The sequence below is a fragment of the Diceros bicornis genome, chromosome 8 (assembly GCF_020826845.1).
Source record: "Diceros bicornis minor isolate mBicDic1 chromosome 8, mDicBic1.mat.cur, whole genome shotgun sequence".
Classification (NCBI taxonomy): domain Eukaryota; kingdom Metazoa; phylum Chordata; class Mammalia; order Perissodactyla; family Rhinocerotidae; genus Diceros; species Diceros bicornis.
In genome coordinates this window covers 85,406,765-85,461,208 of record NC_080747.1, presented here as the reverse complement: position 1 = coordinate 85,461,208, position 54,444 = coordinate 85,406,765, and the positions used below count along the sequence as shown (strand labels likewise).

Genomic DNA, 54,444 nt, shown 5'->3' with positions numbered 1-54,444 from the left:
TATCTGCTTTATATGATCAGTTTTCATATACTGAACTTTAAAAATTTCTGTACTTCTATTATGTCTTTCCTTCCTGCCTCTTCCATTGTCTCGGGCGTTAGATGAATTTAAAACTAAGAACACAAATTTGAGTCTTTATTATCCATGTTTAAGTTAAAAGATTGTTGAACCTCTATCACAAGGATCACTTCAGCTTTAATTCTTTGGAAAATGAAAAGTTCTGTGGCAAAAAACACTAATGTTTTTTAACTCCTTTAGTTTTATACAGATTTAGATGTCTAAAAATAGTATAGAACATTTTTCATAGTTTAATAGATAATTATTATTCACATAAACTTAAAAAACACATTTAGCATGCTTCAGCTCCTGGAATTACCTGTGTATATTGATCAACTAAATATACACTATCTTTTTAAAAAGTTTTGTTTGTTAATTGACATCACCACTTTATGACTGACACACTCCTGTTTATTAATGGCATAAAACTCAGCTAGTTTAGAATAGTTATGAGTTTCAAAATGAAAATGTGCTGTTTTAGCCTACACTTTATCCTAATTTGGAGAATGGCTATGTATCACCAAACTGCTTAATTTTCTGAATCTGAGACCAAACACGTAACAGCCCCTGCTTAGAATGTGATGTGTGCTCAAACACCAGCTAGAGGCCAGTTAGCTCCAGGTCACAAGAACACTCAGCAGTTTCAAATCACCCAAAACTTAATTCCAGTTTTCCTAAATTCTATTTGTTAAATGAAGTTTTCTGTAACCACGAGAGTAAATTGTTATCTCAGTCGTAGAAAAGTTGAAGAAGCACAACCTCTGTAAAATCTGGCTAAGCATTCTGTCTCCTTGTGTCTGTCCCTGCAGTCTGCCTACGTGACAGGGACTCCTGTCGTCATCGATGGAGGCTGGAGCCTGTGAGGCAGGGTCTCCTCGAGGGCAAGGCAGGCCCTTCCTGTCCACAGGGTATGAAGAAAACTCACTCAGCATCTCTTTCCTATTAATGGTATATTAATGAAAACAAGCCCTTTTTAATGATGTCATTGTTCACTAGGGTTTGATTCTTTAAATATATTAATCTTCTACTCTCTTGTGAAATCATTGTAGGTTAATAACACCACTGCAAAAGAATAGCTTTTAATCCTCAATTTGTAAGCATATAAAATTAAAATATGAATATGAAGAAAAGGAGGTTTTTAAAAAGAAAAATGTATTAATTTCTATTTTATTTCTATTGCCCAATATTAAAATATTTTCAGTTCTGCATTGGTCTGTGGATACTAATGGATACTAATTTAAAGTGGATACTAATTTAAAATTTTTACACTATTATAAATGAACACCAAAGGTAGGAAGGAGTTTGGCTTCAATAACTTACATTAAACTACATTAAAAGGACTATAAAGGACTATTCAGAACTATATGTTGGTCTGTTATATAAAAGAAAAATAATCATCAGGTGTTTATACTTAATGGCTGTCATCACTTGTAATTACGTACTGTTTTCTTAGTCTAATTTAAAAAATCTTCATTAAAATAAACAATGATATTTGATGTGAGCCTAAAAAACATATAGTTTTTTATATATACATATATATATATATGTATATATAAAATTTGCCAGTTACATATAACTGGCAGTATTGTCAGTTTGAGCGATATTTTTTAGCTTAAGTATAGATTTCTTCAGCAAATTCCAGGATAACAGACAAGAGGACATAAAATTTAGAAATAGCCTCTAGATAATTAAATATAAATGAATCATATAAAAGGAAACAAAACTAAAGAAAATAAAATTTTCAAGAAAAAGTTTAAGTAAATTCATGGATGACAGTTCTATGACAGAGTACTAGGGAGAAGTTTTTTCCAGTTCTTTTAGTTTTAGGATTTTATCTTTGTTTTTTATTTGTTGTTACCTCAAAAGACCAAATGGTATGATGCACATATAGATACTCAGTAAATGAGCAGTTATTCTTAGTCTTTTCTCTTAGAACCTTAATTAATATTAACAAGGAAATTTTTTAAATGGACAATGAAAGGATAACATTTTATGTATGAGGCGGAATATTATGCAGTTGATGAAGATGAATTAAAATTGACAGCAAAAGATATTTTGACTATCATTCCTGATAAGTCATTGATTGTAAGATTTGCCTTAGGCTTCTGGACCAGGTGCTCCTCTACTGGATCACAGACAGCTTGGTTTGTGACGTAGACCAGTCACCTAATTTATCTTGGATGTTAGTTTCCCAGTTTGTGAAATTAGGGAGTTAGGCCAAATGACTTGCATTTCTTTTGGTGTATCATAGTCAAATTCTGTAACTTCTTATCAAGGGAAGTAACAGAACACTGAAGCTTATGTTATGGAGTACTTTATGCTGTGAGCAGATGGGCCTGTATATGTACAGCTTAGAACAAAGGAATTCTAAATAAACTCAATGGATTTCAACATTAACAAATGCCCCCTCCGAGTTAGTTCTCTCAGAGCTAACTATAAAACGTTATCAACAATAAAAGCAAAGTAAAATCAAGCCAGAAAGTTCAGTGTTCTTTAAAGTCATGTTAATTAAATCAGGTTGATGGATCAATGAAGAGCATATGACTGAAAGGAAAAATATATATTTCATTCCTGTGATAAGAGGCAGCTGGATGTCATTAAAAACTTCCAAGCTTTAGGAGAGGAAGAGTTCCGTTTAGGAAAAGAACCATCGTAGATGCACTGAAGAAGTTTATTGGACGGAACTTGGGTTCACCCATTCTTTCCACAAAGGAGGACCTGAGAGACGAGAATGAGTGGTTTCTTTCTGGGGAGACATTTACTTGACATTGTCTCTCTTGCCTGAAAAGCGGTGGTTAAAACTGGCACTTACTTAAAGGAGTGAAAAACAGGCAAGAAAATTTTTATTTCTGAAGGAAATGAAAATTACTCCGAAAGGGGCGCGCGCGCCTAGACACACTTAGTTGAGGGCGGGGGGGAATCTAGGGAAAAGAAAACACAGACATGGGTGGAGGTTTAAAGGAAAGAGGGTCAGCCTGCTGATGGGAAGGCTAAAATCTAAAACACAGCGAGAAGGCTCCTGGTAAAGAAGCGACAAGAGGGGGACCCGCCTACGCTGGTCACCTGAAGAGAGAGCCCTGTCTTCCCAGCGCATCAGAGAAGACACCTCGAACAAGCACCACTAAAAGGTGCAGTTAAGCTCCAGACTGTGGAAGCCGGTCTGGGGAACGACACCCGAGCACTGGGCTGCCGGCCTGCACTGCCCGCCCAGCAGAGCCGCCCGCGCGCCCTCGCCCGGGTCTCGGCTCCGCCGCCCCAGCCCCGGCGCCGGGGCCGTGCTCGCGGGCGCCCTTCCCGGGCAGCTCCCGGGGGACGCGCTCGTCCCGCACCCGGGCCGGCGACGCCGCCCGCCGAGAACCCGGCGCTGAGGCCGGGGACGCGGGCCCGTGGTCCGCCGCGCCCCCGGAACCGCGCAGCCCCGAGCCCAGCGGAGGGCGCGCGGGCCTCCCCCGCCGGCCGCCGCGCGCGGAGAGGGCGGGGCGCCGGGTGTGTGCGCGCCGCCGCCGCCCCGCAGGCCTGTTCCCCGACCCGCCGGCAGAGCCGGGTGCCTGCGCCGCGGCCGCGAGTGAGCCCCCGGGGAGCACAAGGGGAACCAGACCCGGCGGGGGCCCTGTAGGCCTAGCCGGCCAGAGACCCGGAGGAGGGCGCAGCGCTCGGGTTGTGTCTGTGTTTACTGTTGCTGGTTGTTGCTGGCGTGGGTTTTTCTTGTTTTAGTTCTTAAAGCAACCCGAGGGTGTTGCTACTGTGGGCCGAGGTGCTGGACCCATCCGGCCCTGCTGACTGGAGAATGTGACCCCTGCTCAAGGCCAGGCTGAGTCGGGCTTTTTTTTCAGTCAGGCGCTGCACGGTGACGTTTAGGTCAAGCCAGACCGCATATAGGAGGTGGGCCTATAAGGTTAGTATGGTGTAGCCTAGGTGTGTAGTAGGCTAGACCATCTAGGTTTGTGTAAGTACTGTAGGGGAGGAAGAAATTGTCCTCTACCCTTCTGGGTTCTTCCAGCTGGTCTAAAATTTAATTGACATGAGACAGATTAAGAGGAGAAAACGAAAGTTTAATAACATGTATACATGGCAGAAGCCCAGGAAAACAAGTAACTTGCCAAAATGGCCACGCAGCTCGCCTTAAATACCTTCCTCAGCTGAAGACAAAAGAAGAGGTTGGGAGTGGGGAGGGTCAGGGACTTAAAAGGGAAGGAAGGCAATTCACAGGTAGGTGGAAAGGAGCAAATGTTTGGAAAACAAGTGTTTGGCCACACAGAAACAGAAGACACAGAGAGGAGCCCAACAAACAGGCTTTTCTAGGTTCCTCCCAGTCTGCCACCTAATGCATATTACGCTTAGGTGATAGCTTGCTTCCTGAGACAGGTGTTTTTAATCTGAATTCTTTTAGGCACTTAAGGCGTAGAAACAAGAAAAACCTCTGTCTTTTTTTTTCTTAAAAATAATCATAAAATAATCCTCATGTTAAAAAAACACATTTTGGGGTCAGAAATCTTGTTCCCCTTCATACACTCATGTTTGCACAACAACGAAATTGAGGACGCGTTTCTCGGACCTATCCCTATTGTCAAGCGACGCATGACTGTGCTTACCAGGCATCAGCTTGTTATCTCACCCTAGACTCTGGTGTGATTTGTTGCCCTAAGTGATTAATAGCAGGAAGCCACATTTCCTTTAGCCTCCCATCAAGAAATCAATAACACCAGGGGATAGCGACAGAGCAGGTACCTTACTTAGGCAAGTCAACCTGTTTTCACGGAAAGACTAAAACCCGCTTTCCTGACTCCATCTCTTAGTGCTGCCACAGAGTTCTCTCTTAAAGTTCTGATTTACTGTTTCTCTGTAAGTCAAGAATGAAACATTTCAATTCAGCAAATGCCTGTGTATCCTCTCTGGGCCACGCAGGCATGGGGGCAGGAGATACAAATAGGAATGAAGTACAGTTTCTGCCATTCAGTAACTCAAACTCCAATGGGTCAGAATGTGCCTGACAAGAAATTAGGTAGTGTGATTCATGATATGCTAATGATGTGAGCAAAGTGACTGAATCGCATAGTATATTTTTCAGTGTATTAAGGTCTTTAGAATTATAACCCTATTGACTAGATTTTGCCTTTATTGTTATTTTTTTTCAGGATTTCCATAGAAGGCATTGTAGAATAAGTGGGAAAAAGTTGGTGATGTAGGTCTGAGTCCTGGGGCCTACACCAAAAGTTGCTGTGCTGGATATGGAAGTTTGGCCCTCCCATCCATTCCTACTTGCTTCTCCTATGCCTTCTTGTACAGGAGAAACTGGAAAGCTAAAATATTTCCTAGACTCCCTTCCAGCTAGAGTTCTGGATGTAAAATTAGGGTCTGGCAAGTAGATGACTTGCCTGAGATTTCGAAGGCAGGGATGAGGCAGAGGCCATCTCCCTGCTATTTTTGGCAAATTTCTGTTGACAAGGAAGGTCCAGGAGACGCCAGTGTCCAGTCTCCAGAACTGTGGGTGTTGGGAGGGCCTTACAGCAGCAGGGACAGCCTGACTCAGCATTGTCGTGTTGAATCACCAGCTCTGTGGCTGTCCAGAGGCAGTTGAGGGAGGTGGGGAACATCTGTGTTGTCTGTCCAGGCAGCTTCCAGATCCCAGCTTCTCGGGGTCACAGCTTCAGGGTTGTTCTTGAACTCTGTAGTCCCTGTGGGGTCTCCTGATTGAGGCAAAAATAGTACATTCCCCAGTGGTTCAGTTCCTAGTGTTCTAGAAGTCAGTCCTGGAGGCCCAGCCTAGACCCTGCACTTCCAGCCCTTTCAACAATTCATTCCATTCTCTTTCTGCTTTAAATGCCTGGAGTGGTTTCTGTTTTCTGCACTGACTCTGATTAATATGTTTGCTCTGTAGCCTCTGAGTCACCTAAACCTAATCTCTTCAGTGTCTTTCGATGGGAATGAAGACATGAGGTGAGACGCAGGGGCCTGCAGTGATCTGATGCCCTCAGCTGGGCTTGCCCTCGCCAGGTGCCGCAGACCCCACATTGAGTTTGGCCCTGAAGGTATCTGGGTTTGTTACCCATAGACTAGATTATCTCTGACATCCCTTGCTCTACAAGTATAATGTAAACCATTTCTTCATTTAAAACATTTACAGAATATGTTCTGTAATGAGAGATTGTTGAATATCTGGTTCATGCCCAACTCTTTACTAATCCTACTGATAATTGTAGGCTGCTGACAAACCCCAATGATAGAACAGATTTTTCCTCTGGGGGAAAAGGATTTACATCTTGTTCACACAAAGCCTAGGAACACTGTCTGTGGGGAAAGGGAGCTGCCTGTATATGCACTTGTGTGATGAAGTGGTGTTCTCAGTATCTTAGAGCTGTGTGTTATATGTGTTAAAGAAAGCACAATTATGATAAGTTCTAAAGAGTTTTTAGCAGCCTTATAAAGTTGTTAAGTATATCTTGTCAATATAATAAAAGCGCTTTGCCTTTTTAGAAATCCATTCTTTTGTTTTTCTGTGGTTTGTATGAAGGACTAAAAGGTTTGAATTTACCAGTGTCCCCTCAGCACATGTATGCTTCCTTCTCAAGGAAAATCTTATACAAGGAAGAGAAAGCATTGAGGGGACTATATTGGGACTCCATGATGTACTTGGTACTGTTTTAAGATTTTCCGTGACATAGGCATTTTCACCATTTTCCAGATGAGGAAGCTTATCCAGGCTGGTTAAGTAACTCGCCCCCAGTGGCCCACCTAGGAGGCAGCCACACAAGGAGTTACAATGAGGACTGCTCTCCACTGTCCTCTAGCCCTCCACGTCTTGCCCTTTATGCTCTAGTTAATGCATATGTGCATGGAATCCCCTACACACACGCTCCTTTTTATCTCTCGCCCTTTAATCGTGTGGTTTCTCTGCCTGTAACGGTCTTTATTTTCTTTACAAGACTAGGTCTCTTTCAAGACTTGAATCAAGTATCACTTGACCCCAGCCAAGCAGGCAGTACCTCGTCTCTCTGTTTAACTCTGTGGCCGCACTTCTCATGTCACAATTAAATTACCTTAAGGTAGCGCTAGCTGCTATAACGGATAAACTCCAAAATCTCAGTGAAGACACAGAAGAAGCTTATTTCTCACTCATGTAAGGTTCAATCAGGTGTTCAGCTGGTGGCTTCTACTCAGTGGTTCAGGAACCCAGACTCTTTTTCCATTATGGCTGTGCCATCCCCTAAGACCTTGGAGTCCTTGGTTTCCAGACAATGGACAGGAAAACAGAGGGATGTGGAGGACGGCGTGGGAGCTTTCTTACAGGTGAGGAGTGCAGGAGCAGATGTTATGCCCACATCCCACTGGCCGGATCTCAGTGACACGCCACACTGACTGGCAAGAGAGGCTGGGAAATGTCCACTGTCTGTGTGCCCAGGCAGCAAGGGAAACTGGTTTGGTGAATCCTACATGTCAGTCCCTTCCCTCCCTTAAAGAACAGAGACTGCATCTCAGTCATCTTTGTATCTGAGGTGCCTTACACACCGTAGACACCCAGTAAAACTCTGATGAACATCACTGATTTTGAAGGGATGGGGTTGCTATCTCATGTGCCCCAAATTGAAACTTACCACATTCCATTATGGTTGCTTAAGAAATGGTCTATCATTCTCTGACTAGGTTTTAACCTTTGAATATAGGAACTCTGTCACACTGTTCGCTTCTGAAGCCCCAGCACAAAGGCTAGAACATAGCAAGAGCTTAATAGGGGTTTGTTGAATGAATGAATGAGTTCTCAGAGAGAAGAAAGAGGGACAGAGTTAGTCTATGTGGAGTTAGGAAATACTAATTGAGAAGGTGACATGTGAGTTAGATCTTGAATGACTGATAGAATTTTATCAAGTAGACAAAGCAAAAAGAAAGTGCAGGCAGTGATGGTGGTGGTGTTTTGTTTTTGTTTTTTTGTTTGTTTCATGAGTAGAAATTTAGAAAACAATCACGTTTAGAAGCCCCCCCCCCTTTTTTTTTTGGTGAGGAAGATTGGGCCTGAGCTAACATCTGTTGCTAATCCTCCTCTTTTTGCTGAGGAAGATTAGCCCTGAGCTAACATCCGTGCCCATCTTCCTCTATTTTGTATATATGGGACGCCGCCACAGCATGGCTTGATGAGCAGTGTGCCAGTCTGCACCTGGGATCTGAACCTGCGAACCCCGGGCCACCGAAGTGGAGAGTGGGAACTTAATCACTTCACCACTGGCTGACCCCCCAACTTTTTTTTTTAATTCGGTATTCAAATATGACAAATGAACTTCAGGGATAGGGGAGGGGAAATATATAACCTTATAACCTATACAATCTCTATTGACCAAAAGAGTGGTGCTAAAAACCTTGGGACTGATCTTTAGCTGCTAACATGTTACTTTCTGGATATTTTTTGAGAAATATCAATACAAAGGCAGCATTCTGATCATTTATCCTCTGAAGATTTTGCACCATGTCAAGAAGCTAGGGAGATACGTGTAAGCCAAAGGTCCCCCATCACTGCTCCTCATCAGGGCTTCTCAGAGCTGGCTCTGCATCAAAATCACCAGTTTATTGGTTAGGATGCTTTTGGCTGCAAGTAACAGGATATTTGGCTAAAAGTACCTTCAGAAATACAAGTTTACTTTTCTCCCACAACAAGAAGGTAAGTAGGTCCAGGGATTGTTCAGTACCAGTGATGTCAGAGCCTAGGGCACTTTCTGTGAGTGAATCTTGACTTTTTCTTTATGGGTGAATGATGGCTGCTAGAGTTCTAAGAAACAGTCCCCCTCCACAGCTCCATTCCCCTCACACAGACACATACACACAGTTTAAGGGCAAAAAGAGGAGAGGGTTCTCCTCTTGCCTCCCTGTCTTTTTATTAGGAAGGAAAATCTTTCCCAGTCGCCCCCAGTAGCCTTGTCCACAAATTTCATTGGCAAGAAATGAGTCCTGCTCAGCTCTGAACCACCAGTTGGTGGAGAGGAAGGGTGCTACAGAGATTGATTTAGACCAATCATGATTTACGCCTAGGGGTGGGGAAGGGACCCACTGGCATACCGGAGCAATGGCTTTTAAGCAGGCAGTAAGTCGTGTCTGCCACACTTGGGGAGATTCAGTCTCTGGAGATTCTAATTGTAGTAGGCCTAGAAATAATATTTGAAACTTTCAATTAAGTACATTTGCCCTAGATGGGGAGAGAGATTACAAAGGAGAAAAGCAGGTATTGGGTCCCTTCTTACCTAGGGATAATTCGCTTTTATTCATGTCTCATTATGTGGTGCTTTACTTCATGATCATTCACCCACATCCCTGTATCAGTGAACCAAACAGAAGAGCAGTTGTTTTCCTCTGATAGCTTGGTCCCATGTGGTTGGCACACTGACGCTTTCAGATGAGGTTGTTCTTGTTCAGGGAAACATTCTTAGTCATTTCAGTACTTATTTGTCAAGGAAATTTTAAGCCCTTCTCTTCACTTGATCTGAATTCCTCACTGCTGGGTAGGGCTCCTTTTGGAAAATGAGCATTAGATCACAGTTGGTTAGCAGAATCCAGAAACTGGAAGGTTTCTGTATGTTCTATATAGAAATACTGTGTGAGACTGAGAACCTACCCTTTCAACACATGAATGGATAAACACCGAAGGTAGGTGATGTTTATGATTATAATCATTATAGAATACTTAATGAACAATCGTGGAGATGCTCTTTCAAAGCACAAATACAGCACATAGGTACTCCAGCAGTGTATGTAACTTCTCAGTAAGATCACCCCATTAAATATTGGATGGTCCATATCACAGACAACAGGTACCAGGAATAACCAGCCTTTATCCGTGTAATGACGTTAGCAGTAATTCAGTCAAGAGCAGTAAGTGTATTGTACTTGACTGAGAGCCTTTGGACATCTATAAATTGATATTTCTTTTATTTCCTCTGGAATATTACAGAAAGCACTTTTAAACATTCAGATTAGTAGTATAACCTGAAGAAGAGAAGGCTGATTAACACACACCTCTCTGTGTATGAAGGCGTATTTACAGAAGTGGTTTTGAGTGCGCTTCGTTTGCCAGGAGGAGCGGGGCGAGTGGGCAGGGTCCTGCAGCTCCACCTTCATTGTCCCATTTGTTGGGTTTCACCAAAAGGTTTCATTTGGTGAAAGATTTTTGGCTTAAAAAATATTTGAAAAGTGCTATAGAAGATTCTAGGCAGTTCTCTGTTTTCTTTGAAAAGCACAAAAACAAAAAATGACCTTAAATTGTAGCAGGTGGGATTAAGTTACCGAAAGTCAAATTACCAAATTCTATCTATGAAAAATATTTCCAAGGAAAGCTGTATCATTTTTTTCTCCAAAGATTTAACAATTGCATAAATTCTTTTTTTAATGTATTTTAAATTGCATAAGAAGATATTGTAAAAATCCTAACAATACAGAAATATAGAGAATGAAAATGAAATTTCAACCACTTCAATTCCATTTCCCACCCCGATGGTAACTACTGTTAACAGACATTTTCTCTCTATTTACATCCATATACATATACTTGATGTGTTGTTCTTTTTTTTCTTTTCTTTCTTTTTTTGAGGAAGATTGGCCCTGCGCTAACATCTGTTGCCAATCTTCCTCTTTTTTTTTTTTCTCCCCAAAACCCCACTACATAGTTGTGTGTCATAGTTGTAGAGTTGTAGCTCTTTGTGTGTCGGACGCCGCCTCAGCATGGCTTAATGAGCGGTGTGTAGGTCCGCGCCCGGGATCTGAACCAGCAAACCCCAGGCCGCCGAAGCAGAATACACGAACTTAACCGCTATGCCACCACGCCGGCCCCTGACCTGTTATTCTTGATCTGCAGTTTTCTCTCAGGTTTGGGGGAAAGATGAAGGAAACTGTTCAGGTCCACAGCTCTATGACTTTGGTGGCATATATCCCTAATACTGAAAAATAAAGTTCAAATTAAGCCCAGGTTGTGTCTGAGTATTTGGGTCAGTCCTGGGAAATTCTGTATTCTGGGAATGCTCAAGAACAGCATTAGTGGCCAACAGCCTTTGCATCAGTGTGCAGCAACACTTGGGACCAGCGCTGTGGCATAGTGGTTAAGGTCGGTGCGCTCCACTTCCACAGCCCGGGTTCGTGGGTTCGGATCCTGGACATGGACCTACACCACTTGTCAGCTATGCTGTGGCGGCAACCCACATACAAAATAGAGGAAGATCGGCACAAGTGTTAGCTCAGGGCTAATCTTCCTCAAGCAAAAAGAGGAGGATTGGCAATAGATCTTAGCTCACGGTGAAAAAAACACTTGACCTATTTAACCAACAAGCAAGTAGACAGGCAAACAGTCCTAGCAACCACGTCCCTTGGCTCAGGTCAAACCTCATTCTTCTATTGAAATTTGTATTTGAGTCACAGAATTTTTATTAAATTCACATTATTTTTGAATAATGAATTTAATAATAATTAATAATAATGACTGAATTTATGAAATCTATAAAATTTCATCATTTGATGCAGGATAAGTTTTTTTTTTCTCATGGTTTACAGGTTGTGTATCAGTCTGAATAAAGCAATATCTTGATTGAGAAGCAGAAAAAAACTTGCTTCTGTGTATAGGCACTTTTAGTGTTTACCTAAAATATCTTCCTAGTTCTCAGTATAATTTTCTGATATACAAAAATCTCTCAAAGCATGTCAGCTTAACTGGATTTTTTTTAAAGAAAAGCTCCTTAATTCTTAGAATCTTAAGGCATATTTAAGTGGCAAGTTGTCAGCTGGTTAACTAATAATTGAGAATCTGTAAATAATATTTGTCATGAGACTAGAATAAAAGTTCTGGTTCCATTCATTTTGTCACCAAAGTTGTACAACCTAAACAGATTAGTAAAAATTTTTTGTTTATAGTATACTCTATTAACATTTGTAACAACATGAAAGAGCAAAGCTGAAGATAATACAAGATAGAAAATAAAAATATTTATATTTGCTTGTAGAATGTTTTCAAACTTCTTGTGGAATGTGTTTTCAAACTTACAGTTAACTATGGGTGTATATGAGTGAGATTTTAAACAAAAGATTATAGCAAAAATGTAAAAATAGGGGGCCAGCCTGGTGGCACAAGCGGTTAAGTGCACACACTCCGCTTCGGTGGCCTGGGGTTCACAGGTTCGGATCCCGGGAACACACCGACGTACCGCTGTCAAGCCATGCTGAGGCAGCATCCCATATAAAGTAGAGGAAGATGGGCACGGATGTTAGCTCAGGGCTAGTCTTCCTCAAGAAGAAAGGGGAGAATTGGCATCAAATGTTAGCTCAGGGCTAGTCCTCCTCACAAAAAAAAAAAAGTAAAAATACAGCATAGTGATTTGGTAGAAATGCCGTGAAGTCAAAGATATAGATTAAAGAACCATCTCATTTCACAAGTTTTTATAGTTTTACTATGAGGCTTGGCTGACATTGGCTATTAGTTGAAAAAAGTTACTTAGCTTCTCTAGGCATTAGTTGTCTCATTTGAGTGTTAAAGAGATCAGACTAGGATATTTCTAAAGACTTTTCCAACTTTTATTATATCATTACCCTGTGATTCTTAGTTACTGGAAACCATCTAGTTTCTCCAAATTTCCCTACATTTTCATTTTTCCATCCCCGATACTCAGCATTTCAGATGCTTAACAGCTCTCTTGAACCTTCGCTGGGACTAAGGACTTCAAAAGTCTTCTATGAACACAATGAAAAAATAATTAAGGTCCATTAACTAGAGTATTTCATTTAACTAGCATTGTTGAAAAACAGAGCATTTCACTTAAATTAATTTTTTGGATAACTGACACCTATTTTATTGAATATCAAATTTTTGTTTAACATTCTCTTTAAAGAAAATCTGTAAATTCTATTATATATTTTAATGCCTTTAAAACAGAAAATACTCCACATCATTTTTTTCTTTTCATATTCTTGAAAATGTAGAATCACCTTTCTAAACCTGTGTTATTATACAGGGGATCCTTCAGGGCCAAATCAGGTATGAAGCTTCTTACTAAGGATTCATTTGGTGGCAAGTGACAGAAACCCAGCTCTAACTGGTAAGGAATTTATTGGCTCATCCAACTGAAAAGGAGCTGCTTCCAGGTGTACCAACAATGCTATTATTAGTCTGGAGCTTTCTCTTTCTCTCTTTGCATATTAAAAATCTGCTTTGCTCTGTGATCACTTCTTTTGTTGGAAGGCTTTTCTTGTGTCACAAGGATGGTCAGCAGCAAGTCTGGGCTTAGCAACCCTAACAGAAAGAAAGCTCTTTCCCAGTGATTCCAGTAAACACCGTAAAGCTGACTCTTATTAGCCAGTGTGAGTCACACGCTCATGCCTAAAACAATCAGTGTGACCAGGGAAGGAGTTCCTCATTGTCCAGGCCTGCCCCCATCTCTGGAGCATTGGTGGAGCAGGGGCATCAGGGAGGTGAGGATGATGTGAGTTCACATGAACCACATGGATGGAGACTAGGGGAGGCATGGATTCCACAAGAGAAAATTAGTGTGCTGTTACCAAAAAGGGGGAGAAGAGATGCTGGGCAGGCCACAACTAGAAATACCCCTGTGGAAAAGATATTTGTCCCCACATTTTGTACTCTGAAATTGCTGTGTTCCATCTCTTTCACTGTCGGCTGTCACTCTTGCTGCTCTCAGTTTGCCTCTATCACAATCTCTTCCTACCTTTGTATTTATAACATCTTATCTTCTGAGGGTTTGGAAACCAGATGAGCAAAGTCATTAGAATTGTTTTCAAAATAAGAGTTAATGGGCTCTGAGTGAGGACTGGAGAGCCTCTCTCTGAGTAAGGAGTATAAACTTTGTACTTTTTAATGGATTTCGTGACATTTCTTATGGCCCTTTAAAGGTCATTTCTGCATTTTCTGATTTCTTTGCCAAAACCGCCTTCTTAATGGGTGATATACTATTGTAATTTTAAGACCCAATGACTATGAACAGTAAATACCATGAACATGGTTGCATTAAGTAAAGGTTATATTTTTGTGGTTTTTCTAAATTTAAGTTTCTGAAGTGAGACAGATAGTTTAAGTGTTCTTTTGGAAATGAAAACAGCAGAGAATAAACAAAGCTGACCAGTTGTAAGTTGCTTTACTGGATTTACTAAGATACTGGTACTTTATTTTACCTTTCCTCTTTGTAATACCTCTCTGATCTCAAATAAGTAGTTTGGCATTCATGGTGGAGTTTATGGGAGAACAGGGAAATTTTTTTGAAACAGAAAACTGTATATTTCCCCAAATAGCATATACCATGCAACATGCCAAGTTTTGATTGTTTATGTTACAAAGGACTAGAATAACATTAATAAAATAAATTCCTTTTGTGTGTGTGTGTGGAAGATCAGCCCTGAGCTAACATCTGTTGCCAATCTTCCTCTTTTTGCTGAGGAAGACTGGCCCTGGGCTGACATCCGTGCCCATCTTCCTCCACTTTACATGGGACGCTGCCACAGCATGGCTTGACAAGTGGTGCGTCGGTGCGCGCCTGGGATCCAAACCCCAGGCTGCTGCAGCAGAGGCGCACACTTAACCGCTATGCCACCGGGCCAGCCCCAATAAAATAAATTCTCAAAGGCTTCATTGGGGCCGGGCCAGTGGTGTAGTAGTTAAGTTCACCCACTCCGCTTTGGTGGCCTGGGGATCACAGGTTCAGATGCCGGGGGCAGACCTATGCACCACTTCATGCTGTGGCGGCGTCCCATATAAAGTAGAGGAAGATGGGCATGGATGTTAGCCAGGGCCAATATTCCTCAGCAAATAAAGGGGATTGGCAACAGATGTTAGCTCAGGGCTAATCTTCCTCACAAAAAAAAAAAAAAGGCTTTGTTTTAGTTAGTAGTTTATATCTACTAGAAATAATCATTTATACTTGTTGGCTATTTAAAAACATTCTTGGGGGACAGCCCAGTGGTGTAGCGGTTAAGTGTGTGCACTCCCCTTCAGTGGCCCGGGGTTCTCAGGTTCGGATCCTGGGTGCAGACCAATGCACTGCTTGTCAAGCCATGCTCTGGCAGTGTCCCATATAAAGTGGAGGAAGATGGGCACAGATATTAGCCCAGGGCCAGTCTTCCTCAGTAAAAAGAGGAGGATTTGGCAACAGATGTTAGTTCAGGGCTGATCTTCCTCACAAAAATAATAATAATAATTATAATATTATTCATAAGTTCCATAATTGGCTGATTTTGAGAATTTGATGAAGAAGGTAATTCTAGTGGCACTGCCCAGGAGTTTTATGTAATTCTACTAAAGGGAAAGGTGAAGAAATGACAGTGGTGAGTGTTACACCTAATCAAGAAGCTGGCCTTGAAAGAAAGAGGTAAAAAATGTGATCACAGAGGGCCGGCCCCGTGGCTTGGTGGTTGAGTGTGCAGGCTCCGCTGCTGGCGGCCCGGGGTTCGGATCCCAGGCGCACCGGTGCACCGCTTCTCTGGCCGTGCTGGGGCTGCGTCCCACATACGACAGCTGGAAGGATGTGCAGCTGTGACATGCAACTATCTACTGGGGCTTTGGGGGAAAAATAAATAAATTTAAAAAATTATTTAAAAAAATGTGATCACAGAAAATCTATGGGCTTAAGTAATAAATTCTTCAAGACTGGGGAGAGCTTGTTCAGCTTAACAGGAAAAGCAAAAGGATTGTTAGGGATTCATGACAATGAGAGAGGGCGTGTGCGTGGCTGCTCACCAGCACTGTTGGATCTCATCACGTGCAGGGTCGGAACCACCTGGTCCCCATTTCGTAGATAAGGAGTTAGTTAGAAAGAGGCTAAGCAATTTAGTATATGATGGAGCTGAACCTCAGAGCCAGGTTTGTCCAACTCGAGAGCCAGCAGACCTCGTCACTTACTGTGATGTTAGGGCTCATTCTCTGCGGAGGGTCAAGGCCAAGTGCCGTGGTTTGGGACGTGATATTCCAAATCTTGAGCCTCCTCTCCCCTTGCTCTCAGCCTCCTCCCCCAGGATTCAGCAGAGTTTCCCTCACACCCCACTGGCTTTCATGCCTCTATGCCTTTGATACGAGGGTTCTCTGAGCCCAACACTTTCCTGTCAAAATGCTGTTCTTTCTCAGTATGAGTCTAAATTTTGGAGTAAGTTTTTGAATTCAAAAAATTATATATACATATATACACACATATATAATATATCATATATGTACGTGTATTTATTATATATAATATATAAAAAAAGTCAAACTGAAGATTCTTTTTTTTGTGTGTGTGAGGAAGACTGGCCCTGGGCTAACATCCATGCCCATCTTCCTCTACTTTATATGGGACGCCACCACAGCATGGCTTGACAAGCGGTGTATCTGTGCGCGCCCAGGATCCGAGCCTGCGAACCCCGGGCCACTGTGGCACAGCGCGCGCACTTAACTGCTGTGCCACCGGGCTAGTCCTAAACTGAAGGTTCTTTGAGATGCCTTTCTGGCTAACATTGTGTTTTCTAAGGAAGAAAAATGGTGGTGGTGGTGGTGTTGATGGTGACAGTGGAAAGGATATAATTTTCTTTGAAATTTTAAATTCAAACGTCTTGGCACTTTGTGGAACAGAAAATGATTCCTTGAGACAGGAGTCCTGTCTAATTAATCCTGGTCTTTATGGCCTAGCATAGTGCCTGGCACATATTAGGCACTCAGATATGTGTTGATTTAGATTTTCCCTTCTCTTATATAATTTTCTCTTTAGTTCTACCTAGGTTTGTAGTTTGTACCTCTATTATGATATTCATCGTAATGTTGCATTAGGAATAACTTTGGTTACTAGTGAAAAGACAAACCAATAGTGGTTTAAACCATTGCCTCAAAGCTTGGTGGCCCAAGACTGATGCAGCAACTCAAGGATGTCGTCAAGGAGCCTGCTCCTCCTGTCTTACTTATCTACTCTCCTTGGTATCAGGCTTTTTATTCTCTTGGTGGAGAGAGGGCTGCTGGTCCCCAGATAGCGTATCTACATTCTAGGAAGGAGAAAGGGAAATGTTAGAAGCAAAGAGTAAACAGTATGATTCTCAAAAGGCCTTCCCTTATAGTTTGGGAATGAAAGCCCTCCCCAAGGACTCCCACTTATATATCATTACATAGAACTGGGACACATGGCCACATCCAGCTGCCATGTGCCTAGGAATATATAGCAGCCTATATAGCATAGGCAGCCAGGGGAGAAGAGATTGAAGTGGGCGTTTATGGAGCCAACCTCTAGGTCTGCCCTACAGGTTTTTCAGTTACTTGGTCTAAGTTTATTTTTCCTGGCATACTGTAAGCCTATAGAGAACAAAGGATGTGTTTTGGTAGTCTTTGAATTACCCAAATAACTAGCAGGAGACTAACATAGCACTTATCACAGTGTCTAAGACATTGTGGCTACTCGATCAATGTTGTTGTATTTTTTTAACTTTAATTTAGAAATAAGAGCCGAGCAGGAATTAGTGACTCTGGTTTCTCTGAAAATGGTGGAATGCATAGATTTCTCTTTGGTGATTCATTTCCTCATATCAACATCGGAAAATTACCTAAAGCTTTCCTGCTTCATCAAGTTGGTCCATTACAGAGGACAATTTAACAGTAATATTGCTTGGAATGTGTGAAGTGTAACTCAAAAAACAGGATGGGAAAGAAATCATGTAAAAATGTAGTCAACAAGGGCTTTATCAAGAGAGGTAAAAAGGTAGATAAGAAATAGGATATTATAATCAAAGAAAAGGTTAGCAATTGGAAGTTAGAAATAGTCTAATTTAAAATATTTTAGCCATTGAGAGTTCTAAAGGGGAAAAATAAGTACAATTCATTCATTTAAATTGCTCAAATTGCTGTTTAATTCCTTCATTTAAATCCCAAATTGCTATTCTATATCTAGACTATTTCTCCTTCAAAACAGATCTTGTTCCTCTTCCGTCTGTCGTCTTACTCTTAATTGTAAATCATGGAGGATAAAGATAAGACAATTGAACATGAAGATTCAGTACCATCCACAGAGATGAATCACATAGCCTCTGTATATCAAGAAACACAGGTAGATCTGTGATCAAATGTAGACCATCTCAACCATTTCCTTGAGGAAGGGACTATATACTTCCAAATCTATGATAGCCATATGTCCTCTTCGTCCTCAGTCACTCAGTTAACAATTCTCCCGTTCTTCATCCCCAAGCCCACACAGTAGGTGTGACTACCAGTTTTCCCAGTAGTCATCAGCAGCTGGCCCTACAATGAAGCTGGAGAAGTGGAGAGCCTGTGAAATGCTCTGTGTTCCCAGCCTCAAGCCTAGAATGGTTCTGGTTTCTTCCCTGTCTCTTTTTATTACTTAAATTCAAGTAGATGAATGAATGTGAATTGGCTTTCATCACAGATAGTTATTTTTTTCGGAACCACTTTGATATATTTACCAACTATTGCTTTGAATCATATCTTAGGCTAATTTTTAAACCCAGCATTGCAAAACATAATGAAATTGTATGTGGCTCAGGCATTTATAATGCTACAATAGTGGCTCAATGGTAAATACTCCTGACATAGTTCTTATTCCAAGCATTAGCTGATTAGGTAGTAATAAAGCTGTGTATTTCCCCTGTAAAGTGTTAGCCTTGGTTCTAGGAATGGGAATTTTATTTGTGATATGATGGCTCAGTAACTATAAAAATGTACGGCAAATATACAGTTTTAAGTATTTTTCTAATTGCTTTAAACACAGGAGCAGACAGTTATGAACCTCAAAGGCATAGATGGAAATGAACCAACAGAAGGAAGTAACCTATTGAATAGCAGGAAAAAAGGCTGCAGGAAACACCGACTGAATCAACTCATTTGCAAAGCCTAAGACAGATATTTGCTTGCCCTCCACATGCTTTACTGGATAGAGTAATAACAAATGGTATGTAATGGTAAGGATGAATTCAGAAAGAGAGGGTAAAAGATGGAGTTGTCATATAATGAAAGATTTCAAATAATATGGTTTAAAGGACAAAAAGAGGTTTATTTCTCTCTCACATAAAAACTACTAGGTGAACAATTCACAATGGTACGTGTCTCTGCTCCACATCAGGGCCCAGGCTGAAGGGCTCCACCATCTTCGACATGGAGGGCTTCCAAGAGCACTGTGGTCACCGCCATTCCAGCTAGCAGGAAGAGGAAAAGAGCAGAGATCAAGAACCTTTCCTCTTCTGCATCTGAGCAATCTCACAGGATTACGTTAGGGCTCCAATGAGAAAAGTGATTGAGAAATCACTTGTAAACGGAAAAGCACTACATAAATGTTGGTTGTTGTTACTGTTAAGTAACGCAACTAAAGTTCAAGCCAACACAGCTGCACTTGCAAATGAGTCACGTCATTTTATAAGGAAGGATCCTGGTTTGCAATCCAGCTTATTCCTGGAGAGCTGCTATTACTTAAAACGTTTGGGAGATTTTGGGGGGGAAATTTGTCTCAGCACTCGTTTGAATATTGTTAGGGTTGGGATATTTTTGTCTTTTAGGAATGGATTTGGTTTTTGGAGGCAGCCAAACATTAATCTGATACCAATTTGATGAATAAATAGATGTTCAGATTCACTAATGCTGTTTTTTGTTCAAAAAGGAAGTGTGTGTGTATGTACCTGTGTGTGTATGTATGTATATTTGTATTGTGTATATCAGAGGATGTGTAGTATAGTAGGAAAGAGGAGAAGGGGTTTGAAAAATGTCTATAAAGGCAAATTTAAAGACAATTTCAAAAATTGTGTTAAAGAATGACAGCATCGTTGGAGAAAATATATGGCTTCCCAAAGTAAATATGTTGAAAAATGTAAGACAGTTGATCTAGAAGTTATGTTTACTCAAAAATAGGGCTCACTTCTTTATGGTTATGATTCATTTGTGAGCTCTGAAAGACATTTTTGCCATTCTCAACTGGGACAATGGAAGCCAAGTATAATATGTTATACTTTAGGCTTTAGATAGGTTTTTACAGAAATTAGTTAATTTTCTAAACTAGGATGAGAAAAACATCTCAAAGTTTATTTAAAGCACATAGAGAAAACCAAGTTCCAAAATATACACTAGTTGATAAGGCAATATTTAATAAGTTAATATTTAATACCTTTTCTATCCTTTTTATTATTTTTTTAAACTTTTACCCTTCAAATTATGGCACATTTCTAGTTAAAACACTTACAATAAAACTTATACAGATTGACATAGGAAAGGATATAAATGAATGATATGATTTGGAGACTCATTTTTTTTAATTCTATAGTCATTGTCCATACAGCTGCCTGAGAAATGGGACTCATGATATATATGTAACACTTCTTCACTTGTTTTCTTATACTTCTGTTCCTGAGGCTTCCAGGAAGATTTTTCTCCTATACTCCTTCCTGTGTCCATTCAGTATACATAAGTACTCATCTTAAGAAATAAATCTTTCATGTGAAAATATAGTTTTCCAAAATCATAAATAAGAAGTAAATTATTAACCAAATTAAACATGATTTAGAGAAACCTTATAAAGTACATTTACTCTGTATTTAGAACTGCATTTTAGGGCCGGCCCCGTGGCTTAGCGGTTAAGTGCACGCGCTCTGCTGCTGGCCGCCCGGGTTTGGATCCCAGGCGCGCACCGCTTGTCCGGCCATGCTGAGGCCGCGTCCCATATACAGCAACTAGAAGGATGTGCAACTATGACATACAACTATCTACTGGGGCTTTGGGGGAAAAATAAATAAAATTATTAAAAAAAAAAAAGAACTGCATTTTAAATATGGGAAAGGAAATGAAAGTTAGAGATTTTAAAAAAAAGTGATCTTGAAGTGGAAAACTACCTTGCTGAATTTAATATGCAATTGGGTTTATGCTGTGATAAAATAAAATTTAGTAGCTGGTAATTCCTACTTTCCCGTTTTACTTCCAATACTGTATAGAAATTTCAGCCCCTACAACCAATTGAAAAATACTGAAGGCCCTAAGTTATTTATTTCCTCGTAATATCAACATAAGCTTAGAAAATCAGGACGATCCTCTCACTTATGCCAAGATGAAAACAGTATTTTAATCTTTTTAAATGTACCTTTTTTCTGTCAAGAAAACAGGAAGTCATCAGACACCAAAAACAAACTATAAGTAGAGGTGATAAATATGCACTCAAGCTGGCTTTCACCCTGGAGGCTTCTGCAAAACACCAGTGAACCTGAGATCCATTCTGAGAACCATGAGAGTGTAGGAGGCCATGATAGAGCCCGCCCAGGTGGGAGAAGTCTGAAAGGAGGCATCACTCTCCCTGCCCCGCAGCTGGAGCCCACTGTGGTGGTTGCAGATGGGGCCTGTAGCCTGTCTCCACTGTGGTGCTGGCTGGGGGATGGGAGAGTCTCCACTAAAAATGTGTAACATCATGCTGGTCTGTGCTCCAAAGTCACAGAAAAAACTCGGGCTGAAAATATATCTAAAAGAGATCCCAGATTGGAAGCTTCTAAGCACATAGTAGAAGCAAATTCAGATCCTATCTAGGAAAACTCACATTCAACCTAAGGCTCCAACAATTCCCAAAGATAAAGTTCTAAGTAAGAGATCACTGTCGCAAAGAATAAACAAACAAAAAAAACAACACGCACAAGGAAACAGATTTCAAAAATTTGTATTATCAGAAAATCGAATATAAAATATTTTTGATATCTGTAAAGAACTTAGAGGAGACAGCAAATATGAGTACAAAACAAGTAACTTTTAAAAAAATGAACAGATTTTAATAACAACCAAGTCAAATTTCTAGAAATGAAAGATAGTATGGTAATTGAAATTTAAAACTCAGTGGATTAGGCAGTAGGTTAAGTGAAAAGAGAATTGGGGAACTAGCAAGTAGATCTGAAGAGATTATCTAGAACGCAGTGCACACTGACAAAGATGGAGAATGTGAAAACTTTCCACATGGAGAAAGGATTAGCAACGTGGAGAAAGGAGTATGAGTGTCTAATCCTAGTTCCAGAAAAAGAGAATAGGAAGAATGGGGAAGAGGAAATATTCGAAGAAATAAAGACTGAGAATCGTTCAGAATTGATGAAAAACAAACCCTAAGCAAATCAAAAGGAAGTCATACCTAAACACATCAACCTGAAATTGCAGAAATCAAAGAAAAAGAAAAGATCTTAAAGACAGCTGAAGAAAAAGAATTCCCTAAAAGAGCTGAAATTAGACTGAAAAGCAATAATGAAAGCCAGAAAACAGAGGAATAATATTTTCAAGGACTGAGAGAAAGTAACTCTCAACCTAGAATTGTATATCCAAAAAAACTCTCTCTTGAGAGTGAAAATAAAGATAATTCCAGACAAAACTAAGAATTTACAACCAACAGAGCCTCATGAGAAATATGGCCTGTTTTGCTACAGTGTTTCTGTGCCATGGATTAGCTCATATGCCATGGGAAATGGGGAAGTGTGTCAGTATAATATGGAATTGGCATTTTTGTTTGTAATTTTTCCTGGCATCTTAGTATTTTTCATCATCAAGCAATAGCAAATGAATGCAAAGTGAATTGAAAACCAAAAAAAAAAAAAAAAAAAAATCAGATATATGCTTTCTTACAGTTAAAGATAAAGCCGTACTAACATGAGGACCTTTTAAAAAGCTGAAATCCCTGTGAAAGTGCCTTGTTTTGGGGCAGTTAGTTGCTGGTTTAGTGGCTTCCAAAACCTTCTCGACTTTCTACAACATTAAGCTATCTAATGAGGGCCGGCCCCGTGGCTTAGTGGTTAAGTGAGCGCGCTCCACTGCTGGCAACCCGGGTTCGGATCCCGGGCTTGCACCGACGCGCTGCTTCTCTGGCCATGCTGAGGCCGCGTCCCACCTACAGCAACTGGAAGGATGTGCAGCTATGACACACAACTATCTACTGGGGCTTTAGGGGGAAAAATAAATATAAATAAAATCTTTAAAAAAAAAAAAAGCTATCTAATGAAACCACACGTGGATGAAGAAGCTGACAGTACAGGTGAAGAAGCTGCCAACGCTTTTCCCTCAGTTAAAAAAAAAACGTTTGCTTGATGAAGAAGGCTGCAATGTGGATCAGATTTTGATGCAACCGATGTCTGTTTCAAGCAAATGCCCTCAAGATTCTACATCTTGAAATAGGAAGTGTGGTTCCAGGGTTGAAGTCCACAAAGAAGAGACTGAGATACAGATGTCAGTGGAGATTTAACTGAGCTGGTACTTTTATTAGGATTGTTATTGTTTTTGTTAGTGCTTTGGTCGCAAGTTTTGAGTTTTGAGTAGTCTGCCCCAACTCTGTTTTTCCCGTAAGTCTTTCTATTTTCAGTGTACAATTTTGTAGAACACAAGGTTTTCAAACAGGAAAACATATTTCACATTCTAATAGAAATGCCTCTACTAAAGCAAATATTTCAGGCAACAAGATAATTGTCCCAGATGAAAGGTTTGAGGTGCCATAATGAATGATGACCCAAAAAAAGGGTAAGTATGTGAGTAATACTAAACAAATGTTGCCTATAGAAAAGAAACGGTAACGTTTAATTCAAGGCAGAACTAAAATAGTGGAATGTGATTGTTCAAGTATTATATTCCTGTGAAGACACTAAAAAGTGATTGTTTCTCTTTTTATTAACTAGTGGCATATTTATGGTGAAATTATAAAGAAAAATAAGGGAATGGTAAAAAAATAAATTCAAGGTGGTAGTTCCTTGCAGCATTGTGAAAAGGGATGGGGGATGGGATTAAGAGGGGCACATAGGTGCTTTCAAGGCCCTGGGAATATCCTATTTCTTAAGGTGGTTAGTAATTACCCAGTTGTTCATATCACTGATGTTCTTCAAAACTTACACATGGTTATAAATATTTGTATGTGTATTCAGTATCTATTTTTAAAAACTTTTAGATTATATCAAAACCTGCATATGATAACTTATTGATAGAAACTGGTTTTCCTGGTTTATTTCAGTTACCATCTTTGTTCTTCTGTGGGCTGTAGTTTGGTCAATTGCCAGCAGTGAATGTCTTCCTGGAGGAAACCTATTTGGAATTATAATCCTTTTCTATTGTGCCATCTTTGGAGGTAAACTTTTGGGACTCATTAAGTTACCTACATTGCCTTCACTGCCTCCTCTTCTTGGTAAGTGCCAAACACCTCCTGTTTTCTTCATAGTAAATCATATTTTTAAAATAGTAATTTGGAAAGCTTTGGGAAATAAAGGAATAAACTATTTCTGTATTTGCTGTGCTGGACCTAAAAGCTGATTGTTAAATTTTGATGAGTTTTATAAGCCAGTTATTAAACACAGCGATTTGAAAAAATTAAATTATATATGCTTACAGTTAAATAACTTGCATTAAACATAAGGGCGATACTCAAAACTGATCACTTCCTAATTATTTTACTACATTATCCCCTTATCTCTTCTCTTGAGATTATGGAAATACTATATCACGGTGTCTCACTGCCCATCTCTTCCCAACTCCGTGTTCAGTGACATCAGGTTGGTAGCTTAGCATCAGCCATGGTGGAAGTATCTGTAATCCAGAAATCAGCAAATGCCACAGACCAGGGCTTATTATGTTGTAAGTCGCTCACATCATTGACAAACGAGCGAAGTTCCGATGTGCATTTCCATCGTGATCAGTGACGTAAGTGAAAATATCAGCCAACATTAGTGGTGACACTACACTCACTCATCAATGATGTGAGTGACTTCTTTTCTAAACCAGATGGTAGTCAGGCATTTAGTTGTACTCTGATTTTGTCAAATCACGGTGACCTGCAGCCATAGATGGTTGTGGATACAGGACTTCAGCAATGAAAGCATTTTGTAAGAATTGACTGGCTATACAGAATTTACAGTGATGATTGTAGTATATCTGTGAACTGTGTGCTGCACCTCCTCTGTGTCAGTGGAATTTATAATAAACTTATGTACGTATATAAGTCTGCATACTTTTTTTGGAGAGCCACTTGTAAGCATTTATCAGCACACCACAGGGTATATTGTATTATCATGGTTGTTAAAAAAATTAGCTAAAAATATTCTTCCAGAAGCCAGGAGAACTGCCCAAATATGACACACATGAAAATTAGTCTTAAAACTAGGCATTATGTCTTTAATGTTTCTTTTAAAAATTTCGTATTATAAAATTTCAGTGTACCACTTTCAGTATACCACAAAAGACATTTTGTGTCCATTTCTCAAAGATTTATAAATCATGAAGTTTTTTAAAAACCATGTAATCTGGCTGCCCCCGTGGTTTAGCGGTTAAGTGCGCGCGCTCCGCTGCTGGTGGCCCGGGTTCGGATCCCGGGCGCGCACCGACGCACCGCTTCTCCGGCCATGCTGAGGCTGCGTCCCACATACAGCAACTAGAAGGATGTGCAACTATGACATACAACTATCCACTGGGGCTTTGGGGAAAAAAAGGAGGAGGATTGGCAATAGATGTTAGCTCAGAGCCGGTCTTCCTCAGCAAAAAGAGGAGGATTAGCATGGATGTTAGCTCAGGGCTGATCTTCCTCACAAAAAGAAAAAAACATGTAACCTTTTACACATGCATATTTGCACACATTTCCTAAATAAAAATTTTTTTCTATTAGTGAGGACCATCAGGATTGGTTAACATAGGCCAAAATTATTTGCTTTTGAATTTGTGGTGAACAGTTGAAGCTAAATATAAAAAGAAGTAGAATTATTTACATCTTACTATGCACTGTTTCTCAATGTATTTTTCAATTTAGGTAAAGTTAAAGTTATTTCACTTAATTGATATTGTTTGTCATGGGTGCTTTTTGTTCTCTAAAGTTTTTAATTGAATTATTAAAATGGGTTGTTTCTAAATATGCCTGTATGCTATGGTAAAGGATTAGCAAACCATCTCTTCTTGCAAATAAGATCTTCTTGAAACACACCCATGCTCATTCGTTTACATATCGTCTGTGGCTGCTTTTGCACTATAGTGGCAAGGTTGAGAAGTTGTAACAGAGACCATGTGGCCCCCAAAGCCTGCAGTGTTTCTTGTCTGGCCCTTTACAGAAAATATTTACTGATCCCTGCATCTAAATCAGTGCTTCTCAAACTTTATTATCCAGAGGAATGACCTTGGATCTTGTTAAAATGCAGATTCTAATTAAGTAGGTCTGGGGAGACGCCTGAGATTCTGCATTTCTAATAAGCTCAAAGACCACGCTTTCCATAGCAAAATCCTAAGTTTTCAAACCTGGCTATGTGTAGGAATCATCTGGGGAATTTTTTTAAAACCTTATGCCTGGGACCTACCGGAGAGATTCTGAACTAATTGGTATGGAGTAGCCCTGGGCATCAGAATTTTTAAAAGCTCCCCAGGTGATTCTAATATGCAACCTAAGTTGAGGACTACTGTTCTAGATGCCATGAAAACGCCCTTTACATCTCATGCTACTTTTTTCCACTCCATGCCTATTATTGCAACAAGCAAAATACACCATGTTGCAAAATGATAAAGCCTCGGGCTTTGTGATCACATGAAATCTCCTGAGGTGACTGAAATCATTCTTAAAGGTCATATACATGATGTATCTTACCATCCCTTTCACTATGGTGTTACACTTGTGACAGAGAAAAAAGTTTACTGGCTCTTATTTATTAGGGCCAGTATCTAAAACTGAAACATTATCTGAGTCCATAAAGAAGACTTGTTAAGACAGACATGTGTGATGATTGCCTATTCTATATTTTTAAGAGTTCAATGAAATAATTGCCAGAGATGGAAGATGAAGGAGCATTTTTTGTTCTTGAAATGAATGTAAAAATTTTTCTGGGACACTGTTTCCTTTGCAGATGGTCTGGGTTGATGGAAATTTTTTCAATAATGATTTGCTTCAAAATAACTTGAGAGTAGATGAAAGAAGATTAGCCATGTATTGATAATTTTTGCATATTTTTAAAATTTTCCATGATATAAATTAAGAAGAAAAGAAGAATACTCCGTATCAAAGAAGGTGTTCTTTTCTCCACAGCCAAGGGAAAGGCCCCCCCATGGGCTCAGAGGCACGAAGGGGACACCTGCCAAACCACAGTCAGGTGGCCACGTCAACCCGGATCATCAGCAAAGGAAACAGTGTCCCAGGGAAACTATTTTCACATTTACTTCAGGAATAAAAAATGCTCCTTCATCCCCCCTGAAACTCCAAAAGAAACTCTTAACATATTTTTGAGTTCTTGTTAGATTATTATTCCTTTTGATTTCAGGTAGTTATATGCTATAATTAATTTAGGGCTGGTTTAGATTCACGTTTTAAGTTTCAGTAAAGAACCGTTAACATATTAATGAAATGTAATGTTAGTGCAGCATTTTTGGCTGGTAACTCATTAATATCTATAAAAATGAGGGCTAGCCCTGGTGGCCTAGTGGTTAAGTTTGGCATGCCGCTTCGGCAGCCCAGGTTCAGTTCCTGGGTGTGGACCTACACCACTTGTCAGTGGCCATGCTGTGATGGCAGCTCACATACAAAAAGACAAAGATTGGCAGCAGATGTTAGCACAGGGCAAATCTTCCTCAACAACAACAACAAAAAAAAATGATATACACTTGTACCCTGGAGCCTAATGTTTCTACTGCTAGGAATTGTCCTATGGATATACTTACACAAACCTACAAATATATGAGCTCCATATGGACAAGGACCATGTTGGGGTAGCTCACCTCTCTGTTACTAGGGTAGAGTAAGGGTCTGGCATGTAGTCAGCACTTAGTAAATATTTGATGTAAGAACTGTGCTCATTTCGGCACTGTTTGTAATGAAAAGTCTGAAAAGTTCCTAAAGTCCATTAATTTGTCCAAAACTTATGGTACTTGAAAACAATGAGATACAATTGCAACTATTAAAAAAGAACAAGGCAAATATATATGTACTTTAATGGGGATATGTCCAGGATATATTGTTAAGTGGAACAAAACCAGATTATACAATGGTATTTAAATGTGCTCCCATTTGTGTCCAGCGCAAAAGAGCACACACACACAGAGAGGCATGCTTTAATAGGTATAGAAACTTTCTGGAAGGGCACAGAAAACCCTTAATAGTGGAAATCTTTGGGGAATGAAGATGGAAAGTTGCAGTTCTATAAAATTGAGATTGCCCCCCTAGAGGCTGAGGGATAGTGCTGAGCCTTTGTTCATTGTGATGCCTCTAACACGTACTGCAGTGTCTCAAGTACTGAAGGCCTTTGGTAAGTGTTGAATGGCTGAGTGAAAGAACAGGCGCCAGCTGACATGACAGAGCAGTGTCCATGTCATCATAACTCACTTCTAAGCCTTTGCAAAGCAGGTTATGTGTTTTCTAATTAAATTATCTGGTTTGAAAATAGGTAAAATAGAGCCCATATAGGTGTTTATTGATATTTCAAGTAATCGGACATGGTAAATAATTTCAGGAGCTTTCTTCTATTTGCACACAAAGTGATGACTGAATTGGGCATTGTATTAAACTATTTTATATTTAGAATTTGATCACACTTTCTATCCAAATACTGCATCCTGTTTCTCACTTTCAGGTTCAGTTGTTTAGGAATTATTGATTATTCTAAAAATCTTTCATTTTTTATCTGCATATTAAAGCCTTTTCTTAGCTCCTCTAATTTATTATTTTTTAATTTTTTCATTAAAAGTTTGACATAATTTCATCTAAGGACTGAGCATAAAAGAAGTGGTTCCTGGGATTCTAGGATAGTCTCTTCCACATCTAAAGTGCTGAAAATATTTTCTGTGTTTGAAAACTAAAGAGTTCTTTGACTTCTCCATTCTAGGCATGCTGCTTGCTGAATTTCTCATCAGAAATATCCCTGTCGTCAGTGATAACGTACAGATCAAGCACAAGTGGTCTTCCACTTTGAGGAGCATAGCGCTGTCCATCATATTAGTTCGTGCTGGCCTTGGGCTTGACCCACAGGTATTGCAGTGTAAATTTCTACTTATTAACTAGGAATTTTGTTCCTCCAATACTGCAAGTATTTACAATCACTGAGCTTTTAGGACACTTGGCACAGCATTCTCAAGAAAAGAGTGGAATTTATTTCATGCAGGACTATCCCCAAAAGATGTTCCCATACTCTTTCTTGGAGAAAGGTGGAGTTACTGTCTATCTGGGGACAGCACCAGGAATAAAGGCTCCCCTTTTCTCTGACAGAGATATAGGCCATAGTTATAAATAATGGTCACGAGTGAGAAGACATCATATTTTTGGTGTGCAAAGCCCTCTACAAGCGTTTAGGGCTAACTATGGTGGCTCAGGAAACTGCCTAGCATATAGAATGAGTCGCAAGTATGCTTTTTTCATGTATGCTTTTGAATGCAGGAATGAATATTTTTGGGGATTGTCTTTACCTTAGGTTCATTCTGGGGCCAAAAATTATATGTAAGGCTAACACTGAGAGGGTTAAATTAGCTAGTGTGGAGATTATGAGCACAGACTCTGGAATCAACCTGCCTGGGTTCAAACCCAGCTCCACCACGCACCAGTTTCATGATCTTGGGCAAATGACTTTAACTTGTGCCTTTTTAGATGAGGACATCTAAAAAATAGTAATAATATTATCACCTATGTCACAGGGTTGCTATGAGGACTAATAACCCAACTCTAAAACACTTAGAACACTGAAATATTTGTTAAATAAAACTCATTACCTGGAAAATTCATGATGGATGATCCAGGCATGGTCTGAATACTGAAGAAAAAGCATTTAATGTCATTTTCTCTGCGTGTCTTTAGAGGGTTATTTAGTGTGTCTGTTTTTGTATTTCAGGCCCTGAGGAAGTTGAAGGGAGTCTGTGTAAGATTATCCATGGGTCTCTGTCTTGTGGAGGCATGCTCATCTGCCCTTCTTGCCCACTTCCTAATGGGTTTACCATGGCAATGGGGATTTATACTGGGGTAATGATTTTTCTTTGTCGTATGAAAATATGCACAGACATTTAGGACTTTCTCTGATTCTACACAAGAGAATGCATAATAGCATTTTCTTAAGGACATTAGAAAATACAACATAGATATTACAGCATAATATTATAACTATTAATATACCAGCATGTAAATATTATAACTTCAAAATATAGTATATGTCTTTGTAGGTGCTAACTTTTACAGTTTTCATAATAATTTAAACTATTGAGGAAGCAATGGACTTTTACCTACGCCTGATTCCATGCTGGTGAGAGAGATGCCGGATCTCTCCTCAAAGTCTGTACAAAGGATGATGAGTACTCAGCAGTGATCAGCACCTAGCACTGTTCTCCTCCTCCTCCTGTCACCAGGCTGTTGTGATTAGGTGGTTCTACTGTCTCTTCCTTCCATTGTCAGTTCTTACTTCTAACAGTTAAGAGCCATGAGAAGTAAATAAACATGAAAGTGCTTAGTAAGAATTTAGAGCTAATAAGTAGGCAAGAAGTAAGAAGTTCTTACTTCTCTTGGTTAACTCTGGAGCTATACTGCCTGGATTCAAATCCTGGCTTGGTGACTTTCCAGTATGTGATCTTTGGCAAGTTACCTAATCTGTCTGTGCCTCTGTTTCCTCCTTTGCAAAATGAAGATAATGATTGTGGCTACCTCATGGGGTTGTTGCGAGGATGAAATTAGTCAATATATGTAAAGTGTGTAAAATGGTGTTAGGCACATAGTGAGCTTCATAAACGCTTTCTGCTCTCCTGCTGCTGCCACCATCAGTGACATTTCCCATTCTAATCTGTTCTCTGATTTTACATGCCAAACCCGATGGAAGGCCTCACATCGCTGGACTCCAATCCGGAAAGTGCACGGCTGTGTTTTTCAAACCTCCTGCCACGAATGTTTTAGTTAGAGAAAAGGCAGATTCCTGGGGCCCAACCCCATTAAGTCTTCCATAACACCCATAAATACAAATTTCAGACAACCTGCCTAGTCCCAATGCAATTTGTTCATGGCCACACTCTGAAAAAGTGTTCTGTAGAACTTGGATGTGTGCAGGTATTTCTGGTTTGGGACTTTGCTGCCATTGAAAGACTATAATTGTTAATGTGTAGCCTCTAAAAGAGTAGAGGTTATTATAATTTCAATAATAATAGTAATAACGAGTAAGATGCTGTCATAAATATTGAAAGTGCTGCCTGCTTAGTTTTGTCTTAGGTGCTGTATCTCCGGCTGTCGTGGTGCCTTCAATGCTCCTTTTGCAGGAAGGAGGCTGTGGTGTTGACAGAGGTGTCCCAACCTTACTCATGGCTGCTGGCAGCCTTGACGACATTCTGGCCATCGCTGGCTTCAACACGTGCTTGGGCATGGCCTTTCCCACAGGTAAGCTGGCCAGTTCACACGCGCTGTGCTCTGGTGCTCTAGGGACATGGGTTACCATGCTGTAAGAGTGCGCGCTTGCTTGATAATTGATTACGGCAAATTAAAATAGAGAAAGCAACTCCAAGAGTTAGTTCTGTACCTAAGAGGACCCGGTGGCTTCCTGTCTTTGCTCCCGTCACCCCCTAGACCTCGAGTGCTCCAGTACTGTGGTCGGCGCGCGAGGGGACTCAACGCAGCAGAGCTGAGAGAAGGACGAGAACAGCTTCTGCATGGAGGCCTCTGGGAAAGCCCACCCTGGGAGACTTCACACAAGGGATGAGCAGGTTTTTCAATGAGCACAAATGACAGAGCAGTCCAAGTGGAAGGAGCAATTTCTGTTCTCTCATCTTTAACATTTTATGGGTAATAACAGCAAGGATTTTAATGGGTATCTTATTAATACTTAATAAGTGTCTGATACAGACATATTTTGTTTTAAGTAGTAATAACAGAGGAACTTAAGGCATTTGTCCCCCACTATTATTCAACACCTTTTTATCCTTCGGCACAGCACACATTTAAGTTTTTGTTTTTTGTTTTTTTTTTAATGAGGAAGACCAGCCCTGAACTAACACCCAATGCCAATCCTCCTCTTTTTGCTGAGGAAGACTGGCCCTGGGCTAGCATCCATGCCTGTCTTCCTCTACTCTATATGGGACGCCGCCACAGCATGGCTCGACAAGCGGTGCGTCAGTGCGCACCTGGGATCTGAACCTGCGAACCCCGGGCCGCCGAAGCAGAGCGTGCACACTTAACCGCTGAGCCACCAGGCCCTGCACCTAAGTTCACTTTTTAATCTGTTTCCAAGATTGGAAGATAAGGTTTGCAATTTCATATTATTCACAAAATGTAATTGTAGCCTGAGTTTAGCTTCAGATTATTTAGTGGGAACACATGGTCTGAGAAAGTCATGTATTCTCAGTCTCTCCACACCATTATTGTCTTCTCATTTTATGATTATGTATGATTTATGCTGATTACCTAGAACCTCACCTCTTCCCATTACCCCAAAGTCGCCTTACATCCAGTACCTGCTTGTGCATCGCTGGTAAATTAATCTTCTCAAAGCATTGTTTTTATAATGTTACTTTCTGGTTCAAGAACCAGTGAGGATTTTCTATTACCTGTTAGGTCAAATCCACACTCTTGTCTCTATTTTAGCTCTACGGTACCTGTCCAGTCGTCTGTTCTCACTGCTTTCCTGGTATACCCCTTTAAAACAATGGTTCTGAGCCTCAGCTGCCCACGACAATTACCTGGGGAGTTTTAATGAATACTCATATGTGGGCCCTTCCTTAGATCAATTAAATCATAACCTTTGGGAATGAAAACCACAGCTTTAGAGCTTGCATTAAAATCACAGAGGAGGGAGTTGGCCCAGTGGTGTAGTGGTAAAGTTCACATGCTCCGCTTTGGCGGCCCAGGGTTCATGGATTCGGATCCCAGCTGCAGACCTACACACAGCTCATCAAGCCATGCTGTGGTGGCATTCCATATACAAAGTGGAGGAAGATTGGCACAGATGTTACAGATGTTACAGATGTTAGCTCAGGGCCAATCTTCCTCACCAAAAAAAATAAATAAGGGAGGAGGAGGAAGAGCAGGTCAGGGAGGACAACGGGGAGGGTCTGCTGGGGTTTTCATAACCTGGGGGGTGGGGCCACGGCTAGCTTGAAGAACCTTCCTACTCAAGAATGCTATGTACCCTCTGCCCTGCCCCAAACCAGGATCGTTTTTGCCCACCTCCCAGAAAACCAAACACTGAAACGACAAGATTACAGCAGAGAGTGTGTCTAATGACGGGGCAGCCAAGTGAGGAAAACAGAACAAGTCTCAAATCTGCCTCCCCAAAAATAGGGACTCAGGGATATTTATAAATGTGGAGACAGATGATTGGAGGTGAGGAGAGGTGCACAAGAGTAGTCAGACTTCATGCCTCTTCATAGGACACATGTTCACAAAATGGTGGAGTTGGCATGAGCTGAGGGTGGAGTTTTTAGCCTCTTGACGTCAAAAGGTCGCTTATGAGACAGCTGTGCAGGCCCAGTTGATGGCTTGGTGGTCTCAACCGGCCTGAAGTGGACAAGGGGCTCTAATTCCTGAAAAACAGCTCAAACATCCATTACCATGGTGACCCAGGCTTCAAGGAGATGTTATCTATAGGAACCCAGTGGGAGTCAGCTAGCATATTGCCTCAACAGCACAGTTAACAGTGGGTGGGGGAACAACTAAAAGCTACACTCAGTAATTGCCAAAAGGAAAAAAAACTTTAGATCCTAGTTACTTAATCATCGAAGGCTAACTGTTTACCAGTTTCATGTAGTCTTTAGACCGTTTGGATGAGAGACCTGCCTGGAGTCTCTTCAAAATGTGGATCCCAGGCCTGGCCAGTGGGGCCCAAGAAGTCTTTTTTTCTTTTAAACAACCTTAACTATAGAGGAGACTGAAAGTAATTAGTTACTTTCTACACATTTATAATAAATTACTTACTGTAATAGCTTGTGACGTATGCTATTATCACAGATGCTTTTGACAGTCACACTATTACCTAACAGCTGTCCTAGCTAAATAAAATTACTACAGAGGTAATCATTTTTTTAAATAAGAGAAATGATTGAAACTGGACGGGAAGAAAAACTGTTTCCCCTCTGCTCATCTTGGGTTCGTTGGTTGGGACCCTGTAAATCAGACTGAGATGAGAGTAAGACTAACAAGAGAAAAACAGTTTATTAATGTGTGCATTGTGCTTACACAAGCCCTCAGTGGTGAGTAACTGAAAGGGGTGGTCAGAATTTGGGCTTATACAGCATTTTAGCAAAGAACAATAATTTTGTAGAGAAGTGCAAGATAAAGGAAAAGCACTTGGAGCTTCTAGAGGCAGTAAATTGTGGGAAGGCAAATATCTGGGGAACTAATGGTAGACAAGGGCTGGTTTTAGCAAAGTTTGTGGTATGGATTCCTCTGGTGCTGTCTCAGGGCTGATCAGCATCCATAAGGGTCCCAGGTTGTCTCAGTGATTAACTTCTGTCCTTCCTGGTAGAGAGGGGAGGGGACACTTTCACTAGTTGCTAGTTTTCTGCTAAGAAAATAATTGCTTCAATAAAATATCCTTACATGTATGATATTTCATAAACTCTGAGACACTATCAAGTCTAAGAAGCACCATTATTTTACGTGCCACGAAGAAAGAAAAAGAATGCTGCCAATTAAACTATGACATGACATCCTAATTTCAGAAATGTTTAAATGTGAAAAAGTGTGTGTCTTAAAATCAACAGAATATAGCATATCTTTGAGTTTATCTATAGAATAAATTTCTAGAAATAGAATTTCTCTATGAAAGAGCACGCACATTGATACTTTTGTGTGTGTGTGTGTGTGTGTGTGTGTGTGTGTGTGTGTGAGGAAGATCAGCCCTGAGCTAACATCTATTGCCAATCCTCCTCCTTTTTTTCCATTTTTCTCCCCAAAGCCGCAGTAGATAGTTGTATGTCGTAGTGGCACATCCTGCTAGTTGCTGTATGTGGGACGCCGCCTCAGCGTGGCCGGACAAGCGGTGCGTCGGTGCACACCCAGGATCCCAACCTGGGCCACCAGCAGCAGAGCGCACGCACTTAACCTCTAAGCCACGGGCCGGCCCCTGATACATTTTTTTTTAATGAGGAAGATCAGCCCTGAGCTAACATCTGATGCCAATCCTCCTCTCTTTTTTTGCTGAGGAAGATTGGCCCTGGGCTAACATGTGTGCCCATCTTCCTCTACTTTATATGGGACTCCACCACAGCATGGCTTGACAAGTGGTGTGCTGGTGCCTGCCCAGGATCTGAACCTGCAAGCCCCGGGTCACCGCAGCGAGCGTGCGCGTTTAACCACTTGTGTCACCGGGCCGGCCCTACACATTGATACTTTTGATAATATCAATTTGCCCTTTTAAATGGCTGTACCAGTTTATATTCCCACCAACACTATGTGAGAGGATCTGTTTTTCTGATCTGAGTATTTTCAATCTTCAGATATTTTGCTAATCTGATAGGTGAAAAATGAATCTCATTATTGATCTGATTTGCATTTCTTTACAAGTGAAGCTAGTCATCGTGTCATGTATTTACTAGCCAGTTTGTTCAAAAGCCTGTGCCTATTTTTTATAAGATTGTTTTGTTTTTTCTCACTGATTTTCAAGATGATTAAGATTATATATTTCCTTTATATGTATTCTGGAAATTAGCTGGTTGCCATTTATTTATTTTAATTTCAAGGTACATTTTTATGGATTCGAACTTGACAGGATCATATACTATTCTGTTTCATGAAGAAGTTAGACATAGGTGACCTAAACTAAGCGCAGATGTATCATTTGGGAAAATCAAAGACAACTGTTCAAAATAATTAAGCTTAAAATAATACCATATGGAAAACTATATGTAGGTTATAAGTCTTGAGATTAGGTATGTGACATATTCTGTTAAATGGTCTCTGCAGAGATCTGTGGGACTGAATTTTGTTGCAAGTCAAGAGCGTTCAGGGAGGAGGCTTTCACTCCCTCAGGGTGCGGTTATCAAGTCAGGACCAGTGCAGTTGTGAGTACTCTTGCTTTAGAGGACGATGGATTGGTGGGGCTGCCTGGAGCCTTGTGTAGAGGAGGGTGTTGAGGCCACAGGAAAACGGGCTCAAATGGATTGGGCTTTGAGGGAAAGCAGAGTCTCTGAAACCCTGCTCTAGGCGCCAGCTGGGCATCTGGAGGTGCTGCCTCGTCATCAGGAGGCTTGGCTATAAGGCTTATTTCAGGTCTACTTTTTCTTTTATTAGCAGCACCTATATTATTAAATTCTCTTTTCTGATTTCAAGTAACTTCACATCTGACAAGAGCAAAGCTAAGACATAAACAGACTTCCTAGTATAAATTGTGTCCTCTTACCATCCCTCATCTCTCATAAACAGCTGCTCTTGTCAAAACATGTGTTTCTCCATGCCTTCCCTTTACTTGCCGGCCGAGGCAGGTGATCACACATCACTGGTCAGTCCTGGGTCTGATCTCAGCTCAGGACAAAGGACTGTGCTGCCTCCTCAGCTTGTCTGAGCGCTCACTGCTGTGTGTCTTCCAGCCTCACTCTTGAGCACTCTGATCTACTCCTTTGCCCTGGGACAGAGATCACAGTTGTCACTAGTGAGGGGACGCCCCTGCATGTGCATTGTGACCCTCCTCCAGCATCTGGGAAGTTTGCCTGGCATTAGCATTTTACAAACCATCCCTTCCCTTCTTCATGGTAAACTTTTTTTAGCATTTAGAAAAATAAATTACCAAAGAGAATATTTTTTAGAATAAAGTTTATTTGATTTCTGAGTATGACATTGTAGAATTTTGGAGAAATTTTTTAAAAGTCAGAAATAAGAGGAAAGAAAAAAATCATTTGTAATTCCTCCACCTAAAGCCAACAGCTCTGTAAACTAAATATTTTGGTTTATTTCCTTTCATTTATTCAACAGGAAAATTCTCAAATATGCTTGTAGTAAGTTTCTTCAAATTGAATTTTATAGATAAATGCTTTCTGTTGTCACTTCTTTAAAAATTTTCAAAAATTACAACCAACGCATTATATTATACTGTCATGGGTGAAAAGAGGGAAGGGAACTAATAATTTTTATTGCCACTCTGCATGGCCCTGTGCTAGGCACTAAGTGGATATTCTCATTTATTTTCACAAAAAAAAAGCCTTTGAAAAAGTATTACCATTTACATTTTATAGAGACTATAAGTCAGAAAGACTTAAATAACATGTCCAAGGTCACAGAATCAGAAACTGGCACTGGGATTTAAGCTCAGGTCTATCTGACTCCAAAGTGACTTACGCTAACCATAATACAACGATAGCATCATTGTGCAGGGCACATTTTTATATTTTGACATCTATTTGAGTAACACCTACCAAGTGTATTGAAACATTATACTTCTAAACTTTGCAATTTGGGATTGTCTCTAAATTAATTAATGATAGCATAAGAAAGTAAACAGTGAAAAGGAGCCATATCATTTGGAATAGAGCATAAAAGAGTAGTTTTAGCAACAGAGAAGTCAAGGGGAGACTGATGCCTACTGCAAGTGGACATTAGCTCTGGGCACAGATGACAAAGGAGGGGAGGGAACTTTGGTCGGTTCCAAATGCACAATTCTTCAGAAAAACTATGATGTGAGTCATATAGAAAAGATTGTTATAAACCAAAACAAATCATCTATTTGTTTGCATTTGTCATAACTGTGCCTGAATTGCCTGCTGTGCAGCTGATTGCATAGAAGGTCAATGTAATCCCACAACCCAAAGAGAGAACTAGGAGCCTTTTTTTTCTTATTTACCTCTGGTTACTCTCCCATGTGTGTCTGCTTATCTACACACCCACACGTGGATGCACCATAAGCTTTTTTAAACCATTCCCTTATAGCTATATATTTAGATTATTTCCAGACTCTGCTATTTTAAGTTATGCTGAAATCCAATATCATTTCCTTAGGGCAGATTCCTAATGTTAAATTTTTTTTTGTCGAATAATATGAAGATTTTTAGGTTTTGACACGTATTACCAAACAGCTTTCTAGGGTTGTGTCCATTTACTTTTCCACCATAATATGTGAGGTACCTATCACGCTACGGCCTCATCAGCTTAGAGTAGTGCTTATCAAACTTGAGCATCACTTGGAAGTCTTGTCAAATTGGGTTTCTGGACCCCACCCCCCGAATTTCTGATTTAGTTAGACTACAGTGGGGCCTGAGAATGTGCACTTCTGATCAGTTCCCAGGTGTTGCTGATGCTGCTTGCCTGGGGACCACACTTTGTGAAACACTGCCTTAGAATGTGATTGTTTTCAACCTTTAGCCTTACTGATAGTAAAAAGTGGTATCTTGTTTTCTTTTATGCTTCTTTGATTCACACTAAAATTGAACACTTTTTCATATACTTAGCCACTTGTATTTTTTTCTTTTTCTTTGATAGGTTTTTTGTCCATTATCTTCTGAAGTTGAATGTACTAATTATTGATCTGTAAGATACACACACACACATACATGCACACCTATATATATGATATCAGCCCTTTGTGCCCTTTATTGTTCATTTTTAACACACAAATATCTTGTATTTTCACATGGTCAGATCTATCAATCTCTTATTATGACCTTTCCTCAACAGTTTTTTTTCCTTAAAGATCTCTTTCCTAGTGAAATCTTACATGTTATCTCATTTATTCTTTACAGTAACCTTGAGAGGGAGATATTAGGCCCATTTTACAAATGAGGGTGCCAAGGCCTAGAGATAGTAGATAGATTGCCTAAGGCCGCCAAGCTAGTAAGTGGCAGAGCCAGGATGAAAACACACTGTTTGAGTAGACGAAAATGATTTCCTAAAGAAAGGGAAGAAAATGAATCTTCATTGAATCAGTTATGTGGCAGATACTCTCCATATCTTTTCTAATTTAGTACTCAGGGAAGTTCCTACTTCTGGTGGCACCAAACCAATGAGTCCAGGTTTTGGGGCTGCTTTTCTTCCTTGTTCCATAGTATCATGCAGGGTCTGAGCACTCAGACTGCCTGGGTTAATCTCAGCCCACAGCTTAGTAGCTGTGTGACCAAATACAAGGTATCTACCTACTCAGTCTTCGATTTCCGTGTCTCTAAACTGGGGAATGATAATAGCAACAACTTCATAGAGTGGAGGATTGAGTGAAATAACCATATAAAGCAAAGTGCTCAGTCAGAATACGCTAATTATTTTTATAACTACCTCCAGAGCAGCACAACATAATAAAAAAAAGCATAAAATTTAATATATGGAAATTGAGATTCCAATCCCAGAGATTCTACTGTCTAGATGTGTAATCCCAAGCAAGTCACTTACCTTCTCTAATACTCAGTTTCCTCAACTGTAAACTGAAGAAAATACTAATATCTAAAGAATTATTGTGACTATTATGTAGGAAAATGGAAATGAAACTTGTAAACTCAGTGCTATAGCAATATTGTTTTTGAGTTATGCTTTGAAAAGCCAAAATATTTTATAAAAGTTTTTCGTGCCTGTAGTTTTCTAACATTATTTCATACATTTCTGCTTGGTTTTCCTTATAATCTTGCCATTATTGTATTCAAATGCACTCTCCTTTTCTTTTTAATACTTTTTCATCTATATTTTTCATCTATTTTCAAATCCAGTGCTTCTGACGACCTTTATAGTTTCGAGATGTTTTTCTTGATATATTTTGGATCTTCTGAATCTTGAAATGTTAAATACCTTCTAAGTAGGTATTTAACTCGTGATGAAATCTCCATTTCTCTTAACTTTCTCCTTTTGTCTATCCTGAAAAGTGATTTATATTTTTAAAGATTCTTACTAATGGTGCATACAGATGTGTAAAGTGGCCTTAACTTTCAATGGACAATACAGTCTTCATTCCCCTGGGCTCATATCTTCTTTTATATTTAGCATATTTGATGACTCCATTTTCTTTATAAACAAGTTCATTTTAGTTTTGAAGTTATGAAAAAGCTACAAGAGGATACATTGTGGCTCTTCTCCCATTTTTAAGTTTTACAATATATAAGCCCATGTCTGATGTTTAACTAGTCTAAATTGTTACAATAAAAATCCAAATCATGGCCTTTGTCTAAGTTTAGAAATAAAAATAATTTGATAGAGAAAACTCTTTAGGCCTCTGCTTTCATTGGAATTCTGAGTACATGAAATATTTTTGAGGACTTCCCTTAAACAATGAGTCATGGCAACAATAGGCTAAGTAACGTAAAATTAATAGAGTTGATTTTTGTTCTTTACAACTATGGGTATCAACTAAAGTCTGATCTTTAGCTATGATATCCTCTAAAAACTAAAGTAAAAATTAAAATTTAAAGATATTTACCTGGCCCCAGTTTTGGCAGACTAGTCATTGTCATTAAATGATAAAGGTCCTTGGATGTTATCAATGATAAACTGCTCATTTTACAGATGAGAAAAATGAGGTGCTGAGAGGCAAGTGGCTTGCAGTTAGTGGGTGGCAGAATTTGAACCTAAGTCATTATCTGATTCTTTATGATGTGAAAACATAACTTCTTAATGATATAGGAATAGAACTATATAAATAAATCAACCAATCCCCTCCTATATGCTGTCTTTAAACATTTATAATCTAAGAGGAAATAGAATCTTCACCCTAATGAACATACCAGAAATAATAAAAATGAATAAAATAGAGAAACAATGTAATCCTTCTTTGTCAAACTGCTGAATATATACATGGAAGTGCAGATCCTTAAAGATGTGTAAAAATGTTTTAAAAATGTAAGAAAAGAAGTGTAACAATGTTCAAAAATATAAATTCTTATTAGTCGATTGAAAAAAATCTGTTAAATGTAAATTCTTAGACACTATAATGGGTACTGCTAAACTGCCCTCCTAAAAAACCATTATCAGTTTGCTCTCCTACCAATTACTGAATTTCCTTACAATCCTACAAATACTTGACCTTATTAAAACTTCTTAGTGTTTTTTCCAGTGTGATGCCTCCCCCCAAATATGATATATCATTTTAATTTGTGTTTCTCTGATTACTGAGTTTTAGTATCTTATTTTTTTGGCCATTTGTGTTTCTTCTTCTACAAACTACTTGTGTAGGGCCGGCCCCATGGCTTAGCGGTTAAGTGCGCACGCTCCGCTGCTGGCGGCCCGGGTTCGGATCCCGGGCGCGCACCGATGTACCGCTTCTCCGGCCATGCTGAGGCCGCGTCCCGCATATGGCAACTGGAAGGATGTGCAGCTATGACATACAACTATCTACTGGGGCTTTGGGGAGAAAAAGGAGGAGGATTGGCCATGGATGTTCGCTCAGAGCTGGTCTTCCTCAGCAAAAAGAGGAGGATTAGCATGGATGTTAGCTCAGGGCTGATCTTCCTCACAAAAAAAAAAAAATCTACTTGTGCATATGTATTGTCCATTTTTTCTATTAGATTCTGTCTTTTTCTTATTGATCGGCTCTTGCTCCATATTCTGTTACACATAGTACAGATATTTTCTGCTGGTTTGTCACCTATCTTTTTTGTTTTTATGGTTTCTTTTGCCATAAAAGATTTTAGTTTTAACTATAGTCAACTGTGTCAATCTTTTCCTAGGTTTTTTGTATTATGCATTGTAAAGTTAGTACTTATATCAGTTAGGGTTTTATAAGGAAAGAGAAATCATATAGTAACTGGAATAGGGAAAGTTTATTATTAACCATACCGAGGCTCAGGTAACAAGGGATTGTCTTGTAAGATATAAAGAGACCCATAAAGAATTTATGAATAGCAGCTATAAACCCCTAGGGCTGAGATAGAACATCCCCTTCCACCTCCCCACCCCACATACTCCCAACCCCAGGGCTGAGAATCCAGACCTTGTTAGAGCCTTGGTTCACTAGATGGCAGAGAAGTTGCCGTGACGCCCTGCCTGCAGAATTTGCTGGAAATCTACCCTACAAACTTGTAACAAATCCACCCTCTAGGGTGCATGGGGAGGTATGTTGCCCAAGGGAGTTGGCTATGAAATCACCCCAGGAGTAGGCTAGGGAAGCTGCTGACCACTGAGTGCTGCTGGCCGCCATGCACTGTAGGAGCCTGGCCCTGGAGCAGCCACCTGAGCTGCAGGAGCCTGGTGCTGAAGGATCCTTCTAGCAGGAGCCACAGGGAAACCAGGAAGAGCACCTCCCTCTTGCAATATCTCTTCAGCGCCCTCTACTGACAAAATTTAATATGGTCCAGCTCGCACAGGAGAAAGGTTTAAAGAGCCCAGCTCCATTTTTTGTTGTGTGTGTGAGGAAGACCGGCCCTGAGCTAACATCCGATACCAATCCTCCTCTTTTTTACTGAGGAAGACTGGCCCTGGGGTAACATCCGTACCCATCTTCCTCCACTTTATATGGGACGCCGCCACAGCATGGCTTAACAAGTGGTGCGTTGGTGCGCGCCCGGGATCCGAACCGGTGAACCCTGGGCTGCTGCAGCAGAGAACATGCACTTAGCCGCTTGTGCCACCGGGCTGGCCCCTCCAGCTCCATTTTTTGCAGAGCAACAATGAAAAAAGGATTTGGAGCCAAGGGGCAATAAGTTAATAACTGGCACAGCACTTCACTATACCTGAATTTTATTTTTGTGCATGATTTGATGTAATCATAAACAGTATTTTTTATAAAGATAAAATAAAATTGGAAACAAGGTCCATCAATAAAGAAATGATTGAATAAATTATGGTACTTCCATATCATAGGTTACTATGCAGCAATAATTAGATGCATATCTAGATATATGTACAAATATTACAAGATCTTTAAATCATGTTGTGGGATGAAAATTAACATAAAGTTTTAAACTGTGAAATAATACTAAGTATTATAATATGTACACACATGCACATCATGTATTCAGAAATAGAAGTCGTCCTGAGATTATAAGACTCTATAATTAACATCCCTTTGCAAACCGACACCAAAGCACCTCGTATAATACCTTAACTGCATTAGAAATATCTTTATGCAATTTTTTTCTGTATTCTAGCTAACTTCTTATTTATAGATGCCACAGAGATAAAGCCTATCTCAGGTCAAATTCACTCAAATTTAAAATTACTAAAATTCTTAGAACTTCTAACTTCACGTAATTAAAATCCATTTGTGTGTATGTGTGTTTCTTTTAGGCAGAGGTTGAAAAAATTATTGCAGTGCCTGGGGCGTCTTCCAGCCCCTTCTCTTTGGACTGATTGGAGCAGAGGTATCTATCGTATCTCTCAGATCAGAAACTGTAGGTAAGAATTTCAAAGTAGTACTTTTGCTGAAATCAACTCTTTTTATATTCAGTTGAAATATCTTTAATAGGTTTATATTCAGTGGCTCCCATTGCCACAATTATATAAAAAGTTAATACTGATCTAAGCCTTTTAAGTAGTTGGTTGGAAAAGAATGTTTGTCAATCTAAGACACTGAATTTGGGGCCTTTAATATTGTTCCTTGTAAAGAAGTGACACTGCTAACTAGTATCAATAAAATGCAGGCCTTAAAATTTTTTTCCAAGGGTAAAAATGTTCATCTAGCCTTATCTTGATCAAGGGCCAGAATTTTAAAGATAACTAGTCAGTTCTATAATATGTATCCATGGAATAGAAATGTTTGTTCATTCATTTATTCATTCATACCTTTGAAAACCATCATATTAAAACTCTTGACTTGTAGTACTGCACTTAAAAATTAATTTGCACACATAAACAGATGGTCCCCAACTGACAATGGTTTGACTTAGGATTTTTCGACTTTACCGTGGTATGAAAGCAATACGCATTCAGTAGAAACCATACTTCGAATTTTGAATTTTGAGCTTTTCCCAGGCTAGCATACGTGGTGCGATGCTCTCTCGAAATGCCGGGCAGCAGCAGCAGCCACAGCTCCCAGTCACCATAAGATCACGAGGGTAAATGGCCGAGAGGCTCAAATCGTTCTGTACCGAGACAGCCATTCTGTTTCTCACTTTCAGTACATATTCAAGAAATTACATGACATATTTAACACTTGATGATCAAATAGGCTTTGTGTTAGATGATTTTGCCCAACTGTAGGCTAATATAAGTGTTCTGAGCACGTTGAAGGGAGGCTAGGCTAAGCTAGGATGTTTGGTAGGTTAGGCGTATTAAATACATTTTTGCCTTGCGATTGGTTTATCAGGATGTAACCCCATCGTACATCGAGGAAGATCTGTACTCATTATTTCCTTCTTTCCTCGCATCACAGTAGTTTTCTCTCCATACTAGGGATTCCATTCCCTGCCACCTCCTTCTAGATCTCACACATAGATTTCCTCCCCTTTTCTCATACATCTTCAGATATCCTTGTCACAGTTTTCTCTTCTTCAGAGTTTAAACAGACTTTAATCTCTCCTATCTTAAAATAATATCCTTCCATTCTGATACATGTGACAACAGGAGGAACCTGGAGGACATTACACTAGGTAAACTAAGCCGGTTACAAATAGACAAATACTGTGTGATTCGACTCATAGGAGGTATCCAGAGTAGTCAAATTCATAAAGACAGAGAGGAAAATGGTGGTTGCTAGGGGTTTGGGCAGGGGAAATGGGGACTTGCTGTTTAATGGGTTTAGAGTTTCAGTTTTGCAAGATGAAAATGTTCTGGAGATGGTTGCAAAAAAATGTGAATGTTTAACTTAATGCTGCTGAACTGTACACTTAAAAATTGTTAAGATGGTAAATTTTATGTGTATTTTACCACAATCAAAATTTAAATAAATATACATACACATATATATATACATATACACAAATACATACACTTTCTCGATTTCAATTCCCCCCTCACCTACCACTCTATCGCTCTCTTCCTTTTTTCAAACCTTTCTGAAGAGGTAACTGTGTCCCCCTTTTCCATTTCAGCTCTCATTCCCTTCCTCAGTACATTTCAGTCCAGCTTCTGCCAATCACACAACCAACCCTGCTCTCACCAAGGTTATATTGCTAAATACACTTAATACTTATGGCTCTTTATTTTACTTGATATCTCAGCAGCATTTGATACTATTGACCTCTTTAAAACACTTTTTACATTGAATTCTGGAACCTCACGTTTTCCGGTGCCCGTTGAGTCCTCCTTCACACTATACAGGGCTTAAACGCTGCTCTTCCTCAAGTTCTTTCCAAAGCCTTCTATGCTCCACACTCTGTACCATTTCCCTGAGCTCTTCTGCACTCAGTGGCTTCGAATATAAACTGTGTAATTCCAAAATCTGTATCTCTAAATCAGTATATCCAATCGCTGATTGGACATCACCACTTGTAAATCCCACAAAACTTCAGACTCAGTGTCTAAAACTTCCTCGTCAGGGCCGGCCCCGTGGCTTAGTGGTTAAGTGCGCGCGCTCTGCTGCTGGCTGCCTGGGTTTGGATCCCGGGCGCGCACCGACGCACCGCTTGTCCCGCCATGGTGAGGCCGCGTCCCACATACAGCAACTAGAAGGATGTGCAGCTATGACATACAACTATCTACTGGGGCTTTGCGGGGAAAAAAATAAATAAATAAAATTATAAAAAAAAAACAAAAACTTCCTCATCATCTTCTCCCCGAACCTTCAATGTTCCCTCCTGGGAATGGTATCATCTCTTTTGTATCTTGTACTTCAAGGCAACAAATACTTTTGAAAATCTACCAATCTGGGAGAAATACCCTCCAACAAAGAGCCACAGAACTTTTCCATAAAGAAACTGTATTGCAGGGGCCGGCCTGGTGGCGCAAGCGGTTAAGTGCGCACGCTCCGCTGCGGCGGCCCGGGGTTCGCTGGTTCGGATCCCAGGCGCGCACCGACGCACTGCTTGGTAAGCCATGCTGTGGCGGCGTCCCATATAAAGTGGAGGAAGATGGGCACAGATGTTAGCCCAGGGCCGTCTTCCTCAGCAAAAAAAGAGGAGGATTGGCAGATGTTAGCTCAGGGCTGATCTCCTCACAAAAAAAAAAAAAAAAAAAAGAAACTGTATTGCAGATTCACAATAGAGCCTCCAGCAATGTCTGTCTGGTGTTTTACCAGCCTTTTGAACTTGAGAAAGTTATTTACCCTTTCTGAACTTCATTTTTTATCAACTGTAAAGTGAGAATAATTACCCCAGGGTTATAAGGATTAAGTAAAGTAATGCATTTAAAGCTTAATACAGAACCTGGCACAGAGTAAGCACTCAACAAATGTTACTTTTTCAAAAATCACCCTATTGCCTAGCAGTCACCTTAAGTAACTCTCAGGTCCAGTAGCCTGCGTTGCCCTAGTCACACTCTCTTATTTTGCAAATCAGAATGAACTTATGTTTATCAGTGAAGGATTCTGCAGGGCTGGATGCGGTAGCTGCACGTGTTGGCCGGGGCCAGTGGGCAGTCAGTGTGCACACCAGCATGGTGAGCAGAGTAGACTGCCAGTGTTTGTTCTGCTTGGTCAGTGCCCAGCCAGCTCTGTTCTGATTGCCTGATTGCCTCCAAACTGGCTGATAAATACTTTGACTATCACCTCTGGTCTTATGCTCTGCAAAGAATTCTCAACCACTTTGATGAAAATATTAATTTTTTCCTCTTCCATGCCCTCTTAGTAGTATGTTTATACTGCATTTACCTTATAGTATATTAATTAGTTATTTATGTTTCTGTTTTCCTCTGACTTTGAAGTTCATGGACGCAAAGTCTGTACCTTATACATTTTTGTATACCAGTACCTAGTCCAAATCCTGTTATGCATAGTTATCATTTAATAAATTCTTGTTAAATGAACACATGGAAGAAAGTGTGGTTCTTACTATAAAGCATAAGAGAAATAACATTCAAATTTCCTTTATAGAAATTCAAATATGTTTAATTAATTTCTGATTTTAATCTAGGGCAAATACTTTCGTTTAAATGAATGGTCTGATTGATCCTTAATGTTGATGTTTTGATAAATTATGCGTGATCATTTTTGTCTTTTTAATTTTTTTAGATTATTTCTGTTGATAGAATTTTGAATCAATAATCATGAGATTCCATTTCTTCCCCAGTATTCCATTATGTCTTTTTTTTTTTTTCTTTTTCCCCCCAAAGCCCCAGTAGATAGTTGTATGTCATAGCTGCACATCCTTCTAGTTGCTGTATGTGGGACGCGGCCAGGCCAGAGAAGCAGTGCGTCGGTGTGCACCCGGGATCCGAACCCAGGCCACCGGCAGCGGAGCGCGTGCACTTAACCGCTAAGACACGGAGCCGGCCCACCATTATGTCTTAAAATTGAGTATTTCTTACAGGCCTTTGTGTTGCCACCCTGGGCATTGCAGTATTGATACAAATTTTGGCTACATTTCTGATGGTGTGTTTTGCTGGTTTTAACGTAAAGGAAAAGATATTTATTTCTTTTGCATGGCTTCCAAAAGCCACAGTCCACGTAATGATGGATCTTAATTCCTATTTCAATGTGATCCCTTAAAATTTGGAATAAGAGGGCTTGTTCAAATTTGGTGAATATAAGTAATTGAAGTTTGATTTATGAAAAGAATTTATACTAATCTACTCTTTAAAAGTTTTATTTTGAATATAGTGATTCCTTAAATATGATGGCTCATTTAAATTTCTTTAGATCACCAGGGTACAACTAAAAATCCAATAAATCCCTACACTACTAGAAAGCAGTAGTAGCAGGAGGGAAGAGTTTGAATTTCTGTTAGTCACAGCTCTCTAAATGACCCAGAGAGAGAGTTATTAACTCTTTTCATTTTGATGTCTTCTAAGAAGAGAGTAAAACAGACATAGCATGGCCCATCTTAGTATCTGGAAATACTTCAGTGTCAATATGATTGATGATCAGTTATGCTTGACCACAGTCTTTATATATAACGGAGAAAGATTTATTGAAAAACAACTCAGAAAATGCTTTATTGATTTCCTAGATTAGTAGTTAATATTAAATTTTACTCACATGTCTCTCAATCACATGACCTAAATCTGTGCACCAATGGACAAGGCACTCATGGGTGCTTGGAGTTACCAACCAGGTATACCGTAGAGCACCTGTAATTGTTAATTCAGTTAGAACTGGATAGATTATCATTTGTTGTAAATACCCCGATCGTGTTGTATATTTTCAGGCTAATTATAGCAAATGAGATTTAACTGTTCCATCCTTGATTATTTTGCAATTATTTAAATATGTGAATTTCTAGTTCATGAAATGAAAATCAGATGTTTTTAATTTAGGAGGCTTTGAGGGATGTGTATGCTCTGTAACTATATGCCAGATTTGGTGTGGCTAGGGGCTTGGGCATTATCCCAGAGAAGTTTTGTTTTCCATCAGACTTTGAGAGATGTCTGGGACATAATGGCTAAGAATACTGTGAGGTTAACATGGTGCAATAAGTGGGCTAGTTTCGCCCTCACAGTGTCTCTAGCTTCTACACTACCTCTGGTAACTTTACTAGGTAAATATCAAAATAATTATTCTAATAGTTTTGGTATGAAAGATTTGTTTCTAAAGGTTAAAATTTGAAAGATGGCACTTTCCTGCTATCAAAGCAAATTTAAAATGAGAAATTATCTAGGATGTGTTGAATAATGTATGTTCTGTGAAGCAAGTATTGTATAGAATTTTCTTTTTTCTTTTGCCACTGTGTAAGAAACAAGACTTTATTTTTTATTTTACTTCTTTTTTTTTTTCCTTTGGTGATGAAGATTGTCCCTGAGCTAATATCTGTGCCAGTCTTCCCCTATTTTGTATATGCGACACCTGCCACAGCATGGCTTGATGAGCGGTGCATAGGTCTTTGCCAAGGATACAAACCTGCAAACCCTGGGCCGCCAAAGCAGAGCACACAAACTTAACCACTACACCACCAGGCAAGCCCAAAACAAGACTTTATTATATATATTTTTCCATATTAGTTTTCTTCAAATTTTTTTGTCCATGACCTACTATAAGAAATATATTTTAAATCACAACTCAGTATACATACAAACCCCAAAACATACACACACACACATTACGCACACAACAGAGAACTGAAAGAGAAATATACATTATAATGTGTGCAGTTCTTGCCAAGAAATCATGAAATGTTGAATTACTTATGCTACAAGGTAACCTGCAATAACAAGCAGCCCTCGAATACAGGGACTAAAGGAGATAGATATTTATTTCTCTCCCACCAACAGTCCAGCGTGGGCATTCCAGAGTTGGTAGGGTGACGCTATCCTCAGCATTTGCCTTCCATCCATGAGTCCAACTTTCACCATTTCTCATTCAGGGGGAAGGAGAAAAAGAATGACATATAAATGTCTATTTCTCTTGAGGGAACAGTCTACAACTATCATTTATCACTTCCACTCACCTCTCAGTGGCCAGAACTTAGAAACGTAGCTTCATCTAGTTGCAAAGAAGGCTAAAAAAAAGGTCTCTGTTTGGACAGCAATGTGACCAGCTAAAACTCAGGAGTTCTAAATATAGAAGGGAAAAGGGGCATTCAGATATTTGTGGGCAATTAGTAGTCTCTGCCATTGTGTCTCATCCACACTGACATTCTCTCTTCTGTTTCATTGTCCTAGAGGCCAACATTGCTGTGTTCTGTGGAATAAAGGAATAACCAGATTGATTAATATATTATTTTCCCATCTGCACTGAGAATATTGCATTTTGTCTTTAAAGGAAAATGCAAGTTTTCATAATACTTCCCAGTAGATAAATTTTAAATAAAACATTTCACCAAGACCTAACGCAAAGAGTTGACCAAATACCTAATAAGTCAACTTTAAGTTTTGAAGGTGCCTACCACTTTCAAGTTTCTTGATGTTTAACAATTAGGTTAGGCTTTAAAGCAATACCTATTCTTATGCTTGTGGGTGTGTGTGTGTGTGTGTGTGTGTGTGTGTGTGTGTGAGTGAGGAGGACTAGCCCTGAGCTAACATCCACTGCCAATCCTCCTCTTTTTTGCTGAGGAAGATTGGCCCTGGGCCAACATCCATGCCCATCTTCCTCTACTTTATATGGGACGCCACCACAGCATGGCTTGACAAGTGGTGCGTCGGTGCGCACCCGGGATCCAAACCTGCGAACCCTGGGCTGCCGCAGCAAAGTGCCCACACTTAAACCGCTGCACCACCCAGCCAGCCCCTACATTTTTTCATCTTGTTCTTTCTTAATTCCAAATTCCTAAAGATAAAAGAATGAGATGACCAATAACTTTCTTTTACTCATGAGGAATTTAGTATGCAGAATCATGTTATAGTTAAATATATCATGAGGCTGTATTTTCTTTCTGTTTTGAAATATATTTGCCTGATATTTTTGTAACACTGCCTTCTGCAACTAGTTACATATGAATCACCATTCCTTCCCCATGCAAGGGCAGGAGAATTTTCAGAATATCAAAACCAACTGCAGTATACTTTGAAAGAAAGAAATGTATTAGTTAAGCAAAAAAACAAGCAATTTGTTTTTGCAAATGATAAAATAATTCACCTTTTTTCTATGTGCTTGTCTTATCATGTGTCCAACTTCACCATTAAACTTTCATAGGCTGCAATAGGATCTGTGGCTTTGGACACAGGGAGGTCACATGGAGAGAAACAGTTAGAAGAATACGGAATGGATGTGTTGCCAGTGGCATTTTTGTCCATCCTCATCACAGCCCCAGTTGGAAGTCTCCTCATTGGTTGGCTGGGCCCCAGACTTCTCCAGAAAGCTGAACATCAAAAGAACGATGAAGAAGTTCAAGGAGAGACTTCTGAACAAGTTTAGACGTGAAAAGAGAGAATGCTGAATATAATGATTAGAAAGCTACTACCAGAGGCTACTTTTATTAAGATGGATATTGAAATATTTAACATTTAAGCTTAAAATGCAACAGAACCAAAAGTGTGGCTATTTCTTTAAACAGCATTTTTAGCCATTACCCTTTCCATTTCTTTTTTTTTTTAATTTTATTTATTTATTTTTTTTCCCCAAAGCCCCGGTAGGTAGTTGTATGTCATAGCTGCACATCCTTCTAGTTGCTGTATGTGGGACGCGGCCTCAGCATGGCCGGAGAAGCGGTGTGTCAGTGCACGCCCGGGATCCGAACCCCGGGCTGCCAGCAGTGGAGCGCGTGCACTTAACCACTAAGCCACGGGGCCGGCCCACCCTTTCCATTTCTATCTATCTTTTTTTTCTCTCCAAATACTCCATCATATATCTTAATCTGTATGGGGACCACATACACTTTAATGTACTACCACAACTTAAATTAACATGGGAAAGACCAAGTTTGCTGTCCTGTTCTGGTAGCCAACAGCTCACTCTAAGTTACTGTTACTGTCACAGTTTTATGATGCGTGGAGGCTAGGTGTAGCCTCTCAGGCCTTGAATTGTTTTTGGCTCCTCTTTTCTCTTTTGTTTTTAAATACCATAATGTAATCTCTTACCAGTTTCTACCCTCACTTTCCCTGCTAATCTGCCTCTTCTCCATTTCTACCCCTCTTACTACCTTTCTGTGAGTTATTGTAACTGATTGGTCCCACCAGAATTTTTAAGTACATAGAGTATCTCTCTTGGATCTTCCTCTTGCACCTATCTGAATGACAAAAGCCCTTATCCTGTCTCCTAGCTGGCTCCACAGAGTCCCCCATTTCAGCGGCCCCTCTGAGTTTGCCTCCCACTAAGGAGTGCCCTGGTCCAGCCCTTTCTTGGTTGTTTCTTGTGACCCACATCTTCAGGCTCTTCCTGTTCTCTAGGTGAGATAGGGCCAATTTTCAAATCTATACAACTCTCACGAATATCATATTAATCCAGGTAAGTTAAGCTGCTATAATGAAGAAACAAAAAAATAGGGTACTTAAAAGAAAATAGAAATTTATTTCCCTCTCATGAAACTGGCTGCCTGGTTGATGCTGACGGGGTTACTCTGCTGATGAGGTCTACTCAGAGACCCGTGTCCTTCTGTCTTGAGGCTCCGCCATTCCCTAGCTTAGTACACAGGTTAAAGGTGGATCTCTCCCATGTCTCCTTTCTAGCCTTCAGGAAGAAGGAAAAAAGAAGGCAAGCAATTTATTTTCAAGGAAGTGACGAGGAAGTTGGACATGTCCGAATGTCTCCCACATTCTATCGGTGATGACCGCACCCAGCTGTGAGGAGGCTGAGAAGTCTTGTCTCTCAATATGCATTAGTCATATTCCTAGGAGGACAGAAAAATTAGATTTGGGAGTCAGAGGTACCATTGAGCTGGGCGTTACTGATACCGGCTCAACACAAGGTTGACATAAGGGAAGCCATATTGTAGAAAAGAAACCCTATTGTAACTTTGAACAACCTCTGATTAATTAACCCAGACATGCTCTGTGGATTTTATGGCCCCTCCTAGCTGTTATAAATTGATAACTTTGTTCTCTTGAGTTCTTTAGGAATGTGATGACCCCCGGGCAGAAAGTCTATGCTGATAGCCATCATCAATGACAACTGAAAGATCAGGGTATAGGGCGTTGCTCTGGTCTCTGATGCATATCCAGTAAAACAAAAGACTGTCGGGAACTAAGACAAGATATCTGCTCCCATCTGGAGGTCAAATAGATGCCCCCACCCAGAGAGTAGATGTCTGCCTCCACCCGGAGATCAGATGGATGCCCCCACCCTGAGACCAGATGCCTCTCCCACCCTGAGACCAGCCCCCTATATAACTGGCCTGTAGTCTTTGTTCTGTAAGACAATTCTTTCAGACGTTAGTTGGCCATCTTCCCCCTTGCTAGCAAGCTGTAATAAACTGCCCTTTCTCTGCCACCATCTTTCCTCTTGATGAGTGGCTTTTGTCTCTCGGTGAGCAGATCGTGCTCTTTGTGCGGTAACATTACCGTCACTTATAGCATATTCTTGCATGTTAACAGGGCTTTCTAAAGATAGTGCCTTTAACCAAAAGACTGACTTCTGTGGCAGGAGTTTCAGACATTGTGACATGCCAGCAGAGAATATATTAGAAGAGAGGCTTATCTTCATAGGTCATGCTTTATCCCACTTATTCAACAGACCGTCTCTGCTTTTGTGTATCACCCATGAGTTTCTGTTTACTCTAGGTCAACTGCTGCCTAGTTGCTAGAATAGTCATGTTCAAATACAGTTTACAGCCCTTATCATGTTGTATACCTGAAGCATTTATTACTTATTTGTCACTTCCCATCTAAACTCTTTAACCTAGAATTCAGAGTTCAATCTAATCTTGAAGTAGATATTAAATATGTATTAAATGTATGGATTAGAATATTCTGATCCCACCAAGCTGATCTGCATAAAGCCTGTCCACTCCTCTCCTGTCATTAGAGTACCATTCTAGCCCCTTCCACCATGACTTTCACCTCTGTTCAAAACTAGCTTAATTTTTATTAAGCTAACATAATATGAAGCCTTAACAGGCTTCATTTTATGGCAGCCTGACTCTGATTACTCTGTGGTACTGTATTCCCTTAGTGTTTATGTTCACAATTTGGACTGGATTAATTTATATCAAAGTTCAGATGGATCTTTCAAACTGAACCTCATTGGTTAGGTGCACCTTGGTGGTAGCACCATAAACTTAATGCTCATCTGGTCCTCTACTTTCACAGGCTCTGAAACTAGATTCATTCGACAAATACTTACTGAAAGCCTTTGGTGACCCAGGCACATTATTAAGACTAATATTGTTCCTATCCTTAAGGATTTGGCAGTCTGATAGAGAGATAGACAATTAAACAAAAGCTTGAAAAGTGGTGTGATAAGTGCTATGATGCAGGAAGTACAGGAGTGCTAGGGAGCTCATAGCAGGAGCCCCCCACTAATCAGGGGTGGGGTGCAGTTTAGGCACAGCTTCCAGAGAGAGCAGGACCTCAGCTGGGACATGGGGGATGATTAGGACTTAGACGGCACAGGGCACATGAGGCCGAAGGCTGCACAGTGAGTGCTGGTCTCCGTGCTCACCGGTAGTTTTTCTCTAAGTACCAGGCTGTGAATACTTATTAACATACAAAATACAGTTACTATAAGTAAATGAGAATGTGATTATAAATATTCAAGGTCCCAAAGAAGAATTAGAAACGGAAATTCAGCATGTAGAAATAGTTGAAGAGCCCAGGAAGCCCCTGCCAATAGCCCATTCCATTTTGCCAAGCACGCAGCAAGTTCTCTCCTCCCTCTCCTCGGTGGACAGCCACCATCTGAATCTCAGTGACTCTCTGTCAGTATTGGCCTCTGCAGGGCTCACTGTGTGAAGTCTCGGGTTTGTCACCACATCGTGAGTCACAGCTCTTCACTTATTTGGTGAACTCAGAGATAACTTTGGATACAGAGTGTTGACTTGGACCAACCAGACTTACCCCACCCCAACCACAGACAGAAACGATTACTCTAACCTCTGGGTGCCGGAAAGAAGGGTGTATGTGCCCTGTATGTACTTCCATCAGAGCACTTATAACCCTTTTTTCAGTTTGTTTACATGTTTGTCTCCTATTAAATCAGCCCCTTAGAGGTGGGAGCCTTGTCTTGGTCATCTTTGAATCCTCAGCACTTTGCACAGGGCAT

At 40.1% G+C, this 54,444-nt stretch overlaps 2 protein-coding genes across 4 annotated transcripts in view; both read left to right on the top strand.

Annotated features, from left to right (window-relative positions):
• BDH2 (3-hydroxybutyrate dehydrogenase 2) overlaps positions 1–1,265 on the top strand; it is a 24,626-nt gene extending 23,361 nt beyond the window's left edge. For all 3 annotated transcript variants that reach the window (XM_058547599.1, XM_058547598.1, XM_058547600.1), the window contains exon 10: positions 867–1,265. In XM_058547599.1, coding sequence (XP_058403582.1) covers positions 867–920 — 54 coding nt within the window. In that variant the 3' untranslated portion in view covers positions 921–1,265. The remainder of the gene's footprint in view (positions 1–866) is intronic.
• Positions 1,266–17,836: 16,571 nt separating this feature from the next.
• On the top strand, positions 17,837–50,765 carry SLC9B2 (solute carrier family 9 member B2). Its single transcript, XM_058546354.1, is given in 12 exon segments — positions 17,837–18,080; positions 18,759–18,828; positions 18,831–18,938; positions 23,985–24,155; positions 28,813–28,955; positions 29,809–29,936; positions 31,153–31,328; positions 36,852–36,874; positions 43,071–43,092; positions 43,095–43,178; positions 47,186–47,322; positions 50,443–50,765. Coding segments are annotated over 12 exon segments (1,374 nt in total). The 5' UTR covers positions 17,837–17,990; the 3' UTR covers positions 50,665–50,765.
• The last annotated feature ends 3,679 nt before the right edge of the window (positions 50,766–54,444 follow it).